Source organism: Archocentrus centrarchus, chromosome 4, assembly GCF_007364275.1.
Source record: "Archocentrus centrarchus isolate MPI-CPG fArcCen1 chromosome 4, fArcCen1, whole genome shotgun sequence".
Classification (NCBI taxonomy): domain Eukaryota; kingdom Metazoa; phylum Chordata; class Actinopteri; order Cichliformes; family Cichlidae; genus Archocentrus; species Archocentrus centrarchus.
In genome coordinates this window covers 34,967,981-35,025,468 of record NC_044349.1, presented here as the reverse complement: position 1 = coordinate 35,025,468, position 57,488 = coordinate 34,967,981, and the positions used below count along the sequence as shown (strand labels likewise).

The 57,488-nt window shown below is 41.2% G+C and overlaps 1 protein-coding gene and 1 pseudogene across 1 annotated transcript; one reads left to right on the top strand and one right to left on the bottom strand.

Moving 5' to 3' along the window:
* Positions 1-11,539: 11,539 nt before the first annotated feature.
* Positions 11,540-16,820, bottom strand: s1pr1 (sphingosine-1-phosphate receptor 1). The gene is made up of 2 exons (XM_030727758.1): positions 16,590-16,820; positions 11,540-14,907 (listed from the first exon to the last, which is right to left on the bottom strand). Exon 2 carries the CDS (start codon positions 14,801-14,803, stop codon positions 13,673-13,675), a length of 1,131 nt encoding a protein of 376 aa, XP_030583618.1. The 5' UTR covers positions 14,804-14,907; positions 16,590-16,820; the 3' UTR covers positions 11,540-13,672.
* A 25,192-nt stretch (positions 16,821-42,012) lies between these two features.
* Positions 42,013-44,823, top strand: LOC115779629 (uncharacterized; annotated as a pseudogene).
* Positions 44,824-57,488: the final 12,665 nt, after the last annotated feature.

The following is a 57,488-nucleotide window of genomic DNA, read 5'->3' as shown; positions in this document are numbered from 1 at the left end:
CCTATTTGGCCTCTGATCCCCCAATATCATGGTTGATGGGCTTGTTGACCATTATATGCCCTATCATGTAGCTTTAACTCCCTTACCCCCATCAAAATCCGGACTGTCTCTTTCACCTGCTCTGCCCCGTGGTTCACGATAAAACTCCATGTTCTAAAGACCGCCAGCCGCCGACTTGAGAAGCTTTACAAAAGATCTGGACTCACAGTGCGTCTAGAGGCTTATAAAGACCAGGTGAGGTCCTATAAAGATGCTTTTTCTCAGGCCAAGACTCATTATTACTTCTCTCTCATCCACCAACAGCAAAGACACCCCAGATTGCTGTTTTCCACCATCAACTGGTTACTGCACCCCATTGATCCAACATATCCTTCAAGTCCCCCTGACCTCAGTGTCATGAATGAGCAGTGTGGACCCAAAAGCAGACTTCCAAGACAAAACTGAACTTAAATGGTGGCTTTATTGTTGATAACTTGAAAACATAATGTAGAGGAATGGCACTGTAACAAAACTTAAACTGACAGGAAACCAGGAACAAAACCAGACCTCCATGAGGGAGGACGCGACAGAGAACAGAACAAACACAGGGGCTTAAATGCACACAGGAGGTAATAATGAGAGAAAGGAAACAGAGGAAACACAGGGCACACGTGGCACACGTGAACAGAATCTAACTAATTAAACAAGGGAAGCAAAACTAAACACAACACATAGGGAACACCAGACTGTCAAATTAAAACAAGACAACACAGAGGACTGGACAGAGGAGACTGATCACAAAGGGAATCTAAACATGTGATAACATGGGGAAGACACGGACGCCAGAAACACAAGAACACAGGGAAGACAAGAAAGGGAAACAAACCAAGCTAATCTCAAAACTATAGCAAACTAAGAATTTACACAAAAAGGAAATTAATAAACATAAGATATCACAAAACATAACCGAAAGAACACAAGACACCGGGCCATTGCCCAAGGATCATGACACTCAGTCACAAGTTCCTGGACTTTTTCCAAGAAAAAGTTAACACTATTCATCGACACCTCCTGGAACCTCTACGTCCGTTGCTGGATCTCATCCCCCCCCTGCTCCACATTTATCACACTGCTCCTTTTTCCTCCTTCTCCTCTGTAAATTCCTCCCAAGTTATGAAGTGGATTGCACTATTGCATTATGAAGTTGCAGTCTTACACGCCTCTCTGAAGCTTCTCTCCTCCTGCCATCCCCCCAAAACCCCATCCCCATAGAGTCGGTGCCTGCTCCCAGACCACCAAAAACCAAAGCTAAAATCAGCAAAAAACTATTTAAGCATAAAAATTCAAAAACAATAAATAATACAGCTTCATCAACTGCACCAAAGAATAAAACAATTAAATGTGGATTGTTAAACATTAGGTCTCTCTCTTCCAAGTCCCTATTAGTAAATGATTTAATAATTGATCAACGTATTGATTTATTCTGCCTTACAGAAACCTGGTTACAGCAGGATGAATATGTTAGTTTAAATGAATCAACACCCCCGAGTCACAGTAACTGTCAGAATGCTCGAAGCACAGGTCGAGGAGGAGGATTAGCTGCAATCTTCAATTCCAGCTTATTAATTAATCAAAGACCCAGACAAAGTTTTCATTCCTTTGAAAGCCTGACTCTTAGTCTTGTCCATCCTATTTGGGAAAATCAAAAACCTGTTTTATTTGTTATTATCTATCGTCCACCTGGTCCTTACTCAGAGTTTCTGTCTGATTTCTCAGACTTTTTATCTGATTTAGTGCTCAGTTCAGATAAAATAATTATAGTGGGTGATTTTAACATCCATGTAGATGCTGAGAATGACAGCCTCAACACTGCATTTAATCTATTGTTAGATTCAATTGGCTTCTCTCAAAATGTAAAGGAGCCCACCCACCACTTTAATCATACTCTGGATCTTGTCCTAATATATGGCATAGAAACTGAAGACTTAACAGTATTCCCTGAAAGCCCCCTCCTGTCTGATCATTTCTTAGTAACATTTACATTTACTTTAATGGATTACACAGCAGTGGGGAATAAGTTTTATTACAGTAGAAGTCTTTCTGAAAGTGCTGTAACTAAGTTTAAGGATCTAATTCCTTCATTGTTGTGCTCTTCAGTGCCAACACAGTGCAGAGCAGCTACCTAAACTCTGCTCCCAGTGAGGTCGATTATCTCGTCAATAGTTTTACATCCTCACTGTGTATAACTTTGGATACTGTGGCTCCTCTGAAAAGGAAAGCTTCAACTCAGAAGTGCCTGACTCCGTGGTATAATTCACAAACGCACAGCTTAAAGCAGATAACCCGAAAGCTGGAGAGGGAATGGCGTCTCACTAAATTAGAAGATGCTCATTTAGCCTGGAAAAAGAGTTTGTTGCTCTATAAAAAAGCCATCCGTAAAGCTAGGACATCTTACTATTCATCATTAATTGAAGAAAATAAGAACAACCCCAGGTTTCTTTTCAGCACTGTAGCCAGGCTGACAAAGAGTCAGAGCTCTGTAGAGCCGAGTATTCCTTTCACGTTAACTAGTAGTGACTTCATGGATTTCTTTACAAATAAAATTTTAGACATTCGAAAAAAAATTATTCATAACCATCTCAAAGATTATTCTTCATGTTCGGCTGCTTTCAGCACTGCTGGTATTTGTTTAGACTCTTTTGCTCCAGTTGATCTTTCAGAGTTAACTTCAATAGTTACTTCCTCCAAACCAGCAACATGTTTGTTAGATCCCATTCTTACTAGACTGTTCAAAGAAGTCTTTCCAATTATTGATGCTTCAATCTTAAAAATGATCAATCAGTCTTTATTAGTTGGCTATGTACCACAGACCTTCAAGGTGGCTGTAATTAAACCTCTGCTTAAAAAGCCATCACTTGACCCAGCTGTCTTAGCTAATTATAGGCCAATCTCCAACCTTCCTTTTCTCTCAAAGATTCTTGAAAGAGTAGTTGTAAAACAGCTAACTGATCATCTGCAGAGGAACGGTTTATTTGAAGAGTTTCAGTCAGGTTTCAGAATTCATCACAGTACAGAAACAGCATTAGTGAAGGTTACAAATGATCTTCTTACAGCCTCTGACAGTGGACTCATCTCTGTTCTTGTCCTGTTGGACCTCAGTGCAGCTTTTGATACTGTTGACCATAACATTTTATTACAGAGATTAGAGCATACTATAGGTATTAAAGGTACTGCACTGCAGTGGTTTGAATCATATTTATCTCATAGACTCCAATTTGTTCATGTAAATGGGGAGTCTTCTTCACACACTAAGGTTAATTATGGCGTTCCACAGGGTTCTGTGCTAGGACCAATTTTATTTACATTATACATGCTTCCCTTAGGCAGTATTATTAGAAAGCACTGCATCAATTTTCATTGTTATGCAGATGATACTCAGCTTTACCTATCAATGAAGCCAGATGACACACATCAATTAGTTAAACTGCAGGAATGTCTTAAAGATATTAAGGCCTGGATGACCTCTAATTTGCTGCTTCTAAATTCAGATAAAACTGAAATTCTTGTTCTCGGCCCCACAAATCTTAGAAACATGGTGTCTAACCACATACTTACTCTGGATGACATTACTTTGGCCTCCAGAAACACTGTGAGAAATCTTGGAGTCATTTTTGACCAGGATATGTCCTTCAATGCACATATTAAACAAATATGTAGGACCGCTTTTTTGCATTTGCGCAATATTTCTAAAATTAGAAACATCCTTTCTCAGAGTGATGCTGAAAAGCTCATTCATGCATTTATTACTTCTAGGGTGGACTATTGTAATTCATTATTATCAGGCTGTCCTAAAAGCTCCCTGAAAAGCCTTCAGCTGATCCAAAATGCTGCAGCTAGAGTACTGACAGGGACTAGAAAGAGAGAGCATATTTCTCCCATATTGGCTTCTCTTCATTGGCTCCCTGTTAAATCTAGAATAGAATTTAAAATTCTTCTCCTCACATACAAGGTCTTGAATAATCAGGCACCATCTTATCTCAAAGACCTCATAGTACCATATCACCCCAAGAGAGCACTTCGCTCTCAGACTGCTGGCTTACTTGTGGTTCCTAGGATACTTAAGAGTAGAATGGGAGGCAGAGCCTTCAGCTTTCAGGCGCCTCTTCTGTGGAACCAGCTCCCAGCTTGGATTCGGGGGACAGACACCCTCTCTATTTTTAAGATTAGGCTTAAAACTTTCCTTTATGATAAAGCTTATAGTTAGGGCTGGATCAGGTGACCCTGAACCATCCCTTAGTTATGCTGCTATAGGCCTAGTCTGCTGGGGGGTTCACATAATGCACTGTTTCTCATTCACCTTATTTACTTTGTTTATACTCCACTCTGCATTTAATCATTAATTGATATTAATCTCTGGCTCTCTTCCACAGCATGTCTTTCTCTCCCCTCAGCCCAACCGGTCGCGGCAGATGACTGCCCCTCCCTGAGCCTGGTTCTGCTGGAGGTTTCTTCCTGTTAAAAGGGAGTTTTTCCTTTCCACTGTCGCCAAGTGCTGCTCATAGGGGGTCGTTTTGACTGTTGGGTTTTCTCTGTATTATTGTAGGGTCTTTACCCACAATACAAAGCGCCTTGAGGCGACAGTTTGTTGTGATTTGGCGCTATATAAATAAAATTGAATTGAAATTGAATTGAATTGAATCTCTCTGGTTAAATCCTCCACCTGCCCTCTCAACCCAATGCAGACAGTGTTGGTGAAGATATGCGCACCTACTCTATGCCCTCTTATAGTCGACGTCATCAACTCTTCTCTGGAGTCAAAAGTGGTACCCTCTAGCTTTAAAACTGCCTCAGTGACTCCAATTCTCAAGAAGCCAGGTCTTGACCCTGATGACCTTAACAATTATTGGCCTATCTCTAACCTTCCTTTTCTTAATAAAATCTTGGAAAGAGCAGTGGCCACCCAACTGCAGCAATATATGGCTAACCATAAACTCTACGAACCTTTACAATTTGGCTTCAGAGCACACCACAGCACTGAGACTGCACTCATTAAAATAACTAATGATTTTCTTATTGCCGCTGACTCTGGCCATATCAGCATCCTCATTCTCCTGGACATCTCTGCAGCTTTTGACACCATTTCTCATACCATCTTTCTTACCCTTCTATCCAGCCATCTAGGTCTCACTGGCACTGCACTCTCCTGGTTTCAGTCCTACCTCTCCAACCGTACACAGTTTGTCACAGTGGGAGGCTCCCGCTCCATCTCTGCTCCAGTTAACCAAGGTGTGCCTCAAGGTTCTGTGCTTGGACCTCTTCTCTTCACCATCTACATGCTTGCCCTTGGCCAGATCATCCATTGCCATGGTTTCTGTTTTCATTCCTACGCTGATGACACTCAACTTTATTTAGTACCAAACCCTCCTCTCAGCCCCCCCCAGTATACCAAGTCTGAATGAAATCAATACCTGGATGTCATTTATTCTACTTAAGCTAAACAGTAATAAAACAGAGTTCTTGGTTGTGGCCTCCAAAGCCCTACTTCAGAAATTCTGAGACCTAATCATTGACATAGATTGTTCCCCCATCTCACCTTCATCATATGTTCACGACCTGGGTGTCGTCTTAGACTCCACACTTTCATTCAAGAATAATATCAAAACGGTCACTAAAACAGCTTTCTTCCACTTTATGAACATCTCTAGACTTAAAGATTCTATATCAGAGACCCTTATCCATGCCTTTGTCACCACCTGGCTGGACTACTGCAATGGGGTCTTGTTCGGGATCTCTGGCAAAGCCCTGGACAGGCTTCAGTATGTTCAGAATTCAGCTGCCAGGCGTTGAAGGTTGGACAAAACATCACCCCCACCCTTATTAAGCTACACTGGCTCCCTTTAAAGTCTCACATTGTATACAAGATCCTTCTCCTCACTTACAAATCCCTCAATGCTTTGGCCCCTCAGTATTTGTCTAACCTCTTGCACCCATACAAACAGCCTCAGACACTATGGTCCTCTAGTTTTTTTGTTTTGTTTTGTTTTTTAATCCAGTGTTGAAAGGCACTATATAAATCTAAGTTATTATTAACATTCATACTCTGACGTTTGCATTGGAGAGCAACTTGGGGTTCAGTATCTTGCCCAAAGATACTTTGCCATGCAGAATGGAGCAGTCAGAAATTGAACCACCAACCATCCAATTAGTAGATGACCTGCTCTATCTCCTGAGCCACAGCCACTCTACAAAGAGAGAAGAGTGGACCACCCACTGAGTGACCAAACACCAAATCATTTGGATTGAATCATGTATTGGGTTTAGGGCTGCAACAATTCCTTGAGTAACTCAAATAAATCGATTATAAAAAAAATCCTCAACACAAATTTGTTGCTTCAATGCTTCATTTAAATTCTGCAGCACTCAGATGTAAAAAAAATATAAGCGTTTCATTCTGTGTTGGGTCTTTGTGGAGCATACGAAATAATCTATGTAAGTGACGTTGTTGGCGGCGTTTGTTCCTGTGTGAGGTACCTTGTGGGTGTTAATTACTGTGTGGTTGTGTCCTGCGGTGCTAGCTGACAGAAACATAAAATGCTGGGACTTTTTTCCCCCTGTTCAATTCAACTCCAATTTTATTTACAACAAATCACAACAAACAGTCGCCTCAAGGGGCTTTATATTGTAAGGTAGAGACCCTTAAATCCAACATGTTGAGGTCACTACCAGAATGGTTTGCCATCACCACAGTTTGATAGCGGGCGCCGCCATTAGCACTAGCGATCGATCCATCCCGATGGGCCATCCCCGGTCACCTGTTCAGCACGCAACCCCCAGTTTTGAACAAAGTAGCCTTTACTGAGATGGTGAGCTCAGGTGTTTTTTTCTTTTTAATATTTATTATTGCTCATTAACAAGACAAACATATTTGTTATTCGACTACTTGATTAATCATTGGAATAATCGATAGAACACTCGACTAATAAAATAATCGATAAATGCAGCCCTAATTGGCTTGTGTGACTTTTATGACAGTTGTAGGTAGGTTCCATTGCTAAGTGGTTGTTTGTGTTTAGTGGCTACTTACCTTACTTATCGTTGAGGGGACAGCAATCATTATCAGTGGTTGTGCTACCACGTTGGCTTTGATGACAGTATGCTTGCCATTGATTATTGACAAAGTTATATTAATGCACTTTCTCTTTTATTGTCAGCTATATAACCTGCAGCATTGTCTATGTAGGTTCTCAGTCATCCAGGTCATAGTAGTCTCTGGAGCTTAAAAAAGGGCGACTGGACTTCTTTTTGTTTCTTGAAGACGTTTCACTTCTCATCCGAAAGGCTTCTTCAGTCCTCAAACCAAAAGGTAGAGAGACCCAGGTATTTAAACCCCGTAGTCCCCTGGAGGTGGTTGTGACCCTCTATTGTTCATCTGCATAATCGCATGTGCCAAGGTGTGAAAGGAGGCGTGGATCACTACAATCAGTGGTTTTAGGTGAAACCAATTTCGGACTTTGCTCCATTGTATCAAGTGACCTATTGAGGTCACCGGAACAAAGGTGTGAATGGAGGTTGAGACGCCTGGGGAGGGAGCTTAGGACAGCATTGTAAGCAGGGGGAAAGTCGATGACGTAATCTAGGGACAAGGGAAGCGAGCCGGAGCGCTCGTTAAACTCTGACAGTGGGGATTATAATCTGTGCTCCTTTCAATTCAATTCACAATTTTCAATTTTTGCTCTCTTTTCTAAAACGTGTGGTCAGAGATTTTGTGGAACACTGCGCAGGTGTTGGATCCTCTGCAGTTTGCGTACAGGCCTCATAGAGACGTGAAAGATGCCACACTCATTCTTCTTAACTTGCTCCTTAAACCCTTCCAAGGAGAGGAGTGTGATGGCAGACTCTTATTTATTGATTCTGCATTTAATATAATTCAACCACGTTTTAATCTGTAGGCTTTTAGATCAGTTTGAGTTAAGCAATGATCTTGCTGGCTGGATTCTGGACTTCCTAACTAACAGAACTCTTACCACGTTTCCACTGACGAGCTGCCGGTTCTCGTGCTAGTTCTGATGTTTGTTCCAATGAACTGGCCAACCACTTAAGAACGGGCCTGCAATTACACTGCGCTTCGCGAGCCGATCCCTTACATATGAGTGTGGACAGATCCTCGTCTGGAAATGGAAGTTGAAGGGCACAAACGTGGCAGAACACGCTCCCGTTTTGCAAACTCTATTTCTTGTGGTGCAAACATATTTTACAGTCCAAACAAAACTACTGCAACATCTGTGTGCAGCACAGAGGTAAACACAGACAGCGATTATGAGCAAGACGACAAGTATGCACTCTGTGTCCTTTTATCTGTGATATGAACTGATACAAAGCAGCAAGTTCAGCCTTAGAGCCCAACCTAATTCACAGCCGTGAAAATCACATCGCTTTTCTTGTGTAATACACACAATGCAGTGACATAGTGGTAGAAAACTTTAAATTGAGCGGGCAGAGTCACGCCTTCTGCGTTCTTGGGTCCAGACCAGCTAGCTTGTGGTGCTGGAGCTGAACCTATTTTTCAGCCGAGCACTGAGTGCGTTCCCGGTGGAAAAAGCACTGAATGGTTCAAGTACTTGGCACCCGGTCAATGGAAAAAGGGCCACAGACTGTCAGAGTAAATGAGGTTCTGGATAACCAAGTCATGTCATCCAGTGGTTCACCACAAGGGTGCATCCTGTTCCCCTTGTTGTTTATTCTATACACAAACACATCAGAGGATGTTTGAAAGCAGTGCAATCACTTTTGATTTATTTATTTTAGCAAATTCTTGTAAAAAAGGCCAAATTATCTTTAACGTGATTTCATTTATTAAAGCAACAAAAAGGTGAAACTTTCAAGGTGGGTGAATAATTTTTATGGGCACTGTATTTTAGGCTAATTCTAAATTGGCTGTGTATGTGAATGTGAGGTAGGTAAAGCACCTAAATGCACAGAAAAAAGCATCATGTGAGAAGGTGAATGAGGCTGGTAGTGTACTAGTCAGAAAGACTGGCAACACACTATAAGCAGTCCTGTCCATATTATTAGACTTTTCAGACCCAGGTTTTTTGACCCACTCTCAGATGACAGTCATATCTCTTTGGTTAATTAATTTGGTGCATCTATGTAATGTTTGCTTTGATGAAAGAAAAATAACCAATGTGAGGAGCTGAAATGACCTCACAGACCTCTGATCAGTCTGCAGGGCATCGGCTGATCATCAGCTGGACTTTCAGTCAGCGGAAGAGGCTTTACTTATATTTATCTCTCCCTGTAGGCTCACAGAGACCACCCCCTAAAGAGAAGTCAGAGGTCAGCAGCTGGGACGATCAGTGAATCTTATTAACAATGACATTCTGAGATAAAAGACAAACTGAGAACCAGACTATCCATCAAGTCTTAGCAACTTTATTTTATATAGATGGTGTGTCCCATCTGTTTACTCTGAACCCCATGGGGTACTTCAATAATAGCTAGGGTGGTATAGCAAAAGGTCAGCGTCACCAGTCTGGAGAAATAGCAATTATAATAGCAGTAGAAAATATGTCTCTGAACAAGGGTTTGTGACTAAGAGTGCATAAAAACATGTGTATTGTTAGGGTTAAGCTGCATTTTAGCTACATGCTAAACAAGCATAGTTTGAAAAATCTGGCGCACTCATTTCTACAATGTAGTTTCAGTTCATTCAGGTTTGCAGGATTTTATTTATGCACAGCTCCCTGAAGGTCCCACCACAGCATTGCAACCAGGCTGAGGTCTGGACTTTTGCCTGGGCCACTGCAGCATCTTTTCTCTTTCAGCCATTCTGTTTGAGATTTGCTGCTGGGATCATTGTCCTGTTGTATGACCCAGTTTTGGCAAAGCGTTTGCTATCAGACAGATGGCCTCCCATTTGACTCGAGAATACTTTTGTATACAGAGGAGTTCATGGTCCACTCAATGACTGTAAGGTGCCCAGGCCCTGTGGCTGCAAAATGAGCCCAACTCACCAACACTCCTCTACGACTGCTGTGCATTATAGCCAAACATTTTCACTTTGGTCTATCCAAAAGACGTTGTTTCAGAGGATTTGTGTGTGGCTTGTTCAGACACAACTTTGCAAACCTAAGCCATGCTGCCATGTTCTTTTTAGAGAACATGGCAACCCTTCCAAATAAGCCACACTTGTTCAGTATTTTTCTCACTGCGCTGTTATGAACTGAGTCTGAGATGTATCTCTTGTTTTTTTTATTTTATTTTATCAAGCATTACATGGTCTGACTTTGAGGGTGTGTGTGTGTGTGGGGGGGGGGGGGGGGGGGGGGGGTATTGGTCCTGGAAAGTCTGGCAACTGTCTTGAATGTTTTCAACTTTTGACTAATGTTTTTCAGTGTAAAATGATAGACTTCATTTTTTAGGAAAAACCCTTATAACCTTTCCCAGAATGATGGGCAGCAAAAATTGCTTCTCTAAGATCACTGCTGATGTTTTTGGCATTATGTTAACACACACCTTAATGCTCCAGACCAGCACTGCCAAAACCTGATAGCAAGGGTAGATAGCATCACATTGCTGCCATCTACCCTTAAAGGCAGTAAGAGTTTACTTAATGTTTCAAACAACTCCACAGAGTCCTCTGAAAACGTTCTTTTTCACATCACTGTAGGTGGTAAACAGACTGGTTCTTCTATAGCGCCTTTCTCCTCTAAGCATTCTATATTCACCCATGTTCATGCAAGCCCTTCTTTCTACAGCTAAGTGCTTTCTATCTAACATTCATACTCGGACAATTGCTTCGGAGAGCAGCTAGAGGTTCAGTATCTTGCCCAAGGATACTTTTGCATGCAGACTGGAGCAGCCAGGGGTTGAACCACGAACCTTCCTACTATTAGGAAACCTGCTCTACCTTCTGAGCTACAGCCACCCTGAAAGGGCACATGAACCTAACCATAATAACTAATCACTGCTGACCTGGTAGCTGTTAAGAGAATGGGCAGCTAAAAGTCATGGATAAGATGATAACTGCGAGTATTTGAGATTAACTAAAAGCGAATAAATGGTTTACACAGCTCAAAGTAGTGCTTGGACAAAGAGTTGAAACCATTAGCTAAAATTAAGGACAGCTGTTCAAATTAATGGTTAAATAGAAGTGTTTGTGGTTCAAATAGTCTGTTAAAAATAATGGACACATGATAAAAAAAAAGGGACAATGATAATCCATATGTATTTTTTCATGATAAAATTAATGATTAAATGGTAAAAAAAAAAACCAAAATCCCACACTGGATACATGTGTTATATATTTAGCTTAATGTAAAGCACAGCTGATCAGTGTGGAACACTGAATAACTGGTTAAAAAAAAAATCAAATAAAAATAGCAAGCTTAGTAACTCCCTTTCATTTGCATCTTTTTCCAGTTGTCACAGGTCCAACACTCTAAACTGGTCACTAAATTTTACATATGTGAATCTGGAAAATACAATATAACCTGCAGTTATACTTTCTATTTAGCGTGAGTTAGCAGCCTTCAGATGTGATTTGTTCAAACACAAATGATCTATTTCTACTTTTGTCTTTATTAATTGCTAACAGACCATCAACCCAGCATTCAGGAGTTAAAGAGTGCACAGTTCAGCAGGGACTGTAATAATCTTCTTGATCACAAACAAAGAGGAATTAATTGATTAATCAATCAGCTCCTGATAAATGATGAGAGAAGCTGAAAGGGACTGGCGACCTTGGTAACAGAGTAAGATTGGTATGAAAGCCCATTCCTGCCAATAACTAAACATAATCATGATTATCAAAAATAGTCTCATCACAGGGACCATTTTAGATCTTTCTCATAGCTTTCAGTCAGATTACAGTTCTTCTGAAAATAATTACCCAACAAATTTATAATCTTTCTTGACCACGAGCACTAATGAAAATCAGATTTAACTACAAATCTGCTGCTGCAAATTTTTTTAACCGACAGCTCAGAATTTAATATTAAAGTTGCATTGCTGAGAGTCAATGACAGTTTCAGTGTAATCATGTCATTAGAATTAGTTTGCATGGAATACCTTTGTTGATTTCTTTTGGTAGAAATAGGCTTCCGTAGCTCTGAGACAAAATTCAACAAATTTGCACAGAATAAATCATCTTCTCATTTATCTGACAGGTAAAATTACATTTTCCTTTCTGCTTTCACATATAAATTAATTAAACTACACTGCCATGACTACGAACAACAATGGGAACACAGGCAGAAAGTAGAAAATGCATTCTGATCCAAAGGTTTCTAATTTTTTACAAAAACATCACATCAAAAATATTCATGAGTTCAGAGTTCAGTTGCTTCTTGGACAAATCAGACAAATCAGTTATCAGTGAGCTTTTTATTAGCAGGTGAGGTCAGCTGAAATGATGAGGCTAGTATTTCTTTTTTGAGAATTTTTCATAAACATGTGCCGAACATTTGATGGTTCGGATTTCTTGTTTCTTTTTTCTTTCACGATTAATTCAAAAGTTTGAGGCCAAAATGTGAATAATATTAATCATGATTCAAAAAATAGATTTTTGTTTAATGACCAACACAAAACTCTGGCTGAAATGGTTATGTTTTAAAAATGATGAGCTAAAAATATGAGTAGAGAGAAAAGTTTTGACATAATCAGATTATTTTGGGAAAAAATTGGCAAGATAAAAAAAAAAAAAGATCAATACTTAACAAATTAAGCTAAATCAATTTTAAGAATTGACAAATTATATCTAACTTTTTATGTGAAACTTTTGACCTCATTGCATCATCAAGAAAAGTTAGTTATGATTTTAATTTTTATTTTTAAATACTTCTTTTTAATGCAAAAATCATGACTGAACATCACTTGTTTTGAAGGCATGTAAAGTTTGCCTCTTTATTATTTTTCTTTTTGATCCAGAATAAAATAATAATAAAGCACTGATAAAAGATTTAATAATGATTATTAAAGTCATTAGCTGCTACTTTGAAACCTTATATAAAGAGTGTCTTATGTGAAAGATCAACTGTAGTGAAAAGCAGCTGAGCTCTGCACTAAGGTTGGTTTCTGGATGTGAGTTTTTCTTAAAAATCTACAGGAAAAAGGAGGCAGAGGAAATTTTTCTTTAATTAATTTGTATTTCTCAAATATCTGACAATTGTGTATTAAGTGCTATATGTTCTAGTTATTCTTAGAGGGTGAGTATAAAGTCTGATTCCTCTATTTGGATCACTGTCTATGTAGCTTGTAACTGTTATTCAGTAAAACTGACTTTGATGCATCAAAACACATCAATAATTCACTACTTTAACTGTCTGGTAAAGTGTATTTTGCACATAGATACTGTGTATCACAAGGATGTTTGGATGTCTGGATAAACTCTGAAGAAGCACTTTCTGGTCTGACCAGATGCTGAATGAAGCAGGATCACCATGAAACAGTTAAAGCCACTGACCCTCCTGCAGGTGCTGTGACGTGAAGGTTGTGAGCTATATACAGTGTGTGGACCTCCTCTACTTCAGGTTTCGCAGGTCCCAGTTCCATCAATTTGAAATTCTGTGAGTTCTGGTCAGCTAGAGGTTTGTGACTTGGTTATGTGGCACCATTCACACCTGTTTTACGCACAAATGTTTACTCCTCATCTGACCCTGTACATCTCCCTCTTCTGCTTGTTTCTCCTGGATTTTTAGGATGATGAGGTGACATTCCCAGAGGACACTACTGTTGTCTCCCTGGGTGAATACTCTGCCTCCTCCTTGTTGGGGTGGGAGGAGTTATCAGACTTGCTGCGGCTAAACTCCGCCCCCACGATCGGGCCTGTGAGCTTGGTGCGTGGTCGAATGAAGGAGGTACAACACATCAGCGTCTTTAGGAATGCACGGCGCATCTCGTTGCTGGTCAGCGTGTAGATGAGCGGGTTCATGGCGGAGTTTAGGACAGCAAGTGCCAGGAACCACTCTGCCTTGTAGAGGATGGGGCAGCTTAGTGTCTCACAGGCCGCATCTAGTAGCAAGAGGATGAAGAGTGGTGCCCAGCAGGCGATGAAGCAGCTGAGGACGATGATGACTGTCTTCAGCAGTGCCATTGACTTCTCTGAGCTCTTACTGTTTGCACTGGCATTGCTGCGACCATTGGAGACTTTGCGAAAGACGAGTTTGCGGCTGCGAGTGCGCACCAACGCATAGATCCTGGCATAGAGCACCACAATGGCCATAAGAATGACACTAAAGACAGTGGTGCAGAACAGGATGTAGGTTTTGTGGTAGAGTGGTAGCACGGTGGAGCACTGTGCCATGCTCTGGATGCAGTTCCAGCCCATCACTGGCAGGCCGCCTAGCACTGCTGCAATCATCCACACGGTGCTGATGAGTAGAAAGACACGGAAGGTGTTGCCATTATTATGCAGCTTCATCTTCAGCATGGTGAGGTGGCGCTCAATGGCAATGGCAAGAAGGCTGAAGACAGATGCTGCCAGTGCCACAAACATGCTGCCTTCCCTGAAGAACCACTGGGTGGGTGTCAGCTTGTAGGTGTTGGCACCCGACAGTAGGATGTTGGCAGTGTAGACGACGCCGGCCAGCAGATCAGATAGTGCCAGGTTCCCGATAAAGTAATACATGGGCTTGTGGAACTTCTTGGTCCTCCAGATCGTGGTCAGGACCAGGATGTTTTCCAGGATGATGAAGCAGCACACAATGATGAAGACCACAGAATCGGCCTTCAAACCAGAGTCCTGCTGCGTCTTGCGGAACTTGCCGGTGTAATTGTAATGTTTGGCAATCAGATCAGAGTAGCTGGGCTCAGCCATGGCCTCCATCTGCAGTGGTAGTCCAGCAGGGGGCACTGCGTCCTCAGACTTCAGTCCTTCATGTTAGGTAGTAACTGTGAAGAAGGGCAGAGCTGCTGGATGGGAACATGGTCCTACAGAGAGAAGCAATAGTTCTCACATCAGCATGTTAGAGAACAAAATTTATACAAATAGTCAACTAAAAGTGGAAACACTGTTTAGATTAAGAAGTTAATGAAACCTCTGATATGTCATACAAAGCTTTACTTGCAGAAGATTCATAAACCTGGCTTTCCCTAATCAGCTGGTTAGAGAGCAAAGACCTAAAAAACCACCTTTCAAGAACATCCTTTAAAACATTTTAAAGACACGTTTTAATGTAAATTAAATCTTTTTTCTTCAGAGGTTTTATTTTAGAGCTAAGAAATGTCCTGGTAATTAAAAATGAACACTCAGAACAGTAAGTGGACTGGTTCTTATATAGCACCTTTCTACTCTATTTGAGCACTCAAAGCACTTCATTCAACATGCCTCATTCACTCATTCACACCCATTCATACAAGCACTTTCTCTCCAACATTCACACACATTCACAGAACACACTGGAGAGCAACTTGGTGTTCAGTATCTTGCTTTGGGGTGGCTCTTCAGTCTCACATGTGAATATGAGAAAAAGTATTAAAAAAAAAAAAAAAAAAAAAAAAAATATATATATATATATATATATATATATATATATATATATATATATATATATAGATATATAGATAGATAGATAGATAGATAGATAGATAGATAGATAGATAGATAGATAGATAGATAGATAGATAGATAGATAGATATAAAAATATATAGATAGATAGATATATATATATAGGAAAAGTTTATAAGAAATTTATAGTAAAAGTATTAATCTGTCATTACTGAAAGAAAAATGTGTTAAAAGAAAGATTTATTTTTTGTTCTTTTTAACATTTTATTTTAATGTTGCATAAAATATTCACATCAAACAAAACAAAAAAACACCTGGAATGCTTTTCAGGTACGACAGCAAAAGCACAAGTAGAAAGGCACCAACATATGACAACATATTTTATAGTTGCCACTTTTCATTGTTGTTTAAATGCTGACATTCTCCAGTAAAATTATAAACTGTGAACTAACGTTTCGCCTTTTGGTGAAAAACGTTGTTTTTAACACTGTGAGTGCATTAAAGCTTCCTTCAAAAATATATGTACATTTTTTACTTTTTTTTTTTTTTTTACTTTTTTTACAAGCCAGCTGAAGATTTGTACAGTCGTCCAGATTTGTCCTTGGGGGTTAATTTATTGGCAAACACGCTGAAAACGGCGATTTTATTTCTAAACTTCAAGCATGCGTTTAACAAAGGTAAGGAAAGCTTTTTCTTTTTTTTTCTTTTTTTTTTTGTATTTCGCAGTTTGTGAGTGAACAAACATACTTAAAACGCTTTAAACCCATGAAACTCGTTTTCATTCAGAAACTCGTCTCTGAGGTTTTTAGATGCTTGAGAGCAAAGACCTGTGTTCAAAGATCTTCACAGAGAAATGTTCGCATTTCTAATGTTTGGCTCTTAAAATAAGAATACTTATTTTTTTTAAAAAAAGCCTGCGCAGGTTTCAAATTGTTAATGAAGTATTTTCTATGCAATCCCGCGTCCTGGTAAATGGTTTTTCAGTTCTATTTTTAAAGTACATATGTCACTCACTGCACGACTGCCTTCAGAGGATTTTCGGACAAACTGACTTTGATCTTTTCTTATCCTCCGCTAAAATTCAGTTTATTTGATGAAACTGACCTGAGTTCAGACGAACACGGATCCGCTTTTTCTGCTCGTCACACCGAATGGACGCAAAACGACTTCACGACGCCCGACTCCGATTAGATTTAAGCTAAAACACTTTGCGGACTTTCTACTGAAGCTTGAAGACAATGTAGAAAACATAGAGACTTTTTTCTTTTTTTACATCTTCAGTCAGAGTCCCGAGGAAAACGGTCCGCAGCAGAGTGAAAGCAGCAGAGACACACAAACACACTGAAACACACACTCACCCGAAACACACACTGAAGATGAGGATGGTGTGATGACGATACTGCCCTCCTTCTGGTCCCCTCGTTTTTTCCCCGACTTCTTATGGGCAATCAAATTGATACTAAATAAATTAATCAAATTAAAAAAAAATACAATAGTGTTCTAGTAGTACGTATATTTTACTAGTTTATTAATAGAAATAGCTGTTTTTTCTCAGTAAAAGTCTTATTGAGATTATTATTAACAGAGACCTGGCTGAGATACACGAAGATTATCGGTAGAAGAGTAAACAGAAACAGTTATCACACGCCATTAGAATAAACACAAAATAAACACAAAATTCACCTGAAATGTGATCTAAGTAAACAAAGCTTAGATTAAATCAAAGAGTAAACATGATATAATATATAAGACATCTGGACAAAGTAAAACAAAATAATGCTATTATTATTACTACTAATAATAATAACAATAGTAATATAATAACTGTAACATTATTGTTAGTATGTATGCTATTTAATATAATGCATTCTAAAAGTATAATAGCAGTGTAGTTATCAAATACAATACGTTATTTTGTTTCCTGTGAGGGAAGCAATGATGTGAACTCCCTACAACCCCCCCCAGCCTTACTTGGCTTGCTCCATACTGAGACTGTGACCTCTGTGACATCATATCTCTGATGTCAGCTGGGGTAGGAGTGGGGGTTTGGCTCCTCCCTGTATTGCTGGTGGATGTGGTGGATGTCAACTTTAAAAGCAGGACAACTGGAACAGAAAAGGGTGGCACACTGGTTTGATCAGAGCTGTGGAAATGGTTTCTCAGACAAGCTCTGCAGGCTTCTTGAAGGATCTTCCTATGCTCTTCATTCTTCTTGGATTTTTTTCCTTTTATTTCAAAAATTCTTGAAAGAGTAGGCGTCAGTCATTTGCAAAGGAACGGTTTATTTGAAAAGTTTCAGTCAGGATTTAGAGTGCAGCATAGCACAGAAACAGCATTAGTGAAGGTTACAAATGATCTCCTCATGACCTCTGGCAGTGGACTCATCTCTGTGCTTGTCCTGCTAGTACTCAGTGCAGCTTTTGATACTGTTGACAATAATATTTTATTATAAAGATTACAGCCTTTAATACCTACATGTTGTAGGTATTAAAGGTACTGCACTCCAGATAGATAGATAGATAGATAGATCAATCGATCACAGGCATGTCTAAAGGCCTGGATGACCTCTCATTTCCTACTAAATTCAGACAAAACTTATTATACTCAGCTCTCCAAGTCTTGGAAACATGGCCTCTAACCAGATACTTACTCTGGTTACATGTCGTTATCTTTGTCTCCAGTAACACTGTGAGGAATCTTGGACTCATTTTTGACCAGGATATTAAACAAATATGTAGGACTGCTTTCTTGCATTTCTACAATATTTCTAAAATTAGAAACATTCTGTCTCAGAGTGATGCTGAAAAACTAGTTTGTGCATTTATTATTTCTAGGCTGGACTATTGTAATTCATTATTATCAGGTTGCTTTAAAAGCTCCCTGAAAAGCCTTCAGCTGATCCAAAACGGTGTGCTGAGACAGGGACGAGCAACAGAGAGCATATTTCTCTTATTTTGGCTTCTCTTCATTGGCTCCCTGTTAAATCCAGAAAAGAATTTAAAATCCTTCTTCTCACATACAAAATCTTGAATAATCAGGCCCCATCCTATCTTAAAGACCTCACTGTACTATGGTCCTTCAGTCCTCTTGTGTGGACTCACTGCTCTCTTTCACTCTCTGTCCGTATTTTTGTGTGCATTAACCTTGCCCTTGTGTTTCAGGGGTGGGACTCTTCCTGGGTACCCGCCCTTTTGGCTCCACACACCTGCCCCTGTTACTGATCACCTTGTTTGCTGTCACTGCTTAAGATGGTGGTTTGTCTTCAGTCATCACTGCATTATTGAACTAACAATAGTTAGTGAAGCTAACACCCATGTTCATTGTTTTTGTTCTCTGGAAGCTGGATTTCACTGCTGGAAACCCTTGCCAAAGCCCCTGTGAACTATTACTGTAAATAAACGTACTTAATGTTTTCCCGGAGCCTTGCCTTTGAGTCCACCCAGCTGATGGACATGACAGAACACTTCAGCCAAGGACTGGACTCACTGGACTCAGACCCAGTGTGTCACACCCTTTCTGTTCAGGAAGCCCACCCTGGGAGGCATATGCTGCCCACATCTCTGGAGAAAAGGGCATGATCATCCAAAAACTCACTGAGCTCAAAGGTGTGATAAAATCTTCTGGAACCATATCCCCTGTTAACGCTCCACCTCCCGCTTCTCAGTCTCAGCTTATGGAGCCTTGACCACCACAACCCCCAGATCCTCCGGAGAGACCCTTGCCTACACCTGAAGTCTTTATGGGTGAGAGAGAGAAAAGTGGGGATTCCTAACCCAGTGGTTTTTTTTTGTGTTCTGACAACTCTCTTTAAACACCCTCATTCATCCCCTTCAGGTCTTAGTTGATTCTGGAGCCAAACAAAGTTTCATTGATCAGCCCTTGTCCAAAGAATTAGGTATCCTGCTTCTACTCTACTATTGGAACCAGCTCCCAGTTTGGATTTGGGAGACAGACACTCTCTCTACTTTTAATGAAGCTTAAAACTTTCCTTTTTGATCAAGTTTATAGTTAGGGCTGGATCAGGTGACCCTGAATCATCCCTTAATTATGTTGCAGTAGGCTTAGACTACTGGGGGGGCTTCCCAAGATGCACTGGGCATTTCGTCTTCAGTCACTCTGCTTATACACCACTGCTGTATTTAATCATTAGCAGTTATTAAACTCTGGCTCGCTCTCCTATAGTGTGCCTTTTGTCCTGTTTCTCTCTGCTCTCTTCTCTTTCTCCTCACTCCCAACTGGTCACAGCAGGTGGCTGCCCCTCCCTGAGCCTGGTTCTGCCAGAGGTCTGTTCCTGGTAAAAGGGAGGTTTTCCTCCCCACAGTCACAAAGTGCTTGCTCATAGATGTCTAATTGTTAGGATTTCTTTCTAATATTGTGGGGTCTTTAACTTATCAGAATCAGAATCAGGTTTATTTTGGCCAAGTATGTTTACACACACAAGGAATTTGGTTCCGGTTGATGGTGTCTCTCTAGTACTGTACAGTGTCATATAATTCAACTTAAATGCTATACAAAATATACAATATACAATACAATATACAAATACAAATCTAGGATAGGAAGGTGCAGTATAATTTAAGAACTATACAATATATACAAATCTAATGAAATAATAAAATAAAATAAAGTGTAGTGTGCGTTGTAGTATAACAACAATAGTGTGCAACATTTAGGCAATGTATGTAGAGATCAGTGTTATTGATCAGCTGTTAATGAGTGTGATGGCATGAGGAAAGAAACTGTTTGAGTGTCTGGTAGTTTTTGTGTACAGTGATCTGTATCTCCTGCCTGAGGGAAGGAGCTGAAATAAACTGTGTCCAGGGTCTGTGATGATTTCCTGGTTCTAAAAGTGTACAAGTCCTGAAGGTTGGGCAGAGGAGCACCAATGATGTTCTCAGCAGTTCTAATAGTTCTCTGCTGTCTGTTCCTGTCTTGTTGTGTTGCTATTCCAAATCAGAGTGTCATAGAAGAGCACAAGACAGGTTCAGTGATCGTGGAGTAGAACTGCCTCAACAGCTCCTGTGGTAGACCATAATTCCTCAGTTGGTGTAGAAAGTACATCCTCTGTTGGGCCTTTTTGAGGTTGGAGTGTCTCAAGGCAACTATTGTGAATTGGCAGTATACAAATAAAACTGAATTGAACTGAATTTTATTCTATTTGCTTTCAAGATAATCCCACACTGCTTCAATAATGTAGAAGACAGTCCATGACTGATTGTGTTCTATTGTGTGTTTTTCTATCCTTTTACTGCATTGGCAGTATGCTTTGCATCGTTGCCGTGCTGAAAAATGAAGCTAATCAGAGGCTGTCCAGATGGTATTGCGTGGTGGGTCAATATCTGATGGTACTCTGTGTTCATAAATCCATCATCACAAAATTCCATCTATTATTGTAGGGTCTTTGTTTTATAATATAAAGCACCTTGTGGCAACTGTTGTGATTTGGTGCTATATAAATAAAACTGAATTGAACACCACTGGCTGAAATGCAGCCGAAGCCCTGTCAAAGTCTCTACCATGTCTTACCAGTGGTTGCAGGCACTCATCGTTGTACCTCTCTCCTGATCTCCTCTGCACAAACATGTGAATCAAAAATTTCACTTTTTGATTCATTGTTCCATAAGACCTGTTGCCACTAATTTTTAGTCAAGTTCTTGTGTAATTTGGCATATCTCAGCCTTTTCTTCCTGTTTCCTCTCCTTAGGAATGGCTTCTAGACAGGCATTCTTCCACTGAGACCATTTCTGATGAGGATTCAGTGAACAGTAGATAGATCAACTACTGTACAACTATATATTAGGGGTGGGACTCGATTAAAAAATTAATCTAATTAATTAGAAGCTTTGTAATTAATTAATCGAAATTAATCGCATTTTAATCGCATTTCAAGATTTAACATGAGCAATATTAATTTAAGTTTGGTTGATGAATGAATCAATATACATAAGCTTACACTTCAAAATCTTGTTTATTTTCCCACCAGTCTACTACACAGACCAACAAAGGGTGCAAGTGCTCTGTGATAAGCAAACTCAGCATTTTTGTTTGTACTTCCATCTGGAAGTTTCTTGTATTTAAATGTCCCATCCACCAGCGTAGTCTCTTCCATCATCTCCGTAGCTGTGTCCAAATTCAGTGGCAGCATCCTTCGAAGGACCCAGCCCACCGGGTCCTTCGCAGCCCACGAAGACCGCAAAGTGAGCGTCTTTGAAATTGGATAGTCTAGCCTTCATATCAGCGTCACCTGCCCTCACCTCAGCATAGCTCATGTCGCCTAGGAACAGTGCGAAGCACAGCTGTGTAAAAGCAGCTGGTTAAACAGAGAACAAACTTTTGCTCTTTTTTGTGGTTTAAGTCTTGAATTCAAAATAAGCTGTTAAAATAAGCATAACACATTTCAGCATCAAGGAATACAGCTGAACGCTCTCACACACACTACTGAAACGCTCTCACACAAACTACTGAAACGCTCTCACACACACTACTGAAACGCTCTCACACACACTACTGAAACGCTCTCACACACACAACTGAAACGCTCTCACACAAACTACTGAAACGCTCTCACACACACAACTGAAACGCTCTCACACACACTACTGAAACGCTCTCACACACACTACTGAAACACTCTCACACACACTACTGAAATGCGCTCACACCCACTACTGAAATGTCTTCATGTACAAGGAATCAATAAAACATTTGCTGTATGTCAGCTGTTACGGCTATGGGCCCTTTTCAAAACCTTAACAGTACCCCTAGCAACGAGTTGTTGAGGTTGGGTCCACTAAGGAGCACTTGGACATTCCATCACACTCTGCACTAGAATCAAACACGACCCGTATTTGGTCCGGCTTCTGTGGATGATATACACCAAAGGTTGGCAAATACCAGTGTTCTTTACCTTCGGGTAGAGGTGGAGCGAGCTCAGCTTGATCGTTATCCAGCATTTTCTGCATGAACTGGATGTAATGATCTTTCATTTCTGGTTTCTTTTCCAGATTCTTTCTGAGTGAGCAGAGGCGTTTCAGGGCTTGCTGTCTATTGTTCGGAAGTCCTTTTCTTGGGGAACGAAAAGGTAGTGGCGCAACCCAGCTGTTCTCATTGTTTTTATGAACTTCATTGTTCCTGAGAGCCAGGAATGTTTCGTCCTCTATAGAAAGTCCCATTTTATCATCACAATTGGATCTATGGAAAACAGAGTGCCCTATGTTGTCTGTAACACCGACGTGGCCTATGGTATCCACACAATTTGTGACTGCTGTGGTGTGACGTGGTGCTGTGGCCCCATAGTCCTCTTTAATTCAATTCAATTCAATTCAATTTTATTTATATAGCGCCAAATCACAACAAACTGTCACCTCAAGGCGCTTTGTATTGTGGGTAAAGACCCTACAATAATACAGAGAAAACCCAACAGTCAAAACGACCCCCTATGAGCAAGCACTTGGTGACAGTGGGAAGGAAAAACTCCCTTTTAACAGGAAGAAACCTCCAGCAGAACCAGGCTCAGGGAGGGGCAGTCATCTGCCGCGACCGGTTGGGCTGAGGGGAGAGAAAAGACATGCTGTGGAAGAGAGCCAGAGATTAATATCAATTAATGATTAAATGCAGAGTGGAGTATAAACAAAGTAAATAAGGTGAATAAGAAACAGTGCATTATGTGAACCCCCCAGCAGACTAGGCCTATAGCAGCATAACTAAGGGATGGTTCAGGGTCACCTGATCCAGCCCTAACTATAAGCTTGATCATAAAGGAAAGTTTTAAGCCTAATCTTAAAAATAGAGAGGGTGTCTGTCTCCCGAATCCAAGCTGGAAGCTGGTTCCACAGAAGAGGCGCCTGAAAGCTGAAGGCTCTGCCTCCCATTCTACTCTTAAGTATCCTAGGAACCACAAGTAAGCCAGCAGTCTGAGAGCGAAGTGCTCTGTTGGGGTGATATGGTACTATGAGGTCTTTGAGATAAGATGGTGCCTGATTATTCAAGACCTTGTATGTGAGGAGAAGAATTTTAAATTCTATTCTAGATTTAACAGGGAGCCAATGAAGAGAAGCCAATATGGGAGAAATATGCTCTCTCTTTCTAGTCCCTGTCAGTACTCTAGCTGCAGCATTTTGGATCAGCTGAAGGCTTTTCAGAAAGCTTTTAGGACAGCCTGATAATAATGAATTACAATAATCCAGCCTAGAAGTAATAAATGCATGAATGAGCTTTTCAGCATCACTCTGAGAAAGGATGTTTCTAATTTTAGAAATATTGCGCAAATGCAAAAAAGCGGTCCTACATATTTGTTTAATATGTGCATTGAAGGACATATCCTGGTCAAAAATGACTCCAAGATTTCTCACAGTGTTACTGGAGGCCAAAGTAATGCCATCCAGAGTAAGTATCTGGTTAGACACCATGTTTCTAAGATTTGTGGGGCCGAGAACAAGAATTTCAGTTTTATCTGAATTTAGAAGCAGGAAATTAGAGGTCATCCAGGCCTTAATGTCTTTAAGACATTCCTGCAGTTTAATTAATTGATGTGTGTCATCTGGCTTCATTGATAGGTAAAGCTGAGTATCATCTGCATAACAATGAAAATTGATGCAGTGCTTTCTAATAATACTGCCTAAGGGAAGCATGTATAATGTAAATAAAATTGGTCCTAGCACAGAACCCTGTGGAACTCCATAATTAACCTTACTGTCTGAAGAAGACTCCCCATTTACATGAACAAATTGGAGTCTATGAGATAAATATGATTCAAACCACTGCAGTGCAGTACCTTTAATACCTATAGCAAGCTCTAATCTCTGTAATAAAATGTTATGGTCAACAGTATCAAAAGCTGCACTGAGGTCCAACAGGACAAGAACAGAGATGAGTCCACTGTCAGAGGCTCTAAGAAGATCATTTGTAACCTTCACTAATGCTGTTTCTGTACTGTGATGAATTCTGAAACCTGACTGAAACTCTTCAAATAAACCGTTCCTCTGCAGATGATCAGTTAGCTGTTTTACAACTACTCTTTCAAGAATCTTTGAGAGAAAAGGAAGGTTGGAGATTGGCCTATAATTAGCTAAGACAGCTGGGTCAAGTGATGGCTTTTTAAGCAGAGGTTTAATTACAGCCACCTTGAAGGTCTGTGGTACATAGCCAACTAATAAAGACTGATTGATCATTTTTAAGATTGAAGCATCAATAATTGGAAAGACTTCTTTGAACAGTCTAGTAGGAATGGGATCTAACAAACATGTTGCTGGTTTGGAGGAAGTAACTATTGAAGTTAACTCTGAAAGATCAACTGGAGCAAAAGAGTCTAAACAAATACCAGCAGTGCTGAAAGCAGCCGAACATGAAGAATAATCTTTGAGATGGTTATGAATAATTTTTTCTCGAATGTCTAAAATTTTATTTGTAAAGAAATCCATGAAGTCACTACTAGTTAACGTGAAAGGAATACTCGGCTCTACAGAGCTCTGACTCTTTGTCAGCCTGGCTACAGTGCTGAAAAGAAACCTGGGGTTGTTCTTATTTTCTTCAATTAATGATGAATAGTAAGATGTCCTAGCTTTACGGAGGGCTTTTTTATAGAGCAACAAACTCTTTTTCCAGGCTAAATGAGCATCTTCTAATTTAGTGAGACGCCATTCCCTCTCCAGCTTTCGGGTTATCTGCTTTAAGCTGTGCGTTTGTGAATTATACCACGGAGTCAGGCACTTCTGATTTGAAGCTTTCCTTTTCAGAGGAGCCACAGTATCCAAAGTTATACGCAGTGAGGATGTAAAACTATTGACGAGATAATCAACCTCACTGGGAGCAGAGTTTAGGTAGCTGCTCTGCACTGTGTTGGCACATGGCACTGAAGAGCATAACAATGAAGGAATTAGATCCTTAAACTTAGTTACAGCACTTTCAGAAAGACTTCTACTGTAATAAAACCTATTCCCCACTGCTGTGTAATCCATTAAAGTAAATGTAAATGTTACTAAGAAATGATCAGACAGGAGGGGGCTTTCAGGGAATACTGTTAAGTCTTCTGTTTCTATGCCATATGTTAGGACAAGATCCAGAGTATGATTAAAGTGGTGGGTGGGCTCCTTTACATTTTGAGAGAAGCCAATTGAATCTAACAATAGATTAAATGCAGTGTTGAGGCTGTCATTCTCAGCATCTACATGGATGTTAAAATCACCCACTATAATTATTTTATCTGAACTGAGCACTAAATCAGATAAAAAGTTTGAGAAATCAGACAGAAACTCTGAGTAGGGACCAGGTGGACGATAGATAATAACAAATAAAACAGCTTTTTGATTTTCCCAATTAGGATGGACAAGACAAAGAGTCAGGCTTTCAAAAGAATGAAAACTTTGTCTGGGTCTCTGATTAATTAATAAGCTGGAATTGAAGATTGCAGCTAATCCTCCTCCTCGACCTGTGCTTCGAGCATTCTGACAGTTACTGTGACTCGGGGGTGTTGATTCATTTAAACTAACATATTCATCCTGCTGTAACCAGGTTTCTGTAAGGCAGAATAAATCAATACGTTGATCAATTATTAAATCATTTACTAATAGGGACTTGGAAGAGAGAGACCTAATGTTTAACAATCCACATTTAATTGTTTTATTCTTTGGTGCAGTTGATGAAGCTGTATTATTTATTGTGTTTGAATTTTTATGCTTAAATAGCTTTTTGCTTATTTTAGCTTTGGTGTTTGGTGGTCTGGGAGCAGGCACCGACTCTATGGGGATGGGGTTTTGGGGGGATGGCAGGAGGAGAGAAGCTGCAGAGAGGCGTGTAAGACTGCAACTCTGCTTCCTGGTCTCAACCCTGGGTAGTCAGTTTTTAGGAGGGTTAATAAATTTGGCCAGATTTCTAGAAATGAGAGCTGCTCCATCCAAAGTGGGATGGATGCCGTCTCTCCTAACAAGACCAGGTTTTCCCCAGAAACTTTGCCAGTTATCTATGAAGCCCACGTCATTTTTTGGACACCACTCAGACAGCCAGCGATTCAAGGAGAACATGCGGCTAAACATGTCGCTCCTGGTCTGATTGGGGAGGGGCCCAGAGAAAACTACAGAGTCCGACATCGTTTTTGCAAAGTTACACACCGAGTCAATATTAATTTTAGTGACCTCCGATTGGCGTAACCGGGTGTCATTACTGCCGACGTGAATAACGATCTTACCAAATCTACGATTAGCCTTAGCCAGCAGTTTCAAATTTCCATGAATGTTGCCTGCTCTGGCCCCTGGAAGACATTTGACTATGGTCGCCGGTGTCTCTAGCTTCACGTTTCTCAAAACAGAGTCACCAATAACCAGAGTTTGTTCCTCGGCGGGTGTGTCGCCGAGTGGAGAAAAACGGTTAGAGACGTGAACAGGTTGGTGGTGTACCCGGGGCTTCTGCTTAGGACTACGCTTCCTCCTCACCGTCACCCAGCTGGCCTGTTTTCCCTGCTGCTCGGGATCTGCTGGGGGGGAGCTAACGGCGGCTAAGCTACCATGGTCCGCACCCGCTACAGGGGCCTGGCTAGATGTAGGATTTTCCAGGGTGCGGAGCCGAGTCTCCAGTTCAGAAAGCCTGGCCTCCAGAGCTACAAACAGACTACATTTATTACAAGTACCGTTACTGCTAAAGGAGGCCGAGGAGTAACTATACATGTGACACCCAGAGCAGGAAAGTGCAGGAGAGACAGGAGAAGAAGCCATGCTGGTAGTGAGTCGGCTAAGGGCTAAGCTACTAGCTGAGCTAAGCTAGCGAATTTCTAAAAACAAATAAAGTGAGTAATGTGAATACAGGTGATTCAGCAAAGAGTATGCTATTTAAAGTAGGTGAAGATTACACTAAAATATGTTATTATCCAGATAAATCTAGTTATACAGATATAACAGCTAACAGACAGCAAAACACTGTGCTCCGAAACAGGAACAGGAAGTGATACAATACCGCAGTGAGAGCCAACACCAAGTGACAGCCAAACAACCATTTAGACCTATGGCTCTAAGTAGGAGGCACAACCATTATCCAAGATGTTTGTCTTGTAGACATTAACTTCTGATGGACTGTGAGCTCTACCTAAACACACTTCTCCTACAATGACCCAACCTAGGTCCAACCTTTGGGCATAAGGTGCAGTTTGGCCTGTTAATTTGCTCACGTACCTTATGCGCCCTGAGGATGTCCCTTCCCAGGAGTAAAAGGATAGGAGCGTGATGGTCTACAGATTGGATTTTGTCTGCCAATGGGAGATGGGAGTTCAATGGGAGTTCATCTATCACTGCGTACATTTTAATTGTTTTGTCTTTCTTCCCTGCAGGATAGGCCTTTACTAAACAGATCTTGGAACAGGAGCGTGGAGCATCACTTTGACCATATACCTCTGTGCACTTGGAGATAACAGAAGGGGAATCCTCACTCTGTTCAACACTGTCATTATTTTCTGGTGCGATGCTCTTTGGGGCAGGAGCAGGACCTGGATGTAGGGCTGATATGTGTTTTGTACTGCTGCACTCAATACACTTGACTACTGCCTTACAGTCTTTGGCAATATGCTGAGTAGACCCGCAGCACCTATAGCAAATACGGTGCTCTTTGAGATAGGCTTAGCGTTCCTCTATTGGTTTCTCTCTGAAAAGTTTTCATTTTTTGAGCGGGTGTGGTTTCTTGTGGATTGGGCACTGATGATCTGGTTCCTCCATTTTCTTTGCAGGACTGCCTGAGACCACCTCTGTCACAATGTCTGTTTTGTGTGTTGACACTGTAGTTTTACGACTGAACGGTGTGGGCTTTTCTGCACGTGGTGAGACATGACTGCTGCAACTGGATAGAGCGAAGCTTGGGTCATTTTTCATTTTAGCCTTTTGCCAAACAAACTGTGCAAAAACTGAGAAAGGAGGAAATGGTACATTGTGAGACTCTTTGTATTGTGTCCCTACAGTTGTCTATCTTTCCTGTAGGTTAAAGGGAAGTTTTTCAACTATTTGTCTAACTCTTCGGGCTGTGTCCAGGTAAGTGAGCCCTGGTAGAGTGCCATTTTCTTTTGCACACTCCAACTCCATTAAAATGTCACCAAGCTCTCATAGTTTAACATTGTCTTTATTAGTCAACCTTGGAAAATCCTTTACCTTTTTTAAGAGTGCATCTTCAATCACTTCGGGTGAACCATAGCACTCTTCAAGACGTTCCCAAACCATCTTGGCACCTGCAGAAGGATTGAGGATGTGCACAGCGTGGATCCTTTTGGCTTTTTCTGATGACTTGGGACCCAGCCATTTTGTTAACAAGTCCAATTCCTCTCTAGCAGACTGATTTAAGTCTTGGGTTACACTACTTTCCATGCCCAATAATTTTCGGGTTTGTCGTCAAATTGCAGGAGACCTGTGCTTACTAGCTCTCTGCGGTCAAGATATCTTGCAAAGTCTTCTGCACCGCTCGGCTCAGGTTTGAAGCCATTTGGCTTTGTAACTCACTTGTACCAGGTCATGCTGGGCTTTTGTTGTTGTTAGGTTAATGTCTTTATGACTAATTTGTCATCTTTTGTTTCCAGAGGCTTCATTGTAGTGTGTTGAGAAGGACTGTCAGGGAAGAGATACTCACAATGTTGTTGAACATATTCGCTGGTGCGCTGGGCTGCACTGACAAGCTCAGTTTCAACACAAGATTTTTTACTAGGCTACCTGCTTTGAATCTCTGCTTCCTCATAAGCTGCAACTTCTGCTTCAGCTGCTGCCTGGTGGTTGCTTTAGATGATTGTGAAGGGACGTCAAATGGTTGTGAAGGCTGCTGCATTGTTGGTGGTTGATTTGCAACCTCTGGTTGTTCAGCAGTGTAGTCTCGTAAATAGTTTCTTCCTGACCGTAGACTCATGTTTGCTTAATGTTTCTCTGTATTGCTTGAACCCGCTGTGTAATTGTCTTTTTACTGTGCTGTCCTCACAACATGTGAGCCAGTATGCTGCTAGACAGCCAGCGAACAAAATGAAGATAGCTCCACACAAGTCTTGCTTTTCTTGTATCTAATGGAGGTTCTCTTTTAATATCTTTCTTGTTTCTTTGTAACTAAAAATACAGAAATAAGAAGAACAATGAATTACAAACTGTTACAAATATATACTGTGCTACATTCGGAACACTTCGGAAACTAAAAACACACAAATATAAATTCTATTTTATAATTATTTCGGCATATAAACTTAAATTGATGTGCTTGAACATTCATGAATACTCACAAAGACAAATGTTTCCCAAGGAACAAGCGTAAAGAGCACATTCAACACGAAGTCAGAGATTTGCTGTTTCTCAGCCAAGAAAGATAGCTTGACTTTTTACCGTTGGAGAAAAAGACGTCAAAGATTATTATTATTGTGATGAGAGCACCAATCCTACTCCAACAGTCACCACAAAGAAAAAGCAACATACAGATATCTCACTCTGATAATTTCTCAGAACACTTCTTAAAACTGATTTACAATGAATTAAACCTATTTATTAATTAACTATTGTTGTGCGAAATTCTGTTCCCCCGTGAAAATCTGTTCCCCTTGTGTCAGGAGCGCGAAATGCAGCCAGATCCGACTGTCTTCACTGTCTTCTGATCGATTTCTCGGTAAAAAGACACTGTAAAAGACTTGCTCGTAAATTAATTTGTTCCCATTTCATGGAGGGGGAACACAATATTTTGGATGGCTGAAATATTTGGTTCCCCCCATGTAACTTTGGCAAATAAAGAGCAAATGTTTTCATATTCACAAGAGTTGTTGTTCTTGATGAGAGGAATAAACACTGTAAAAGACTTTTACCGAGAAATTGATTAGAAGCCCCGTGAAGACTGTCGGATCCGCCTCTCTGGCTGCAGTTCACTCTCCCGAAACAGGGGGAACAGATTTTCACGGGGGAACAGAATTTCCTACAACACCGCCCCTGAATTTGGACACAGCTATGGAGATGACGCATGCGCTGGTGGATGGGACATTTAAATGTAAGAAACTTCCAGGTGGAAGTACAAACAAAAATGCTGAGTTTGCTTATCACAGGAGCACTTCCACCCTTTGTTGGTCTGTGTGGTAGACTGGTGGAACAATAAACAAGATTTTGAAGTGTAAGCTTATGTATATTGATTCATTCATCAACCAAACTTAAATTAATATTTCTCATGTTAAATATTTAAATGTGATTAAAATGCGATTAATTTCAATTAATTAATTACAAAGCTCCTAATTAATTAGATTAATTTTTTTAATCGAGTCCCACCCCTAATATATATATATATAAAATTTGTGTCTATTCTCATGTCTTATTTGAATACCTCCTGGAAACTAAAATGTTTTGTTCTATTCAGATGGGACAGTCTGATAGTTTTGTTCCTGTGGTACAACTCAAATTGTCGATACTTGTCTTTTGCAGTGTGAAGCTTTTTATTAGTGTATGCTGAAATATGGGACTTTGCAAGACTGAATGATTTATTTTTTATATTCAACTAAGAAAATTTTTATATATCTATCCTAAATTACAGACCCTGACTCAACTTGATGGTAAGAAAGACTATTGGAAATGTCAGGCTTTTATCTTTAATAATTTTTGAGATATTCTTGTTAAAACCTTGCCTTGGATTTCAAACTGTAAAAAAAAAAAAACATACTGGAAGTTTAAAAGTCTTTGATTTATAGAGCTAAAATTTCACAGCAGTCATTATATATACATGCCCAAACTTTGGACCATAACATTTCTATGCAAACCACAGATGGTGAAGCCAAAAATATTCTCAAAATTTGATGATTTGAGACAGAATGACTCATCTGACAGTGGACAGTGTCTGCATTAAAGGAAATGTGCTGAGCTGTTTTGACATATTTGATAATTAATAAAGACTTTACATATTTATTCTTATGTGTGAATTAAGGTTTTAATTAATCAAATTTTTATAATTTGTTTTTAAGGCATTGCATGTTTAGTTCCTCCTACCTCTCTGATCTTTTAAGTTTTCACATTCCCACTGGATAACTGAGCTCTGCTAAGAAAACATTCAGAGTGAAGTGAAAGATTGCTGCTACTCCTCCTCCTCGACCTGTGCTTCGAACATTCTGGCAGTTACTGTGACTCAGGAGTGTTGATTTATTTAAACTAACATATTCTTCTTGCTGTAACCAGGTTTCTGTAAGGCAGAATAAATCAATATTTTTGATCAATTGTTAAATCATTTACTAACAGAGACTTGGAAGAGAGAGACCTAATGTTTGAGGATGTTGTTGAGGATGCTGTATTATTTCTTTGGGAATATTTATGCTTAAATTGTGTTTTGCTGATTTTTGGTTTGTTTTTTGGTGGTCTGGGAGCAGACACCGTCTCTATGTGGATGGGGTTTTGGGGGATGACAGGAGGAGAGAAGCTGCAGAGAGGCGTGTAAGACTGCAACTCTGCTTCCTGGTCTCAACCCTGGATGATTCTTCTTTATTCTTGCTATAATTACAGTTTTTGTCCTATTACAGTCCTGTTATACAGCCAGCATAATTCAGAGATACCAGACTGATCCCATAAGATTACCACATTAAACTTTTCCAATAAGATTCCAGTTTCATTCCATAATGATGCCAGTACACTGGAATATGCACTTTTCTGTGAACAGACTGGTATCATACTACATGAAAAGACTAATCTTACTAGATATATATTTTTGGACAATTATCTGAATGGATTAGCATATTTTGGTGAATTCTGTTGCCTGACATGTGACCAAAGTTAGATTCTAGTTTACTGAAAATGGAGCCGACATGAACAGAAAGTGTTCAAGGGGGAGAAAGGGGAGGATAGAATAGGAGGTAAAGGGGGTTGTGGGTAACAAAGACCTCTTTCCTCAGAGCTGCTGACTGTATTCAAGCTCTGCATAGCTGAGCATCACCATGACAACAGCTAGAGGGAAACAGGGGAAGTGAGAATGAGCACAACTCTGAAACTGAAGAACATAAAATCGCCAACAAACCCTCGGACAAATAACTTTACTGGTGAACTGTTAGAATCCAGACCAAAGAAGTTAGTTTCAAATGTGGTGGTGTTAATGAGCTAAGCCTGACTGTGTGAGTTATTTCTAAAATAAAGCATAGAGGAATGCTTCGACCTGATGATAATAGGATCATCAGGTGGAAGCATGATATTACACGACACGTAGAAAAACATAAAAAGACAAAGTTGGACATCTTATAGCAAATCCTCATCCAATTGTTGGATTTGGCCTTAGTTTAGAAGCAGAATGAAAATTCTTGACGAGAAACATAAAACAGAGTGATCTTAGTTCTAGTTTGCTGGTTCTGTTAGTTCTCTACCATTCTGCTCCTGCTAAATTTTTACTGGTGAACATCTGCAGCCTGTAATTATGGTTTCAACTGACTGTGTGTGTGTGTGTGTGTGTGTGTGTGTGTGTGTGTGTGTGTGTGTGTGTGTGTGTGTGTGTGTGTGTGTGTGTGTGTGTGTGTTTTAGTGTTTAACAGGAAAGCATTAGCCAGTTTCTTTCTCTCTGACTTCCTGTGATGTGATTCGTTGTTTTCCTGGTGCACAGGAATGTGGCGGCTCACCATTATTGCCCCTGGGATGGGAACTGGGGATGAAGCGGAAAACATGGCTGCTCAGAAGAATAAATCTTGTTTGCAAGATGATAAGGGAGCTAATCTGTCTGCACACTTGTCTTAGTCATGTTGTGGGAAGCTACATCTGTTTACACAGTTATACTGAGAGACCACACTTCCTTCTGAGGAACCATATACTCTCCATGAGGTAAATTATTAAAGCTAGATTAAAGAATTGTGTTCTGGGACTGGGCTTGGATCTTAAACAGTAACAGGAAAACACTACTCCTGTTTTTGGTCTGGGGCCCCTTTAGGTCCCTTCTAGGACCTGTTCTAGAGCTGCTCATGTTCTTGGTTTTCTCTGTTGTGTAAGCCCTGACCCTAGACTTCTTTTTGTCCTATTGCTGTTTCTTCAGTACTGCTCCTGACACAGGTTTTCTTTTATCTTTTCTTTTCTTTTCTTTTTTGGCCATGGTCCTAGTCTTAGTTAGCTTAAACCACTGTAGTGTTCTGCATTGTGAGGGGATTTTGTGTCATTTTTACTTTGGAACGGCCCTTAAAGGGTAAAGTAAGGCCTTGATTTTAGGGCTCAGGGAGCTTGACAGTAAGTAAGCAGACTGTTTTAATCACACTCTAGAACTTGTGTTTCCTGAAAATTATCTTTTGTCAGAATATTTCTTAATAAGTTTTAAATTTACACAAGGAAAAAAATCACTGCATTAGATATCTTTCTGAAAATGCTGTAACAAAATTTAAGGAAATGATTCACTTCCTGTTTCCTTCAGTGCCACGCACCATCACAATGAAGAGCAGTTACCTAAAGGTTATTCCCACAGAAGTCGATTATTCTGTTAATAGTATTGTATACTGTTGCTCCTCTGAAAATGAATGTGACAAATCAGAGAGGTTTGAAAATTCACAAACCCTGAAGCAGATAAGATGTAAGCACACCCATTAATTCAGAAGACCTTTTCCTGGCCTGGAAAAGGACATGCTGCTATTCATCACAAAAAGAGAAATAACCTCAGGTTTCTCTGTCCACAGTAGCCAGGATGGCACAGAATCAGTGCTCAGTTGAGCCTTGTATCACTGTAACTCTAACTGGTTATGATGTTATACATCCACAGATGCATCATTAAGTGCAGCAACTTTAATAACTGCTGATATTAAGACTCTATCGATCTCTCTAAGCTAACTTCAGTAATTGCCTCATCCAAGCCATTGACAGGTCTATCAGACATAATCTCTACAAGAATCTTCAGAGACGTCTGACAGTCAATACTTTGATTTTAAATGTAATCAATTGTTCATTGACAGGCTACATACCACAGCTTTTAAGGTGGCTGTAATTAAACCACTGCTTACAAAGCCTTTACTTGATCAAATTGTTTTAGCTAATGTAGGACAGGTTTTTGTTGTTGTTTGTTTTGTTTCATTTTTTAAAACCAGGATTTGTCCTCTAATGCACACATAGGTGCCGTTTACACGAGACCGTTTTCATTTTGAAACGGTGTCGTTTTGATGCGTTTCGGCCTTGCGTTTACACGACAACGGTGTCGTTTTGATGCGTTTCGCCCTTCTGTTTACACGACAACAGAGTGAAAACGATGTGTTTCAGAAACGGGGTCCAGAGTGGAGCGTTTCAGAAACGCACCGGCTTGCGTTTTCGTGTAAACACTTGAAACTGGGGTGATTTGAAAACGCTCGACTCGCACATGCGCACTATGGTTGCGACGGCCAGTTTTTCGCGCACGCGCAAACTGATAAACAGTACTCGCGGATTCACGAGTGCTTCTTATGCTTTTCCTGTGTTTTTACCGTTTTGTAATTCAGCGTTGTGTGCAGCAGCGATCCAACCTCATCATCGGTCCACACAAAACCTCTCACATTGGCCGTTTTGTAAGTAATGAACAATTTGCCGCACTACCTACTGTGTCACTCCACGCATGCGCGTCTTGCGTAAACAAACTGCAAAGAGAAAACCAACGCCAACTTGTGGCCTGGCATGGGAACTACATCGTTTTCATCATTTCACATGTCCTCGTGTAAACGCGGATCGTTTCTGAAACGCCATCGTGTAAACGAAAGGCTGAAACGTATCAAAACGACACCGTTTCCAGTGAAAACGGCTTCGTGTAAACGGCACCATAAAATAAATGTGTAGGGCTGCTTTCTTTCATCTGTGCAACACCTCTAAAATGAGAAACATCCTGTCTCAGAGTGATGCTGAAAAGCTAATTCATACATTTGTTACAAGGCTGGATTATTGTAATTTATTATTTTCAGGCTTTCCTAAAAGCTCAGTGAAAACCCTTCAATTGATCCAAAACACTGCAGTGAGAGTCCTAAACAGGGACTACTAAGGAGAGAGATTATATTTCTCCTATACTGACTCCCTGTTAATTTAATCTGGAATCCTTCCTCTAAAGTCCTGTGAAACAAGTATAACATACTCAGGGTATCTTTCCATTATCTCGATTCATCTTGCTCAGTGGTTCCCAATGTCGAGAGTGCTGTGCCCCCTTAAAAACTAGAAAATCCCATGGGCCCCGTGCAGTACCATTTTAGCTCATTTCCAGCAAGATGGCCGTGAATTTAGAAGCACAGATAAATGCTCTCTCAAGTCAGTCATAAAAACTTCCCCACAAAAATAATTAAATTGAATTTTATTTATATGGCACTAAATCACAAAGGTCACCGTAAGGCACTTTATATTGTAAGGTAAAGAGCCTACAATGATACAGAGCAAACCCAACAGTCAAAATGGACCCCTATGAGCAAGCACTTTTGTGATTGTTATTCTTTATACTTATTTCAAGTTAATTCTTCAATTTTAGTACTTTTACATTTTTTAAAACTTTTTATTTATACTGTACAAATTCAGATTTAGATTAATGTTTACACATTTCACCTCAGATCTGACAGTAATGCAGTTTCAGTCCTCTGTATGGCCTGCACATATGTGGTAGTAACAATAAAGAGAACTGACTTGATTTGTCGCGACCTGTTGGGGCTGAGAGGAGGGAGACGGGACAAAAGTCATGCTGTGGAAGAGAGCCAGAGATTAATAACTAATGATTAAATGCAGAGTGGGGTATAAACACAGAGTGAAACGAGGGGAATGAAAAAGAAACATGCAGCCCAGGCCTATAGCAGCGTAACTAAGTGAGGGTTCAGGGTCACCTGATCCAGCCCTAACTATAAGCTTGATCAAAAAGGAAAGTTTTAAACATAATCTTAAAAATAGAGAGGGTGTCTGTCTCCTGAATCCAAGCTGGGAGCTGGTTCCACAGAAGAGGGGCCTGAAAGCTGAAGGCTCTGCCTCCCATTCTACCTTTAAATACCCTAGGAACCACAAGTAAGCCAGAAATGTGCTCTCTCTTTCTAGTCCCCCTCAGTACTCTCGCTGCCAAATAACTGACCTAAACACATTACCATGATTCAAGTGATGAGTGGGGAAAATAAATGTAGAAGCCAAAGAGACCAGAAGAAAACCCCTAACAAAGCTGAGAAAGAAATGGAGAAAGGCGCTGAGGCAAACATAAAGACGGCTTGGTGGGCCAACCGGATCAAGATCATGCTGAAGCCCTGAGGACAGGGATAGCCAACAGCAGCAGAAATCAGAAGAAAGTGAGCTCACCTGGGATGGCAACAGGTGAAGGGCAGTAACGTGCACCAAAACACGATGAGATAAAGTAATGAGATTCAAGAGAAAAGCTTGATAAAGACAATAACTCATAAGAAAAATACTTAACTCCACTCATTACAGGAAGGGAACAGGAAAAGCAACATATTCAGGATCATACTGTACAAGTGAAAGAAAAAGGAAAGTGAAACAAGAAGCAGTGACAGTTTCTAAAAATATGTAACAGCTAAATATAGGCTTCTTTCAAGCTTGAAATGAACAGACTGAAGAGGACAGTTCTGGTTTTTGAAGATGTTGGTCTTTGCTAGACTGAAGGGAAAACATTGAAACAGTATTTTGGCAGGTCTAGAGATTGACCCTCACTTCACATGGGGTCTATGCACCAACAGGGATTTAAGGGGGATCAGAGTTACCTCTTTATGGAAGTCACAGTATAGTTAAAGTTATGTAACTATTGTAGTTCATCAGTTGACTTTAACTGTAAGTAAAAGTAACTGGACATAATGGTAAATGACCACTTGAAGATAATGCCGCTAAATGTGAATGGCCTGATGACACTAGTAAAGAATGCAAAGAATATGACTGAATTAAAAAATAAAATTAAAAAGTACAAATGATTTATTTACAGGAAACGCACCTATCTCCTAACGAGCATGGAAATTTAAAGAGATTTACTTTTCTTTTGTAGTTCATATGAACAGGGTAGAAGGAGAGGAGTAGCAATAATATTTTCAACGTAGTAAAAGTTGGACAAGAAGGCCTGGCTCGCAGTTTTCGCTCTAATTCATCCCAAAGGTGTACTATTGGGTTGATGTCAAGAATTTGTACAGGCTAGTCAAATTCTTCCACAGGAATATCGCTCATCTGTGTCTTTATGGTCCTTGCTTGGTGCACTGGTGCACAGTCATATTGGAACAGGAAGGGGCCATCCCCAAACTGCTCCCACAAAGCATTAAGAGTTCCTTTCACTGGAACTTAGCGTCCAAGTCCAATTCCTGAAAAACAGCCCCACGCTATAACCCCCTCCCCCCTCCACCAAACTTTACACTTGGCACAATGCAGTCAGACAATTACTGTTCTCATGGCAACCGCCAAACTCAGACTTGTCCATTGGCTTGCCAGATGGAGAAGGGTGATTCGTCACTTCAGAGGACATATCTCCACTGCTCTAGAATCCTGTGGCAGTGTTCTTTACACCACTGCATCCAACACTTTACATTGTGCTTGGATGCGGCTGCTCAGCCATGGTAACCCATTCCATGAAGCTCTTTACATACTGTTCTTGAGCTAATCTGAAAGCCACATGAAGGTTGGAGGTCTGTGACAATTAAGTCTGCAGAAAGTTAATGACCACTGTTTACTATGTGCCTCAGCATCCACTGACTCTGCTGTCTCATTTTATGTGGCCCTCCACTTTGTGGCTGAGTTGCTCTCATTCCCAATTGCTTCCACTTTGTTATAATACCACTAACGGTTGACTGTAGAATATTTAGTAGAGAGGAAATTTCATAACTAGACCTGATAGGCAAGGAATTAAAGAGTGTAGGATAGGAGGAGCAGATGTATCAGATCATAATCCACTATTCCTACAACTTCAACTGAAACCCAGAAAAAGACAAACAATCTGGTGAAACAATGTGTGAATAATAGATAGTAGAAGAAGTGAAAAAAAAATTATATAGATGGAAATAACAAGAAATCTCACATTTGAAGAGCTGGACAGAACAGGCCCTGATGTGATTCACACCTACTGGCTAAAGAAGCTAACTGCTTTCCACGACCGCCTGGCAGCACAAATGAACCAGCTGCTAGATGCTAAGACACACCCAGAATAGCCAACTGAAGGCCAGACAGTCTTGATCCCCATGGACCCCCAGAAGGTACCAGTCCCATCCAACTACTGCCAATAACCTGCCTCAGTACAACATGGAAACATCTGTCATAGCAGCTAAGATGAGCAGGCATGTGACGCAATACATGAGCGAGGCCCAGAAAGGAATTGGCAGAGATACCAGGGGAGCAAAACACCAGCTACTGGTAGATAGAGCAGTCACTTGAGACTGTAAGACCAGACTGACCAATCTGTGCACTGCCTGGATTGACTTCAAGAAAGCATATGACCCGATGCCGCACACATGGATCCTGGAATGCCTAGAACTGCACAAGATCAACAGGACCCTCAGAGCCTTCACTGAGAACTCAAATGGGAATGTGGAGAACAACACTAGAGGCCAGCTTCAAACCCATCGCACAAGTCACCATCAAATGCAGGATTTACCAAGGAGATGCTCTCTCTCCCCTATGGTTATGCGTAGGCCTGATTCCCCTCAGCCAGATTATTAACAAGGCTGGCATTGGATACCAACTATGGAATGAAGCAACCATCAGTCACCTCCTGTACATGGAAGACATCAAGCTGTATGCCAGGAGTAAACGAGACTTTGATTCACTGATAATCACGACTAGGATCTACAGCTATGACACTGGAATGGCATTCGAACTGGAGAAGTGTAGTCGGATGGTAACAAAAAGAACAAAGGTAGTCAGAATTGAGGGGATTGAACTACCAAAAGGCAACACTGCAGACACTGAAGTCAGCTACAAGTACCTTGGAATCCCACAGGAAATGGGAACCATGACAAGGCCACTAGGAAAACTGCAACCTCCAAGTACCTGCAGAGAGTAAGAGAAGTCCTGAAGAGTCAGCTGAATGGGAAGAACAAGATCGGGGCAATAAACACCTAGGCACTGCCAGTTATCAGATACCCTACTGGGATAATAAGCTGGCCAAATGATGAGATAGAAGCCACTGATTTCAAGATAAAAAAGCTCCTTACCATGCATGGAGGGTTTCACCCCAAATCCAGAACCCTGAGACTGTATGCTAAGCAGAATGAAGGAGGCCGAGGACTAACGAGTGTCAGAACCACTATCCTAGACAAAATAACTAAGATCCATGAATACATCATTAAGATGGCCACAAAGGATCATGTGCTTATTGAGTACCTCAAGCAGCAGAAACCTGAGAAAGAAGAGGACGAAGAACAGGAACCATCCTGGAAGCAGAGGCCTCTGCACCAGCAGATTGAAGAAGTGGCTGACATAAAAAAAATCCTACCAATGGCTGGAACAAACTGGACTGACAGACAGCACAGAGGCACTAATCATGGCAGCACAGGAACAAGCTCTGAGTACGAGATCGATAGAGGCTGGGGTCTGCCACATAAGGCAAGACCCCAGGTGCAGGCTGTGCAGAGATGCCCCTGAGACAATCCAGCACATAACAGCAGGGTGCAAGATGTTAGCAGGCAGGGCATACATGAAATGCCATAACCAAGTGGCCAAGTATGACCTGGAAGTCCTGAGGTCAAAATTGGATATGCCCCCAAGGGTGGTTGAGAATGACTGAGCCAGATACAGACAGGCAAACTTGTGATGGCTAACCAACCAGACATCGTGGCAGTGGACAAACAAAGACAGAAGGCTGTAGTGATAGACGTTGCAATACCAAGTGACGGCAACATCAAGAAGAAGGAAAACGAGGAGCTTGATAAATACCAAGGGCTCAGAGAAGAGCTAGAAAGGATATGGAAGGTGAAGGTAACAATGGTTACCTTCACCTTCCACCTTCTATCCTAGTGGTAATCAGATCACTGAGGGCAGTGACCCCCAAACTGGGAGAATGGCTCCAGCAGATTCCAGGAACTACAAGCAAGATCTATGTCCAGAAAAGCGCAGTCCTGGGAACAGCTAAGATACTGCGCAGAACTTTCAAGCTTCTAGGCCTCTGGTAAAGGAGCCGAACTTGGAAGGCAAAGACTGCCCACAGGGCGAGCTTTATTTATATACAGTGGGGAAAATAAATATTTGATACACTGCCGATTTTGCAAGTTTTCCCAACTACAAAGAATGGAGAAGTCTGTAATTTTTAGCATAGGTACACTTCAACTGTGAGAGAATCTAAAATTAAAAAATCCAGAAAACTACACTGTATGATTTTGAAATTATCAATTTGCATTTTATTGCATGCACTAAGTATTTGATACAATAGAAAAAAAGAACTTAATATTTAACTCATTACCTGTATAAAAGACACCTGTCCACACATTCAATCACACTCCAACCTTTCCACCATGCCCAAGACCAAAGAGCTGTTTAAGGACATCAGGGTCAAAACTGTAGCCCTGCACAGGACTGGGATGGGCTACAAGACAATAGACAAGCAACTTGGTGAGAAGGCAAGAATTATTGGTGCAATTATTAGAAAATGGAAGACACACAAGATTGTTGTCAATCTTCCTCAGTCTGGGGCTCCATGCAAGATCTCTAAGGATGATTCTGAGAAAGGTCAGAATCAGCCCAGAACTACACGGGAGGACCTGGTCAATGACCTGAAGCGAGCTGGGATCACAATCTCAAAGATGGCCATTAGTAATGCACTATGCCGTCATGGATTAAAATCCTGCAGGGCATACAAGGTCCCCCTGCTCACGCCAACAAAGAGAGTGAGTCTAAATAAATATCAATAATATTGAAAGTAGCTGTATATGATGATACCTCTGTGAGATGGTTATGAATCATTTTTTTCTCTAATGGTTAAACTTTTCTTTGTGAAGAAATTCATGAAGTCATTACTAGTTAAGGTTAATGGAATACTTGGCTCGCCAGAGCTCTGACTCTTTGTCAGCCTGGCTACAGTGATGAAAAGAAACATGGTGTTGTTCTTATTTTCTTCAATCGGTGATGAATAGTAAAATGTCCTAGTTTTATGGAGGGCTTTTTTGCAGATCAACAAATTCTTTTTCCAGGCTAAATGCAGATATTCTTAATTAGTGAGACACCATTTCCTCTCCAGCTTATGGGCTATCTGCTTTAAGCTGCACATTTGTGAGTTTTACCAGGGGGTCAAGCACTTCTGATTTAAGGCTTACTTTTTCAGAGGAGCCACAGAATCCAGAGTCCTATGCAGTGAGGATGTAAAACTACTGACTAGATAATAGGCCTCTGTGGGAGTAGAGTTTAAGTAGCGATGTATCTTAAAACCTTACCTTCTGAAACAACCACTGACTTCTGGGAAAGATCAGATGACAACTGATTGCTGAATAGTTTGATGACAACTGGAGAGTCAGTTGATAGCATGGAAAGACAGCGACTAGTTCAAGTTGGGCTAGCACCTCAGCTTTTATCTCCTGGAAGGGAGAAACCATAACAAGCTACAAATGACCCCTCAGAATCATACCCCCATGGGATCCCGAAGGGGGTGGGGGTTGGGGGGGGGTGAGATCCCCATTCGGACATACTTAATGGTTATGACCCAAGTTAACGACCAGATGACGAGTGAAGCACGAGGCAGCTGTGGCAAAGTATGTAAGAATCAGCGTGGGCTTAAAATCCACCAAGCTCGAATGAAATGCCTGAAATGTCAGACGCAGCGCTCAGGACCATATCCTGATGAGATGCAGGAAGAGCATGGCCAGGATGCACCTCATAGTGCCCAATCCCTCCAAGTGCTGGCAGTACTCAACCCAGGCAGAGTAATACAGCAGCAGATTAAGTGGCCCCCAGCTAACAACAAAAGAGAGTGGCACCAGTTCGAGGAGGATGTATGCAAGATCCTGCAAATAACAGGTGGCGGTGAAGCAGAACAACAGTTGCAGACGAAAACTACCACTGTGGTCAGCTATGGAGTAGAACGATTTGGCCACCACAAACAGGGGTCCAAAAAGGAACCCTTTGCCATGAACTGTAGAGCAATGAAGATCTGGCAACTGCATAAGGAGCTGAAAACCCTCAAGAAGCAGCAGCTGGCGAACAGGAGTGCCAGCCACTTGTTGAGCTAAGAGGCATCCTGAGGAACAAGTTCATAGCCCTTCAGAGAAAGTGGCATAGGAGATGGGGAAGGGAAAGAGCCAGGAAATGGGCCCTGTTCATTAAGAACCCCTTCGACTTTATTAAAAAGTTACTTGTGAGAAAAGGAGTGGTTATCTTGAGTGCTCAGCAGGAGAAGTTAACACCTATCTGCACAACACCTTTAGCGATTCTGAGAGAGGGCAGGAGTTTGCTCCCAATAAGGCCTTGATAGAACCAGATCCTCCATCAGCTGAGTTCAGCCTGAAAGAGCCAAGCTGGAAAGAGATCCAAGATGTCATCCAAGCAGCTAGATAAGCCTCTGCCCCAGGACCAAACAGAATTTCAGACAGCTTATATAAGTGCTGTCCAAAGCTTCTCCACCACTTATGAAAGATCCTCAAGGTGTTCTGGAGGAAAGAGAGAGTGGCTGACCAGTAGAGATGCGCCGAGGTAGTCTGGATTCCCAAGGAGGAGAATTCAAAAGCCATTGAGCAGATCAGAGGTATCTTACTGCTAAACGTGAATGGAAAGATATTTTTCAGCATCTTGTCATGGCGGCTGACTGAAGTTCTCCTGAGGAACAGCTACAATGATACCTCAGTGCAGAAAGGTGGGATCTCTGGAATACCTGGCTGACTGGAGCACACAGGGGCAGTCACCCAGCTCATCAGAGAGGCAATAGAGGGGAGAGGAGACCTGACAGTCCTGTGGTTGGATCTGGCCAACACCTACAGGTCTATACCTCACAAGCTGTTGGAAGTGGCCCTTGAGAAACATCACATTCCCAGGAAAATCAAAAACCTTATCCTGGACTACTACAACAACTTCCAAATGAGATACATTTCGCGGGCTATCATATCTGACTGGCACAGGCTTGAGAAGGGAATTATAACTGGCTGCACCCTCTCAGTAATCCTTTTTGCTCTGGCTATGAACATGGTAGTCAAATCAGCAAAGGTGGAGTGTCGAGGGCCTTTGACAAAGACTGGTGTGTGATTCCCTTCCATCCGAGCCTTTGTGCATCCACAAAGGCTGTTGTGGATCCACAAAGGCTTTGTGCATCCACAAAGGCTGATGTTGTTGTGACCTGATGGTCACAACAACATCAGTTCCCGGCAGTAGATGGATCTTGCAAGGGCTTGAGAGGCTCATCTTATGGACAATGATGAGTTTCAAGCCATCAAAGTCAAGATCCCTGGTAATTAAGAAGGGCAAAGTTCTGGACAAATTCCAATTTACCATCTCTGGAACGTGCATTCCCACACTGTAGCACTGAGCAGCCAGTCAAAAGTCTGGGGAAATTCTTCGACCACAGCCTAAGAGACAGAGTTGCCATCCAGAAGACCAGCAAAGACCTAGACACCTGCCTAATCAAGCTTGACAAATCAGGACTACCAGGTCGAGTCAAGGCATGGATGTACCAACATGCTGTTTTGCCCAGGGTATTGTGGCACCTACTTCTTCATGAGATGCCAATGTCGTGTGTGGAGACCCTGGAAAAGAAGATCAGCAGCTTCCTGTGAAGATGGCTTGACCTGCCCAGAAGTCTGAGAAGTACTACGCTGTATGGCACATCCAATGCCCTAGAGCTCCCCTTCAGAGGCCTCACAGAAAATTTTCTGGTCTTATGAACAAGAGAGGCTATGCAGTAATGGGATTCCAAGGACCCAAAGATAGCAGTAGCACAAATTGAGGTCCATACTGGAAGGAAGTGGAGTGCTATGGGAGAACTGCTGGTGGCAGAGTCGCACTTGAGGCAGAGGTCCCTAGTTGGGACCACTGCAATTGGACAAGCTGGCCTGGGATACTTCCCAAGTTGCCATGTCAATAAAATCACTGGGAAAGAGAGGCAACAGCTCATATTGGAAGAGGTATGCTCAAGGGTAGAGGAAGTACGAGTCAGCAGGGCAGTGGGGCTTGGTCAACAAGGAGCCTGGACAAGGTGGTGGAAGGTGGTGCAGCGGAAGATCACATGGTCAGACATCTGGTGGTCTGACTTCCACTGCATTAGGTGGACACAGACACACTGCCAGGCTGTTGAGGTGGGCTGCCCAGGTTTTGTGGGTAGTTCCCTCTGCAAAGCCTTGACATTCCTGGGTGTGACAGGAGCAGCAAACAGGGCAGCCATAATTCCATCACTGAAGCCACAGAGAAAGCCACAACGTGGCTTTGGATTAAGAGGGGAGACCCTTGGCTTGTTGCTGCTGGGAGGCAAGCTGGGACTTGATCACCCGAGCTGGGTCACCTGGAAGAGGGGGTCTGATGTTGAAAGACCCAAAACCATTTGCTAACAGGGACTTAGAAGAGAGACATAATTTTTTTGTTTTGTTTTTGTTTTACTGATCTTTGGTTTGTTTTTTGGACATCACTCAGACAGCCAGCAATTAAAGAGAACACACAGCTAAACCTGTCACTCCTGGTCACTTTGGGGAGGGGCCCAGAGAAAATTACAGAGTCCAACATTGTTTTGGCAAAGGTACACATTGATTCAATATTAACTTTAGTGACCTCCAATTGGCAAACTGGGTGTCATTACTGACAACGTGAATTATTATTTTACCAAATCAACATTTAGCCTCAGCCAGCAGTTTCAGATTTCCTTTTATGTTGCCTGCTGTGGCCCCTGAAAGACATTCAACTATGGTTTCTGGTGTTGCTAGCTTCACATTTCTCAAACAGAGTCACCAATAACCAGGGTCTGTTCCTCACCAGGTGTGTCACCAAGTGGGGAAAATGATTTGAAACATGAACAGGTTGGTGGGGCTGCTGTTTAGGCTAAGCTTCCTCTTCACAGTCACCCAGCTTACCTGATTTCCTGGCTTCTCAGGAAAATCTCCTGGGGGAGAGCCATTGGTGGCTAAGCTACCTTGGTCCACATGCAGGGGCCTGGGTAGCTACAGGATTTTCCAGGTTGAGTAGTTTCCAATTCACAGAGCCTGGCCTTTAGGCCTACAAACAGGCTACATTTATTCACTTCAGACAGTGACATGTCTAATGTAAAATAACATGAAAACATGTACCTGTGCTGATTTTTAATTTTATTTACAGAAAATGCTTTTTTTCTTTTTCTTCTTCACACAAAAGGACTGTAAATATACAGTCATTGGATGAGGGACCACCTGGGAATACCAGGTGCCATCTGGGGTGGCTGTATCTCAGGAGGTAGAGCAGGTCCTCAACTAATCAGGAGGTTGGTAGTTGGAGTCCTACCTGCTCCAGTCTACTGGATTAAATGCTTTTAAAAAAAAATAGAAAAATTTGATTTTATTACAATATTTTTTCTGGCACCGCAGCTGCTGGAATATATAATTAGTTTGATTCTGTCAGCGGCAGACTCAGTGCTGTTCAAGTGTTTGAAAGCAAAGTTTAAATATAAAAACAGAATTCAAACACAGGCTTAGTGCACATACAAATTTGATATGAGGTCTGCAAATACAGTGAAGGTGACATTTATTAGGTTCACATCTTAATGCTTATAGAATAATAAAATAGGTGTGAAAGTGTTTGCTGCCAACAGAAAAGGAATAAAATTATGTCTAAGAATTTATTTATTATCGATGCTCATCAATGAAACACAAAGACTTTATACTGAAAAACGTTACACCCTCCTACCCTCCCCGCACAGGTCTGAGAGAGGCAGTGATTTCATACCTGCTCATCTCTAATCTGAAACATAACGCACTCAGAGCAAGTTAGGTCTACAGCATAAATTACCATGGTGCTTTACCTTGGTAAAAAAAATTACCTCCTTTGTAGTACAGAAACCCAGGGTTAACTCTGAGGTTTCCTGGATAAGCCAAAATCCTGCTTCATAGTACAGGGCTCTTACTGATCAAGGCCCATCATATATTAAGGACCTCATTGCATCATATTATCCCAATATAGAGCACTTTGCTGTGGGACTACAGGCAGAGCCCTCAGCCTGGTTCTGCTGGAGGTGTCCTCCTGTTAGAGGAAGTTTTTCTTTGAGACTATTGCAAAGTGCTTGCGCATTGGGTATCCATTTATCAATCCTGCTCTTACTCTCTCTTATTTTATAGGGTCTTTTGTAGAGCCTGAAGATTGTTGAAGTGGCTTTTGTGAATTGGTGTTATATAGATACAATTAAATTGAAATAACTGAATTGAATGGTAATATGTGCATGTGTGTTATACTGAGTTCATATCCATTTTATTTATTTCAAAATTAAATCATCACAACTCTCAGCTTTGCCACAGGAGACTTGACAGACTCGAACAACCCTTCAACAGGAAATAAAATCTACGTAGTTGATCTGTGTGGTCTTTTTCAACCATCATGTGTCCACAACAAACACCACAGGGGAATCGCTCTAAAACCATCTGCTGTTCTGGACCTTTTGATCATATCATTGGTGTCTACTGTTGAGAATAAACACAGAGTTTGGTTGCATACACACTGTCTTTCTGTTGAATCATATCCTGCTTTCATAGTGGAGAAATAAAGGAAAATAAAAACAGTATATCAGCATTATGAAATCAAACTTTTATTTCATGGTGTTAGTCATCATTTCGTAATTTACTATCATATGTTCATTTTTATGTTTTCTCAAATTTGTTATATCCTTGTGAGTGATCTTATGTACTGATATTTTCACTTTTTTGCCTGCTGTCTTCAACCCTGATCTCCTGCATTAACTTGAGACAGGCTGAATAAACCACAAAGACATTTATCCAAGCAGGTGCAGAAGCCCATAAACAAGTCCAAAAGTAAAGAAAGTACACACACACACACACACACACACACACACACACACACACACACACACACACACACACACACACACACACACACACACACGCATACACACACACACACACGACAAAAGAATTAAATGCAATACACAAAAGTCAAATAAGTACCCAAAGGAAATGAATAACCATAACTGAGAACAGGGAAACTCACACAAAAGTGAACTCAATTCAATTCAATTTTATTTATAAAGCAGCAAATCACAACAAACAATCACCTTTGTATTGTAAGGTAAAGATCCTACAATAATTACAATAAAACTTGGGGGGAAACACAGAAGAAAAACAAAGAGGCAAATGCTGAGGTCAGTTCAAATCAATTTTATTTATATAACATCAAATCACCAATAGTCACCCCAAAGTACTTTATATTGCAAGATGAAAACAGAGAAAACCCAACAATAAGACGACCCCTATGAGCAAGTATTTGGCAACTGTGGGAAGGAAGAACACTCCAGCAGAACCAGGCTCAGGGAGGCGTGGCCATCTTCCACAACTGACTGGGGGTGAGGGGAGGGAGACAGGACAAAAGACACACTATTGAATAGAGCCAGAAATTAATAATAACTAATGATGAAATGCAGAGTGGTGTTAAAGCTCACTGTGTGTCATGGTCAGTGCTGCTGCACTCATGAGCTGGGGCTGGGCTGATTGTTCCTCCTTCTGGGGGGAGCCCCATTTCCTGATGGGAGTCAGACACACCTGCGCTCAATGAAGCCTCATCAGGATTCTATTTGAGGACCAGCAGATGCCTTCCTTTCTTGCCAGAGAGTCATTGTCTGTACTGTGGTAAACTGGTTCATTCTGTCAAGCTCCTGCATTTTCCCTGCCTTAAACTAAACACTGATCTGGTCTCTTTCTTATGTGATTCTCTGAGGATGACATGTTGTTTTGCTCTTCACTTCTTTCAGCAGTCTGTCTCATGACTGTTGGACTTACTGGCCTGCCCTTCCTGCAGCCTCACTTTCAGGACCCCACTCCAGCACAGACCACCTCCCGGAGGAATGACCTTTCACTGGCTGTAGCTCAGTAGGTAGAGCAGGTCACCCACTGATTGGAAGGTCAGCGGTTCGATTCCTGGCTACTCCAGGCTACATGCCAATGTATCCTTGGGCAAGATACTTAACCCCAAGTTGCTCTCCGACCGTCCTGTCGGAGTATGAATGTGTGTGAATGATAGCTAATTAAAAGCACTTAGCTTAGCAAAACATGGAAGTGCTAGTATGAATGGGAGTGCATGGGTGAATGTAAAAACATGTTGTATAAGCGCTTTGAGTGCTCTGATTGAGTAGAAAAGCGCTATATAAGAACTAGTCCATTTTACTCTCCAAGTAAGCTTGCACCCTTCTGTTCGCCCTCACGTTTAACCTCACTGTGGAACACTCAGCCTGAGCAAATTTCTGAATTTTCTTTTCCTTAGAAATAACCTAAGGAACTCGCACCTGCTCCATGCCCCTCCATGTAATAGGTTTGAGAGAACAAGTCAACCTAAGAGAGACTCCTTCAGAAGTCCAGCATTTTAGTCACAGGCATTCTGTTTAATATTTCATGGTTTGGTGGTTAGTGGCGGTTGCATTAATGGCAGCTGCATTACATGACAAGTATTGGTTCTCATAAGATTAATCAACCCTAAGTTTCATCATTAATGTTAATTCTTGTTTTGCTTTCTTGGTTTTTGCACCTGTAAATAAAGTTCACTTTGAATCTGCACTCTCTGCTTCTCTGTGTCTGCTCCTGAATCCCTCTTTATGATGCTGATTCTTTAAACAGTCCCACCAGACCCAGAGCCAAAAAAATCCTGAAAGCAGCACTGATTGATCTCATACTCATCAATGTTCCACATAAATATAGTAAGGCGTCAGTATTTGCAAATGACATTAGTGATCACTTTGTCATTGCCATTATCAGAAATACTAAGACTCCTAAAGCTATACCACAAATTGTTTTTAAGTGGGGCTTGAAGGATTTCTCAGAACAAGCTTTTATTCATGATCTGTACAATTTTAACACATGCCATTAAATCTTTAGACTTCAAAATGTCAGCAGGTCCTGACCATTTGGAGCCCTATTATTTACAGTGGGTAGTTGATTTTATTGCACCACCCATAGCTTTTTTTTTTAATCTCTCCCTGGACTCTGGTGAAATCCTGGCCATATGGAAATCTGCCCATGTGCTCCCACCGTGTAAAGGGGGTGACTGGACAGAAATGACCAATTACAGACCCATCTCTAAACTGTCTGCATTGGTTTTAGAAAACCGCACAGTACTACTACAGAAGCACTAAAAGTTGTAAATGACTTTGACTTTTTAGACAATGGACAACATTGTACAGCCTTTTTCATGGATCTGTCTAAAGCATTTGACGCTGATCACAACATTATGAAGCAGAGGCTTATCAGCATAGGACTGTCTGATCAAGCAGTTGGTTTGGAAATTATCTGTCAAACAGATCTGTGTGTTCAAGCTGAAGGTCTAATCTCCACCTCTCTCAACATAAGCAAGGGTGTGCCTCAAGGATCAGGGCCCTATTCCAGGAAGCGGGTTCAACAAATTGAGTTTAAACACAGACTCTGAGTTGACCAAATCTGAGAGCAGCAACTCTGAGTTTCCTGTTCCACAACAGCTGATCAGAGTTAGTTCAGTCAACTCTGAGTATGTTCACCCTGAATTAGCACGTGTAACTCAGTGAGTAAGGAAAGAAAGCCATCATCAATGGAGCACCGACACCAGGATTCACGAAGGCAACGAGTCAAAGAGCGGAGCCTCCATTTTAATCCGATGGACGGAGGATCGCACGTGTCAGTGTGGAGCATGACGAGTCACTTTAATCAGCCTGACCCACTCTGTCATCATAGACAGAATAAAAGTTTTATAAAAAAGTTTATTTTATGTCTGCTGTCATCATTTACACAATTTGAATCTTCAACAGATGAAGCTGAATCCTAATTTTACATTTAATTTATAAAATCTAATTATTCAGCTGCAGCCTGATGGACAAACTGCAGGAGACAGAAAGTAAAGATGAAAATGTGGAGAAACAGCTCAGACTGAATTTACTGACCGACCTGTGTGTTAGAGACTGAGACAGCAGCTGACCTCAGGTCAGTTTATTTAATAAAAACTGTTTTTGCTGCAGTTTATGACCATTTAATTGTTTAAATAATTATACAGTAAAAATGGAATCTATTCCTCACTTCACAACCTCACTTTATTTTTTAAATTGAGACTTTCATTATTTCTGCCATTACTGGATAAATCTGAGTAATGAAATTTACAGAAAAACTGCTTTAATATTTCCAGTTTAACCGGTTTCTAATCTGATCTAAGATCAGCTTCACTGATGGATGACGGCTCTCTGACAGCCACAGCAGAGATGTTTCACTGAGTTACTGTTAAAGGTCAGAGGTCAGTCACAGTTTAATATTTAGCTGAGCAGCTTTCCAAGTCTGTAATGAATGTAAAGTTTTACTAATAAAGGCAAACATGTTATAATTAATGTCTCAGCTTTATAGGTTATAAATATTTCAGTTCAGTTTTGGGATGATGAGACATTTTAATAAAGAATGCAGATCGTGTCGGGAAATTGAATCTATTATGAACTGACCCAGACTGGATGAGCTGGGAAATGACTGGAGCCTGAACTGGATCTGGACCTTATCTGGTCTGAATCAGCGATCCTGATCCATTTGGATCCTCCTGCTGTGCAGGTGGACTCAGACACGGTTTGCTGATCCGTTATAGAGCCTATGATCACCGATTTAGGTGATTTTCAGTGAAAAATATGTTGAGATTCATACTCTGAATTTCAGACATCAGAACTTTCATGTTGACATTTCAGTCACTTTAAATCCATTTATTTCAGTTTTCAAGTCTTCAAATCATATCAGCCTCATCTTCATTCAAACATTCCCATCATCTCCAGGATCCAGACATTTTTCCATCAGTGAGCTTTTACAAGAAGACCAATGATTGATCACTGATCAATGATCAGTGTGTTCTGTATCTAAAGCTTCATCCAGATCAGTGTGATGTAACAGTGATGCTACAGTAACTACAGTAAATGTTTCAGAGGAACTGACGGACAGTCTGACAGCTGCAGCTGCCTCATTATAAATCTGTGACATCATCACTGACCTCTAATGGATGACCTCTAATTTCCTGCCTCTGAATTCAGATGAAGCTGAGGATATTGTTGTACTTGGCCCTAAAAATCTTAGAAACATGGTGCCTAACCAGATACTTACTCTAGATGGAATTACCTTGGCCTCCAGTAACACTGTGAGGAATCTTGGAGTCATTTTTGACCAGGATATGTCCTTCATTGGATATATTAATCAAATATGTAGAACTGCTTTCTTACAGTTGTAAAATCTCTCTAAAATTAGATACATTCATTACTTCTAGGTTGGACTATTGTAATTCATTATTATCAGGTTGTGACAGGATATGGACTGGCTGTGCTGGTTGCTGGGTGCGGTATTGTTGCAGTGGATGGACCTAAACGAAGAGCTACAGCCACGTGCTGTCTTCTCAAAATGTTTGATACCTGCAGAGAAAAATTATGATGGGGAATAGCGAGCTATTAGCCAACAAAGTAGTTCTGGAAGTGTGGAGACACTGACTTGAGGGGGCTGAGCTTCCTTTTTGTAGTCTGGACTGATTATAAGAACTTGATTTACTTTCAGTCTGCTAAATGGCTCAATTCTCACCAAGCTAGGTGGCAGCTGTTTGTTAGGCATTTTAATTTCACAGTCTCGTATTGCCCTGGTTCTCCCAATTCTAAACCCGATGTCTTGTCTTGTCAATTCACGTCTAACTTTGAGCCTGCCCCTTACAGAGGCTATTCCTCCCTCCTCCTGCGTTGTCAACACCATTACCTGGGAAATTGAAAGTCATATTCTTCAAGCTCATCATATTGAACTGGACCTTGGCCTCTCCGTCGGTTGTATGTTTCCTCTTCAGTCTGCTCTAAGGTAGTACACTGGGTGTATACCACTAAGTCTACCTGCCACCCCGAGGTAAACCAAGCCATCTCTCTTCTGAACTGGTCCTTTTGGTGGCCGTTTTTAGAATGGGATGGCTGTGTATATGTATTTGCCTGCTCTGTCTGGTCATGCAGTAAAACTAAAACTCAACCTGCTGCACGTTTTCTTTTGCCTCTTCCCATTCCTAGATGACCTGACCTGACTGCCCTCTGAGGGCAATATAGTCCTTTGTAGGAGTCGGTGGAAGGAGACACGAGCAGGTATGTAGTCTCAGCTTTATTAGGTAAACTCACAACAAACTACAACTCCAAATATAACTCCTGCAAAAGGAGGAGTCAAGCCCTTTTATCCCAGGCCTCTCTCTCCCGCCTTTTCCCTATCTATTCCGGTCTCTCTCTTCGCAATAAGAGCTTGGGGCATTCTGGTGTGAAATGTGCATATATGTGGCCACCACACCTTAATAAATTTTCCACAGCAGCTCAGTTCATTCATTTACCTAAGTTACCATCTGCTCTCAAAATTGCAAAAATCCTAGTTCATAAAGTGTTCCATCTTCACGTTATCCCAGTGGATGTAGTATCCGTTTGGGGTCCACAGCTTACTTCTCAAGCGTGGAAAACACTTTGTGAAGTCTTGGGCGCCACAGCTAGCTTAACTTCAGGTTATCATCCACAAACCAATGGGCAGACAGAGTGTGCAAATTAGGAATTGGAAGCCATGCTCTGCTGTGTCGCTTCCGCTGATCCTGCTATGTGGAGTTCCCATATCTCCTGGGTGGAGCATGTGCATAACTCCTTCGCCTTCTCTGCTAAACCTCCCTAGGATGTCAGCCTCCGCTCTTTCCCGGCTCAAGAGGAATATATTTCTGTATCTTCATCTCAGCACCATCTGCGGTGCTGCCTTAGCCTGTGGAGGCAGAGGAAAATCACTATCTGGCCAATATAAGATGAACTCCTGCACCATGATATCATCCTAGCCAAAAGGTGTGGTCTAAAGACATTCTTCTGAAGGCTCATAAGCTCACTCCAAGGTATCTGGGTCCCTTTGTTATTGATAAGATTGTGAACTCTTCCACTGTATGCCTGAGGTTTCCTTCATCTATGAAAATCTACCCCACATTTCATGTGTTGCAACTGAAACTCGTGACTGTCAACCCTGTATGCTGTCCAAACATTTCCCACTGGCCCACCTGGTTGGTGGATGGCAGGCCTGTGTACTCTGTGCGGCAGATCCTGGATGTGGGTCGGTTGTGTATTTTTTCCCATGTGTTTCAGGTGGACGCGTGGGCTGGCTAGGCCTTGCCCTCCTTCTGGGTGGGCTGGCATTGCTCTTGCACACCTGGCAGTCATTTGGTCTTTGGTGGAATGTATTCAATTAAGAAGCCTTACCTGCATCTCCTTGCTTCTGCATTTTCCTGGAAGCACTCACCTGCCACACTTTGAAGAAATCCCTCAGTCGCTGCCAGGTTGTTGTGTGCACTGCTCAGACTCCAGTTTTGTGATCTAATCTTTGTCTCTGTGCAGACCCATTCCATTCTCAAACTGTTCACATCTGCTCTCAACTTGGCAACAATAAGCTTTGTTTTATTTCTCGAATCTGTGACCCACAAATGAGTCCTTTGTCTGCCCGGTTCATGATAGTCAGCTCCTTAGAGGACCCTCCACCCCTCAGCTCTTCAGTCCCCAAGTAAGGCTTGGTACTTATTGCAGCCAACTTTTTCCCCTACTGTTTGTTCTGGTCATACTAACAGTTACTCTTACAGACTCTCCCTGATTGAAAGCCACTTTATCTGCTAAACCATTTGTTCAGTGTAAATAAACTCACTCAAAATCACTACTGTTGTTGTGTCTGCTTTTGGGTCCAGCAAATTGTTGTAAATTATGACAGGTTGTCCTTTAAAAAGTGGAACCTGAAAACCCTTCAGATGACGCAAAATGCCACAGTGAGAGTGCTGACAGGGACTAGAAACAAAGAGTATATTTCCCTCATATTGGCTTCTCTTTATTGGCTTCCTGTTAAATAACGGAATTTAATTTTAAATCCTTATTTGCAAATACAAGGTCTTGAATAATTAGGCACCATCTTATCTTAAAGACCTTATAGTACCGTATCACTCCAATCTGATTATCAGGTTTTCCCTGTATTATTGGAGGGTTTTTACCTTGCCTTTAAGTGCCCTGAGGCAACTGTTTTTGTGATTTGGCGCTATATAATTTAAACTGAAATGATCTGAACTGAATTGAGTTTCCTTTTCTGTGTGAGTTTCCCTGTTTTCAGTTATGGATATTCATTTCCTTTTGGCACTTATTTGGCTCTTCTGTTGAATTGAATATTGTACTTGTATTTAGTTCCTCTCGACACACATCTGTGTTTCATCTGTACTCTTAGTTGCCTTCCTTCTTTATGACTTTTGCCTGTATTATAGGCAGTTCCTTTTGTTTAGTCCTCACCTAGTTTATGTTTGTGTTTAAGTGGTAGTACAACTCAAGTACGGTAGTACACTTTGTTGAATATGAAGTACAGCAAGGTAGAATAGAATAGAATAGAATGCCTTTATTGTCATTATACAGGATGTACAATGAGATTGGAGGGCCACTCCTGTTCAGTGCCATGTAACAGAAAATCAAACTCTCTAAAATAAAAATATTATAATCTAGTATAATCAATATAATCAAGAGATATACAGAAATAAACAATGTGTAAAATATACAAAAATAGAATGTATAAAAATATATACATACATTGGTGCATCTGTACATTGTAAAGACAGAGAAGGTAGTAAAGACAAAGTATAGTGACGTGTACGTAAGACTGGAAGGAGGAAAAGGATTTATATTAATTAGCTAAACAGAGAGTTCCAGCTAGAGAAGATGTGAAGCAGATTATGGTGATCAAGGATGGAGATGGAAATGTACTAATAAGTGAAAAGAGTGTATTGAGAAGATGGAGTACTTTGAGGAGCTGAAGAGAGAGAGAGGAGAACAGATGGAGGACAGGTAATAAATCGGGAAGTACAGAGGATTAGCAAGGAGGAAGTAAGGTCATGTATGAAGAGGTTAAAGTGCAGAAAGGTGGTTGGTCCTGATGACATACATGTAGAAGGAGGTGATGATCAGTGAGCAGCAGTATGGATTCATGCTGAGAAAGAGCTCTACAGATGTGACGTTTGTTTTGAGAGTGTTGATGGACGAGTATAGAAAAGGTCAGACGGAGCTTCACTGTGTCTTTGTGCATCTAGACAGACATTCAATTAACATCTAAGGAGGTCCAGTTAGAGAAAATTTCCCCCAAACAAAGGTCCTGAATATCATAAAGTTCCACATGAATTATAATTCAGTGCAATATATTTTGAAGTAGCCTAACAGTTGCAACACTGTCTGTATATAGTCAACAACTGGCTGTTAAATAAAACAAAGAAAGCACAATTCAAAAGTTTATCAACAATATTTATAATTAATTCTGACAATGAACTGGAGGGAAGTCTAATAACAAAATGTTCTTTGCTTGTTTCAAGTAAAATAAGGCTTGAATTCAAAAATAAAAAATAACTTTTGGAAAAGTTGTCTTCTAATAAAATGCTTCATTTAAAATGATGAAAAGGTTTGAATTTCCCCTTTTCTTCTTTTTCCTTAACTGCATTTCACATGTGAACCATCTCAGCTGTAACTTCTCTTTCACTGAGTTACTTCTTCGGCCGTCTGCCTCTCATCACAACAAAGGGAGCATCCGAAAGAAGAAAAAGATGATGATGAATTATTTACATCTGTTCTAACAAAAATGCCACAATTGTAGTTTTTGCAAACCTGTAGTGATAATATGATCTGAATTTAAATAAAATTACATTCACATTTTTTCCCCTTTAGTTTCCCTGCAGAGAAGGCAGTGTTACCCATAACATGCTAGAATTCTATTAAAGCATGCTGTTTAGTCAGTTAGGAATTTACCAAATAATGAGTAGAAGTTATAAGTGTAGTCACTTATGTGGAGAGGCTCATCCTGCACCACCTCCGCCCACTAGTGAGCTCAGCACTGGACCCCCTGCAGTTTGCCTGCCAGCCCAGCATCGGGGTGGACGATGCCGTCATCTACCTGCTGCACAGATCCCTCTCTCACCTAGAGCAGGTGGGGAACACTGTGAGGGTCATGTTCTTTGATTTCTCCAGTGCTTTCAGCAACATCCAGCCTGCAATGCTGAGAGGGAAGCTGGAGGGAGCTGGAGTGGACAGGCAGCTGACTGCATGGACCATTGGCTACCTCACCAACAGACCACAGTATGTGAGGTGTCACTGTCTCGATGTCTGATGTGGTAGTCTGAGCACGGTACACTTCAGACTTCAGGTACAACTCAGATCACTGCCACCTACAGAAGTTCTCAGATGATACAGCCATCATTGGATATGTATCAGATGGGAACAACACCCCTCACAGCACCGGTGAACATCCAGGGAAAGGACATCGAGACAGTGATCTCTTACAAGTTCTGTGTGTCTTCACCTCAACAACAAGCTGGACTGGACTACAAACACAGACGTCCTGTTTAAGAAGGGCCAGAGTCGACTCCACCTGCTGAGGAGACTGAGGTCCTTCAGTGTCTGTAGGACTCTGTTAAAGACTTTTTATGACGAAGTGGTAGCATCTGCCCTTTTCTATGCAGTGGTCTGCTGGGGGGGGGGTGCACCCAAAGGGACAGGAGCAGGATTGACAAGGTACGGAGTTCGAGCTCTGTGCTGGGATGTCCTCTGGCGTCTGTGATGGTGGTGGGTGAGAGGAGGATTTTAGCAAAGCTGACATCCATTATGGACAACCCCCATCACCCAGAGACTGAAACATCTTCACTGCAGAAAGGAGCACTTTCGCAGGTCATTCATCCCAACAACAGTTAGACTGTATAACACATCATGGTATCATGAATCACTTGAACACTTTACTCTACTGCCTCACTTATGCACACAGTGTACCTTCACATATAGCACATTCACATTTTATTTATCTACACTCCCACCCATAATGCATACTGTGTATGCTGTGTACAAATTGTGAATTTCAGCTAAATGTATATAGTGTTTTTGATATGTGTATATAGTGTTTTGATCTATATGTGTATAGGTGTATTGATTTTATGTATATAGTGTTTTTTATTTTATTCTATTTTATTTTATTTCATCCTTCTCTGTACTTGAGCTGCTGTAATGTGCAAATTT

Excerpts from the sequence above, each read along its gene's own strand:
- s1pr1 (XM_030727758.1), bottom strand. The coding sequence starts at position 14,803 with ATGGAGGCCATGGCTGAGCCCAGCTACTCTGATCTGATTGCCAAACAT.